The sequence below is a fragment of the Castor canadensis genome, chromosome 6, assembly GCF_047511655.1.
Source record: "Castor canadensis chromosome 6, mCasCan1.hap1v2, whole genome shotgun sequence".
Lineage (NCBI taxonomy): Eukaryota > Metazoa > Chordata > Mammalia > Rodentia > Castoridae > Castor > Castor canadensis.
In genome coordinates this window covers 12,885,250-12,957,338 of record NC_133391.1, presented here as the reverse complement: position 1 = coordinate 12,957,338, position 72,089 = coordinate 12,885,250, and the positions used below count along the sequence as shown (strand labels likewise).

Below are 72,089 nucleotides of genomic sequence, written 5' to 3'. Positions count from 1 at the left end.
TGGAAAGGGAGCACATGGTTCTCATGTGCTCAGGCCCTGCCCCTCCATTCTCTGGGAGCCCCAAGGCCACCATCTTGGTAGCCACACCAGAGCCCATCTTCCACTGTGGTTGGCTCCTAGTGGATGCAGACTTTGCCTGGATAAGTAGCCCAACCATGTGATCAGGAGCCATTTCAACTGTGAAGGACTTTGGCAAAATTTCTGTCTCCAACCCACTTCTCTTTCATCTTTCTGCACTACAAATTTAAAGGGAAATAAGAACCAGGTGTTCCCAGCCCCTTTACACCTAACTCATCAGGAAGCTGTCTTGGGGAGAAGGTATTTGAGAGCCAGACAAATGTTTTTTAAGACCCTTTGTTTAGGAAGTAAAGACAATTCTTTCCAGAAATAAAATTTCATGCCAGATGCTCCATTCACCTCTGCATCACCTTCCCCCACCCTCCAAATCAGGATCCTCAGCTTATTGGGACCATCTGTCCCTGAAATAATCATGTCATTCATCACATTTATGTCATTCTCTACCATTTTCAATGATATCAATTATCTCATCAAATTCTCATAAAAACCAGGTGAAGGAGGCAGGGTTGTGACTATTTGTCAGTGGGCAATCAAAGGGGTTAAGTGATTACATCAGCCTCTAACTGGCACAGTTTGGATCAGGTGCTAGGCTCCTAATTCTAGGATCAGTGCTTCACAGAGAAGAGCCTACATCAGAATCTCCTGGTCTGGAACATTAGCTAAAACAGAGACTGCTGGGCCCCCACACCAGACTTTAGCCAGAAATTATTTGTCTAAGAAATTCCCACAAACTGGGGGACAGGTGGCTCACGCCTGTAATCCCAGCTACTCAGGAGGCAGAGATCAGGAGGATCGTGGTTTCAGGCCAGCCCAGGCAAATGGTTCGTGAGACCCTATCTTGAAAAAATGCATCACAAAAAAGGGCTCAAATGGTACAGTACCTATGTAGCAAGCATGAAGCTCTGAGTTCAAACCCCAGTACCATAAAAAAGAAAGAAATTCCTATATAATACTGATCCTGACAGTCCTGAGACCCAAAGTCCTAGCTGTAACCTAGATGAACAACACCAGATCCCCCATGAATATATCTTCCTGAGTATTACCCAAGCCTAGCATACAGAAAAAGGAGAGGTCTCCTTTCATCCTACACAATGTCACACATTTTCAAAGACCAATCAGCAACCAGAGGTCACTTTTGCTAGGAAAATGGCCCCCTGTTCTCTGTTTCAGAACTTTCTGAACCTGTTTTATCTCATAAAATCTTCTGACATTTTCCTGCTATTATATCTGACACCTCAGAGACATTGGGACTTAATATTGTTCATAATCCCTAGTTGTCTCTCGGTGACAACTGTGTTCCTTAATGTTATCTGGGTATGCAGAATCCCATTGGGGTGATTTTGCCTTTTTGGTGCTCTGCGTTAATTCATTCGTTTCCATGTACATTATTGAAAGCACTCTGAGTCTTAATTAGTTCTCTTCAACTGTTTTTCCCTGCAGTCCCCATGTCACAAAACCAAAGGCACCGAAGTTCAGTGAGGAACAAGCCTAATTAATGGGTTCATGATTGAAACTCTAAGAAGACAGGAACTGCAGAAGACAGAAGCTGACACAGTGAAGGAGAGGGAACTAGTTACATTTTGTCAAAGATAACTATTGTCTGGTATCTTCTTTCCTTATAGAAGTGCTCCATGGCACAGTTCCAAATGACTCTGCAGGGGAACAAATTGCAGAATTCTGGTTCCATCCTCTGAGCTCTTGACATTCAAAGGGTCTTGAGAATAAATTCAAGCATGAACACAGGATTCCAGTTGGGCCAGAGTATCTTCCCAAGACTTTTCCTCTAGGTACAATGAGGAGAACTGCTTGTGGGATCATGGGATTTGAAGGAAGTGACTCTTTAGCTGCTAGGAGTCATCTTCCTCACAGCATAAGAAGAGGCAAAGCTGCAGCAAAAGAGAATGAGATGATGGGCCAGGTATGATGGCTTATACCTGTAATCCCAGCTATTCAGGAGGCAAAGGTAGGAGGATCATGGTCCAAGGCTGAACTGAACAAAAGCACAAGACCCTATCTGAAAAACAAACAAGGAAAAAGAGATGGGGGTGTGGCTCAAGTGGTAGAATGCATGCCTAGTAAATGTGAAGTGCTGAGTTCAAATTCTAGTACTTTCAAAAAAAGAATGAGAGAAAATATAAAAGGAAAGGAAAAAGAGAAGCAAAATGAAATAAAACAAGAAGGAAAGGAAAGGAAGGGAATGGAAAAGGGGAAGGGAAGGGAAGGGAAAAGAAGGGAAGGGAAGGGAATGGAAGAGAATGGAAGGAAACAGAAGGGAAGGAAACGGAAGGGGAAAAGAAGGCCAAATTGCAGAAAATAGAAGCAGGAGGAGGAAGATCAGAGGACTCCATAGAGTCAGAGTCCTGACATTGTACCCCGCGATGACATTCTTACTTCTTGTATGAACACGAAGCAAGAACCATCCTGTTTTGTTCCCATGCAACCAACACCTCAGCAAGCTTCTTGTATGAGAGCTTCCTGCCTCTAGCCCAGCTGCAGCCCTTGAGGCCTGACCTTGAGGTGATCCCAACCAGGTCAAGAAAAAGGCCATAAAGACACTTCTTATCACTCACCTCTTTTTGGCTCACTCTAAGGGACTGGGTTTCTATGTCAGTTAAACCTAAAAGAATAGTTTCCCTAGTGTACCTGCTCTTGGTCCTAGAATGTCAGCCAGGAGTTGTCACATCTTTTGGATGCTGTGGAGTAGTCCATGGCAGGCCACCCCACTTGGGGATATCATCACTAATAAGCTGGTTTCTTCTCTGAGCCACCTTCAGCCTTTTTCTCTGAACTTATTCCACAGGGGATGTTTATTAGCCCCTTTAATGGGATTGGAACATCTGGGAATAAGACGGACATACTTCCTCAGAGAACTCACAAGCCAGCAAGGTATGAGAGCTACCAAACCTGAGGCTGCCCAGCGAGGACAGCTCATCTGTCTCATCCACACAGGTCAGTGTACACATTCAGTGTCCAGTGTCCAGCCCACAGCCCTCGGGAACCCTGAAGGGGAAGGCACAGGGCTTCTTGACCCCAGTGCTCTTGGTTGGGAAACCTAATTCAGCTTTGGTCTCATGAGATGCCCATGGGAGCTGGGCATGTGTTGGGGGAACATGAAGAGCCCTTCAGCCCTGAGATGCCAGTATTCTAAGACATTGGTTTCTTTAGGACATAAAACCACCTCCATCCTTAGACTCTATGCTAAGGATCCTGGAGCCTTGGTGACATCCATACACCCATCCATCGACAACCATCCATCTGGCCCTATTACCCACCACAACCCACCCCCCACCCCCGCCATGAAGATACACAAGTCCTTTGCAGGTCCACAGTTCAGCCATGCAGTGCCACCACTGGGTCTTTGCCACCGGAGCATCTTAGGTCTTTGATGAGTTTCTTCGGGTCTTTGCCACTGGAGCATCTTAGGTCTTTGATGAGTTTCTTCTTGATTCCAGAACTGAAGCTCTGCTCCCACCTTTAAAGCTTAGCTGGAGCCTATGGTCACTGCAGGACAGGTGACATTATGCTTCATAGTGGAGTCTGGGTCCCCCATGATGTCTGGAGGGGTTGCACTGATGGATGGTGACTGGACAAGCTTTCAGCTCAGTTCCTTCCCCATTTCCAGAAGGTTTCCTTGGGAAAATAAACATTGGGAATGAGCAAGATAGGCAAATGTTTTTCCCAATAATGGATTTTTTGTCAGATCTGGAAGGTTCTAGAAAGATAGTTCTAGCAGGTTCTGCTATGTGGCAGTTATGTGGAATCTGCTTGTTCCCCGTGTGAGCCTGTGGGTCATGAGTCAGGCCTTCTAAGAAACATATATTCGTCTTTCCAAGAGGTTGAGTGGGGATTTTTGCCTTGTGCAGCGATGTGGATCTGAAGTGTTCCTCGAAGGTCTATGTGTTCAAAGCTTGGTCTTCAACTATTGGGAGGTGATAGACACTTGGTGGGCGGGGGGGGGCAGTGGGAGGTTTTTAGTCATTGGGGGTGTGCCCTGAAGAAGGATTGTAAGGCCTCAGTCTCTCTCCTTCTCCCTCTCCTCCTTCCCTCTCTCTCCCCCTCTCCTCCCTCTCTCTTCCTCTCCCCTTTTTCTCTCTCTCCCTCTCTCTTCCTCTGTTCTCTCCCTCCCTTCCTCTTTCTCTCTCTTTTCCTTTCTCTCTTCCTCCTTCCCTCTCTCTCCTTCCCTCTCCCTCTCTCTCCCTCTTTCTCTTCCCCTCTCCTCCTCCTCTCTTCCTCTCCCCTCTCTCTCTTCCTCTTCCTCTCTCTTTCTTTCCCTCCCCCCCTCTTTCTCCCCTCTCATCTTATCTCTATCTCTCTCCTCTTTCTTACGAGCCTCCTCTGCCATGTACTCCTACCATGATACACTGTGCTACCAAAAGCTCAAAGCAGCTGTGATAGAATAATGAGCCAGAATAAACCTTTCCTCTTTATAAGGTGATTGTCTTAGGTATTTCATTGCAATAATGGAAAGCTGACTACCACAGGAAAATCCCCTGACATGGTGAAGCATGGAACTGTGATGATGAAGTCAGAGTTGCAATGGACACCCTGAGAAGTTAGAGATGCCAAGAACATGGGCCGTCCACTGAGGGAAACTGCAGACACAGCAGAACCAGCCTCAGAGAGGCCATGTAGGTTGCCACCAGCAAGGCCATAGGTGCAAGGTGCCCAGGCCCTTGGGAATCATCTCCTGCCTCAGTGTGCCCCAAATGCCAGACAGGGAGACTTAGAATGTCATGCCTGTCCTGCTGGGTTACGTTCCTTGTTGGACTGTTTACTCTGTGCCATTTTATCTTGGACATGTGTAACTTGGTTTTGATTTTTTATGCGATTCACAGGTGCATTTGACTTGAGTCTCAGAGGATGTCTTGACTTGGACTTTTGAGCAAAGCTGGAAGCTTCAAGGCTTTGGGAACCCTTAGAGAGGAAGTGAATGAATTTTGCATTATGAGGTGGCGATGAGCCCTTGAGGGCCAGTGGTAGAAGGACATGACTTGGATGAGTGTCCCCTGCCCCCAAAGGTCCATGTGCAAAAGGCTTGGTCCTCAAGCCCTTGGGCACTGGAGGGAGGTTTGACATCACTGGGGACATGCCCAGGAAAAGGGTTGTGGGACACCGGTCTCTTCCTCCTTCTCTTTGCTCCACCATCCTGAAACCTACAAAATGGTGAGCCGCTGAGACTCTCCCTCACCACAGGCCCAAAAGCAACAGGGCCAACTGAGTACAGCCTGGAACCAGTGAAGTCATGAGCCCAAATAAACCTTTTCGCCTTATACGCTGATTATCTCAGGCATTTGTTATGGTAACCAAAAGCTGACTAACAACCTTGAGCTGACTAATATTTGTTTGATAGATTCCATCCTCCCATCCCCATAGTGGGGACTGACTTCCATTCTGTCACTTGAGCCATACACACAGAGATAGTCTTGTGCCAGCATTCTCCTGGTTGGCCTCAAACCACCATCCTCCTACTTCTTCCTTCCAAGTAGCTGAGACCACAGGCACATACCACCACACATGGCTTGGTTTTGAAACAGGGTCTCAATAACTTTTTGCCCAGGTCATCCTCAAACCATGATCCTCTCACCTCTGCATCCTGAGCAGCTGTGATTACAAGCATGCACCAACACATCCAGCTGAAATTTTTTTTTAATGTCTTCTGGATTGAAAAAGTAAGGCATGTCCATGATAGATCATTTAGAAAACAGAAAAAATAAAAGAAACAAAATGAAAAGAGTCATAATCTTGGTATTTAAAAATAACTGCTGGACATTTTGCTATATCACAGATTTTTTTAATGAATATCATATTTTATATAAAATCAAGGTCCTGCTACCTCACTTAACCTTCAGTAAGTCTTTCATGATCTCAATTAGTTTTTTATTAAGATATGTTTGCTGTACAGGAGGGATTCATTATGAGAATTCCAAATGGACTTATATCCTATGTTGGTTAGGTCACCCCCATTGTCTCCTCTATGACCCCCTCTCTGCCCCACTTACAGCAATTGCAAGAGGCTCTTTTGTTCTATTTCATATAAGTATATGAAGTCTAGCAACAATATTCCTTCACCTTAATCTCATTCATGTTTCCAAAACACAATTTTTAGGAATGGAGGAGTGGCTCAAATAGCAGAGGACCCACATTGCAAGCCTGAAGCCCTGAATTCAAACCCCAGTCCCACCACAAAAAAAACACCCATGATTTTTGAGATTTCGTGATATTGCATCATATGAATGTAGCACCATGGATTTGAATCCCGTATCATTGGACATTTAGGTTGCTTCTATCATTTGCTTTTATAGTAACACTGTAATTAGCATCTTTGAACATAGATACTTTTCATAAAGATAGCTACTTGACTGGTAAGACTACCATTATACAACTAACCTCAACAGTTTCAGATTCTTTAAATATCCAAAGTAAATTCTATGAAAATCATACAAACCACACTAGTTTTCTGTTGTTTCTGTAACAAATAGCCACAAACTTAGTGCTTTAAAACAACATGTTTAATATCTTATAGTTCTACACATTAGAAGTTCAAAATGCATCTTCACGTGCTAACATCAAGGAGTCAGTCAACAGCTTTGCTGAGGTTCTAGGGTAGAATCCTAATTAGTGGCAGGGTGAGGAAAAGCCCTGTGGGCGGGTATATATACATATAATATATATATATATATATATATAAAATATATAATTTAATATATATATATTAAAAGCCTTAGCATGAAGCCCAGGTTCCTGAGGTTCCAAGCCCTTCTCTGACCTCTGCCATGTTGAGGTCATCTGCCACCAAGACCCCACCCCATGAGCCTGGGTACCACACAGTCATGCTCTCTCTGTATCTTCTTCTCCCTGCTTCCTCCATTGAGATCCATGCCACCAAACCTTATCCATCAGGTCCCAGGGTCCGTTCTCCTTCCTGTAGAGGCTTCACCAACACTTCACCTCCAAATTCCCATGAAAATCACCAACATCTTCCTAAGGTACCCACAATTCCTTATGCGCAAACTGTATTCCTGCCAGCAATCTCCTTACACTCATGACAGGACTGTTTATTAAGTGCCACAAACAGGTCCAGCTCTGAGAATTCAATGGAAAGAAAATAGACACACTCCTTGCCTTCAAATAAATTATAGAATCCTGAAAGAATAAAACAAGGAAGCTGCTGATTTTCAGATGAATGATGGTGTCCCAAGAATTCCTAGGAGGAGAACTGATCTTGGATATAAAGGAGCAGTGGAAGCCAGGAGAAGAGAAGATGAACAATGCCTCAAACAAGTTTATGCAGCTGTTAACTTACATTATTTCATTGGGTCACTGCAAACACTTCATGATAGATATTATATTCCGTGCCTATTTTGTAAAAACGAAACTGAGACCCAATGAGATTAAGTCACCTGCCCTGAGTCACATTACTAAGGAAAAAAAAGAAGAAAAAAAAGCAGAGCTGGAATTTGAAGCCTGAAGCCTGGCTTTTTGGTCCTGAGTTTTCATCTCTATGTTCTGCTGCATGTACAAAAGCTTAGAAAGAAGGGAGAACCCAAGAAGTTTGAGGATATGAAGGAAATTAGAGTGGCCGAGTTCCAAAGTGTGATCACCTTGAGATGAACTTGAACATGGAGACAGGGGCTGTCACCTTCGTGTTTGCCAAGGCACACAGCTAGTAACATTGGAATTAGGATTTGCACCAAAGCTCTGGAACCTGTGCTAAGTGACAATACTACGTGATTCAACCATCAAGCACAAACCTGGGAAGAGGCTGTTTCAAGTAAGATCAAAAGATCAACGGTGATAAATGCTTTCAAAAACTCCCCAAAGAAAGACTGAATTCCATCATTTCTATTAAACTTAGCATAAAGCCAGCCACTAGCAATATCAGCTAGGGTAGCTTCTCTTGCATGATGGGGAGTGGTGATTTGAGGAGAAAAGTAATAAAAAAGAATGAAGGCAATTTTTTAGCATAAATTGTATGAAGGAGTTCCATTGTGATATTTACAACATGTTTATCATGCACTTTGATCAAATTAACCCCATTTGTTTTACTTTCTTAACCACTCTCGCTCCTCTACCCCTCTTTTTAACAGCTCTTGGTGGGTTTCAGAGACCTATTTTCATACACATATATAATGTAATTCTATAATATTCACCTCCATCATCCTCTCTTTTCATCATCCTCCTACCTGCTGGTTCCAGCCCCCCCACAACAATCCCCCTTTTTCAATCATGTCATATCATTGATATATTTTTAGAGCTAGATTTCACCTATTGAGCAAACCCATGCAATGTTTGTCTTTCTGAGCTTGGTTTTTCTCACTTAATGTGCTGACCTCCAGTTCTATCCATTTTCCTGCAAATGAAATATTTAATTTTCCTGTAAATGAAATATGGAGTAGGATACAGTACAGGAAACCAAAATGGAGTTGTGAAAAATTCTGATTTTTATGGATGATATGCCTATTCCATTGATGTTGGGAAGCTGAAAGGAGAAAGTAAGAGAGGGAAGATTTTTCATGAGCAAAGTCCCCAGGAAGGTGGAAGACATTAGAGTTGAGGACACTAATCTTAGCCTGGAAAGGGGACCCCCTTTCTATTGAAGAGAAAAAAAGAAAACAAAGACATGGATGAAAATGAGGCTGTAGAGGGGAATGAGAAGGAGCTTGCATCTGAGGTTTTCAATTTCCTCTTTGAAATATCAAGTGAGAACACCTGTTGAGCAGATGGGTTCAGGTCATGGGTACACACACGTTTGAGGACTGTCTGGATGTTTTCTCCTTGTGGAGTTAGGGAACATGGGCAATCTTTATCCCTAATGACAATCACGATGTCAACACAGAGGAGAGCATAGATGATCAATAAGTGTTTGTGAATGACATATTGCTTTGCATTGGGCTGGAATCTCCTGAGAATACCAAAGTGTGACCTTAATGGGAAGAACTTGATTAACCTAGAATGGTCTGCCCATCCCACAGCCATGTTTTCTTTGCTGTAAACTTGAACCTGGAGAGTTAGAAGTATAGATCCCAACAGGCAATCAAAATATCTCTTTCTAGCTAAAATCCTAAGACTGAAGAGAGATTAAGCTTTCCCAAAGTAGCAAGCATGATGGCCAAAATCTTGATTGTGAAATTGACTGCGTTAAGAGACACCTAGGAGATTAGTAAGGCATACTTCTGAGTGTGTCTGTGAGGGGTTTCCAGAGAGGATTAGATCATGGCGGTTCTGAGCTAATCAATGCTTTACTCCACTGATGGATTCAAAATTGGAATAGACTATTGGGAGGTGGTGGAGGAAGTGGGTCCCTGGAGGCATGTTTTTGAAGGGTATCTCCTGGCCCTGGCCCCTCCCTGTCTGTTTCTCTCTTTCTGCTTCCTGGTCACCATGAGATAAGCATTTCTGTTCTACTGCCTGCTTTCCACCATGGTGGTCTATCTCCTAACAGTCCACTCCAAAAGAACCAGCTGTCCATGGACTGAAAGCTCTCAAACAGTAAGTCAAAATCCTTCCTCCTTTAAGCTGTTTCTTGTCACAGTGATGAAAAGTCTGAGTAACACACAGGGCAAAAGGGTGGTGGAGAAAGGTCACCCTCTGCGATTAAGAAAAGCTGCAGGGTTAATCCTTTCAAGGGTGACTGAGGGCTACCAAGGTGACCAGGTTTCACAACTTCCTAGTAAATTATGGGCTTTATTATTTGCAAACTTGTATGCCACTTAGTCAGTCATTCAACACAAGACTTGCTCATGCATCTAACTTAGGCCCCAGTGAAGTTTATCCAATCTTTATAAATGAAATGTATCCTCTCCACAATATTAAAGTCCTGTGGGCTTATAGTGTCTATTCTGTAATCTCCCTCAGGGGTTAGTCCCCAAAAGTCACAAGACTGGGGACATTTTTCATAAGAAGCAAGTCGTAGGTCCTCAGGTTACATAAGTGATTTTAGGCTGATGCTGTATCTTCTTACTGATAAATCACCTAAGAAGATGGCTTGATTTCAGGACCCTAAGTTAATCTGCCATCGGGATTTTAGTTCATGAATCAGAATCCTGGTTGGCTCAACCTATGCAGACTTCACCATAACCCAATGTTGCTGCTGTCCTGCAGGGTGTGGACTGCAGTGTCACCACTGGAATCCAGTAGAGAATGAGACCTTGACCATGAATGTGGGTCAGCACTGTGCTCTCTGCTGGACTTAGATCTAACTGCTTGATTCATCATTAAGTGACTCACTAGAAAATTCACTCTGCGGGTTGATCAGTAAGAAAAGAAGACAGAGGTATCAGTCAGCTTTTGCTGTGGTAACAAGCGGCCCCACAATGGCTTGGTGGCTTTCAACAGCACAGGCTCCTTTCCCTCTTGTGTTCCTGATCCTCTGTAGGTTAGCTATTCCTCTGATTCTTACTTTATTCATTCCAGGCTCCAGGTTGAAGATGAAACCCTTCCCTGGATATGCTAATTCGATTGTACAGGCAAGAGTGATGGCCAAACGTCTTCTTTAAAGTTTCTACTTGGCTACAGCGTACACACTCAAGGTCACATTCCATTACCTTTAAGAAGGCCAGACTTGATGTTGATCAGATAGGAGACCCTTGTCTACCACAGGATGTGGGGTGAGGTTTTACCATGAACTGTGACCCTGTGGGCTTGGGCCTAATAGCAAAGACAGAAAATACTTTGAGAAATCACACTGCAATGGGACATACCAACCAATCTCAAATTTCCCCAGCCCCATCTTTGAACCGAGGCAGACGACAGAAATATGAAAGCACTGCTCTGTTAACAGATAACCATCATCAAAGTGCTTTAGGTGAAAGAGAGTTTTGTGACATAGCCTTTGCCTGAGACATTGACCTTCAGACTCAGAGGCCATGTCACAAATGTGGAAGAGCACATTGTCTAGGAGCTTCTCAATGTCCCCCAAAAAATGACCTTACAACCTGGCTGAGATTCACCGAGGTGTTTCGGAGAGAAGCAAAATTGCTTTTTCTTTCAGGTGATGAGGTGACATGTGATTTATGATTTTCAGTTATGACTAAGTTTAGTGTTGAGTTTCATGCTCAAAGCAGTTAAGTGTGTAGCCTCAGATTTCTAGTTAAATTACATCACCTCATTTTCCAGATGGGTCTCACATTTTTGCACAGGGCTGGTCTCAGACCCTGATTCTGTTACTTACATAGCTGGTATTTCAGATGTGAACCACCACTCCCAACTTGTTGGTTAAGATGGGGTCTTACTTTTTGTCCAGACTGGACTTCAAACTGTGATCTTCCTGATCTCTGCCCCCAAAATAGCTGGGATTACAGGTGTATGCCACCAAAAACTTCATCTTTGTTTTCGATTTTTTGGCAGAACTGAGGTTTGAACTCAGGACTTCACACTTGCTAGGCAGTGCTCTATCACTGGAGCCATACCCCCATCCCTTTTTGCTCTGGTTATTTTGGAGATAGGGTCTTGCTTTTTGCCCAGCCTGACCTGGACTACAGTCATCCTATTTTATACTTCTTTCTATAACTGGGATGACAGGTGTGGACCACCGTGCCCAGCTTTTTTCTGTTGAGATGGGGTTTCATGAATTTCTTTTTTTGCTAGGAAAGGCCTGAAAACATCATCTTCCCAATCTCAGCTTCCTGCATAGTTGGGATGACAGGCATGCACCACTGTACCCAGCTATTGGTTGAGATGGGGTCTTGTGAACTTTCTCCCCCTTGGCTGGCCTGGAACCTTGATCTCAGCCTCCCACATAGCTAGAATTACAGGCATGAGCCACTGCACCTGGCTCTAACTTTAATTTTAAATGATATTTTTGAAGATTTTCTAGTTAGCAAAGTCAACATATTCAAGACAGAAATTTAGGAAAGCTGAAAGATAAGTTAGAATAATGTCACCTGCCCCTCATTCCCCAAAACAGGTCAGAAAATTCTGGTATAGTTCTAATTTCTTACTTATTTCTAGCGACACATGAATATATGATCTAGTTTTATTTAGTTCTATTTACATATGTCACATGTATTTGACTGAAAGAATAAAAGTACCTCCATCTCTCTTCCCTCAATTGTCCAAAATAAATTGTGGATCAGAATAGTCCTAGATCCAGATTTAATTTAGCCTTTTTTCCCCAGTGTTTTTGGGGTATAACTAAGAAAATAACAATTGTTCACAGTTAAGGTGTGCACGTGAAGATTCGGTATACATTGTGAAATGATTCACACAAGGTAGCAACTAGCTCACCTGTCACCTCACTTAGGTCCCTTTTCTCTGTGTGTTTGTGTTTACAGTAAGAATACTTAATGACTGTTGGCTTATCTCTAGTCCACACTCAACCCAATATTATTATTATTATTATTACTATTATTTGTGGTACTGGGATATGAACTCAGGGCTTTCACCTTGAGCCACTCTGTCAGCCTTTTTTTGTGATAGGTGTTTTCAAGATAGGGTCTCACAAACTATTTGCCCAGGCTGGCTTCAAACCATGATCCTCCTGCTCTCTGGCTCCTGAGTAGCTGGGATTACAAGCGTGAGCACCGGTGCCCAGCTAGAATACAATACTATTAACTGCCGTGCCCATGGTGTGGAAGAAATGCTGGCTTTGTAAAATGATTTTGACAGTGCTCCCTCCTCTTTGATTTTCCAGAAGATTTGGAAGGTTTGGAATTAATTCTTCTTTAAGTGTTTGGATTCACCCCTGAAGACATCTGATCCTGGATTCTTCTTTTTTAGAAGGTGTCTGGTTACTGCTTCAATCTCCTCACTTGCTATTGGTTTGTTCATATCTGTTTACTCATGATGGAGCCTTGGTTTTTTTGTTTTTGTTTTTGTTTTTTGAAAAGGGAAGATAGATGGGGTCTCACTATGTAGCCCCAGGCTGGCCTCAAACTTATGATCCTCTTGCTTCGATGCTGGGATTATAGCCATGCATCCAAGGCCCAGGTAGTCTTGGTCTTGTGCTGGATATTTGTGTGGCTGAGGAAGTAACCACTCAGATAAATAGTGAAGTTGCTTTTTTATGAACCTCTAAGTGATTCAGGCTTAAGTAATTTTTATAATATTATAAAAATTTATAATACTAATAAATCCTCCATTCTTATACAATTAATAAATGACACAAATAAATAAATATTGGACCAACCTGAAAATAAAACCTTCATCAAGAGCTGCATGAGTTCAGGCCAGGCACTGGCAGCTCATGCCTGTAATCCCAGCTACTCTGGAGTCAAGAGATCAGGAGGATCGAGGTTCAAAGCCAGCCTGGGCAAAATGTTCATGAGACCCTATCTTAAAAAAAAGCATCACAAAAAAGGGCTGGTAGAGGAGCTCAAGGTGTAGACCCTGAGTTAAAAGCTCACTACCAAAAAAATAAATAAAAGAATCACACTAGTTCAAGCCAGGCACCAGTAGATTACGTCTGTCACCCCAAGCTATGTGGGAGGCTGAGAAAGATAGCGGGGTAAGATGACACTGGGTCTTGCTCAGTGGAGAAAACAGTTGCAGGCTAGAGGAACCCAGACTGCTCAGAGACATGATCTTCACTATCTACAAAACTCATACAGATTCACCCTACTAAAAACCAAGATTCTTACTAAGTCCTACCCCTCCTCCCCCAACAGAGGGGACGACTCTTTCAAAAAGAAAGACCTTTGAGCTGCAAACAGTGGCTCACAATACCTGTCATCCTACCTATTCAGGAGGCAGAGATTGGGAGGATCATAGTTCAAGGTCAGCCTAGCAAATAACTCATGAGGTTCCCATCTTAACCATTGGCTGGGTGTGATGGTGTCAGCCTGTCACCCCAGCTATGAAGGAAGAGTAAATAGGAGGATTGTGGTTCAGGCTGGCCCCAAGCATAATGTGAGACCCTACTGGAAAAATAATGAAAGCAAAAGGGTGTGAGGCATGGCTCAAGTGGTAGAGCTCCTGTCTAGCAAACTCAAGGTCCTGAGTTCAAACCCCAGTACCTCAAATAAGAAGGAGGAAGAGGAAGAAGAAGGGGGGGGAGGAAGAAGAGGGGGGAGGAAGAGGGGAAGGTGAAGAAGGAGAACGTACCCCCAAGACAACAATAATATAATAAAAAAGTAAGTAAAAATATTTACAACAGTTATTTAAACCTAATTCTGTATTTAAATGACCTCGGTACTTCATGTCGTTTTCCCTATGCCTGACTCAGGTATTTGTGGATTCTTGACCACGAATCGTGGTTTGGGTGACTGGCCAGCCTCTTGGTTAGGCTTCTGAATGTGGGCTGGTGAGGAGATATTGTTCCAGAATCATTGTCTGCCTAGGGTCCTCTCCTCCTAGACTCACTCATGAGCAGAGCAGGTTTCACAGCTCCTGCTCCCTTCCAAACTGTCACCCTGGGTCTGTGTTTTCTCCTAGTTCATGCGGTAAAGTACCAGCCCAAGGTTAGACTAACTTTCATCCTTCTGTCCTGAGTCTGTTCTTGTTGGAGTGTGTGGGAGCGATTACTTCTTTTTCCTTGAAGTTTAAGATTTTCAACGACTGTTTCGAGGAGAAGCTGCTCTGTTTTCGTTCTTGGCGCCTGACGCCTGGTGGGCACTTTTGATCTGCAGATGTAGGTCTTTCCGGCTCACAAGTGTTTCCTTCTGTTATTTCTTCCACTGCTGTTCCTGTTTCAAGTGCTCTGATCTCCTGTTCAAGTGACAAGGGCTTTCAGAGAGCTGAAGTTCCATTGTCTGTCCCCCCAACCGCCACCCCCAGCTGTACTGGCCCCTCTGAGCTCTCATCTGTGATGACTTTGTCCTTTGCTGAGCAGTCTGCTCAAGTTTACATCCACTTGGGAGCCTATGAATGCACTGTTTGTTTAAATAGGTCAGTGTTGGACCCATTTCTTCCCCTCCAGCTCGTGGGATGGGGTCTCCTTCTGTATAATTTTTGTCAAAGATAAATTCCACCCACCAGGCACTGAAATAAGAAGAATCACATTACTTTTGTCCCTGAGCACAGGGTGTTACGGAAGCAACACGTGGGTAGCTCCGAGCTGGGCAGACTCTCAGAGAATCCATAAGCATCCCTCTCCTGGCTCTTTTGCATATTTGTGGTACATCTGGCCTCTGATTTACAGAGCACAGCCAGGAAAAAAAATTTCAGAAGCTGATTCTGCAGGAGAAATAACATCCTGATGCCCTGCTTCTAATGTTGCCAGTTACAGCCAGTTTCTTTATGGGGATCAAGACAGGAAAGGCCCTGGCCATTTACTCTTTGGTCACCCAAATAAGTGATATGATTGTTCTTCCTATTACTGGCAAGAGATGAGTGAAAAAAAAAGTTGTGTCTGGCTTTTAGATGATTTTCCTAATCATGCTCACATAAGATGATATCAGGAGCTCAAATTACACTTCTTATTCCACAAACAGGAAAAGTTTAGGGAAAATGCATTGCTAATGTTTATAATTTGATGAAACACTGCACAATGGTATCTTTGAGGTCTTTCTCTCCCTCCCCTCCCTCCCTCTCCCTTCCTCCCTCCCTTCACTCTCTCTCTCTCTCTCTCTCTCTCTCTCTCTCTCTCTCTCTCTCTCTCTCTCTCTCATACCCCAAGACAGGATCTTCCTATGTAGCCCAAGCTAACCTACAACTCACTATGCAGCCCAGGTTGGCCTCAAACTCACAGTCCTCCTGCCTCAGCCTCCTGAGGGCTAGGATTACAGACATGCCCCACCACACCCAGTAAGGCCTTTTTCTTTAGCGGTCACCTGCTTACAGATTTCCAATAATTGCATGGATCCCAATACACTGAACTTGGAATATGCTGGGCTTTCTGTGTGGTATTTGTTGTAAGCACCTGAAATTTAAATGATTTATAAATGTCTTTTTTGCCTATGAAGGCAACTCCTATAGTCTTTGGAGTCAGTTGTAAAGGTGTCTGCAGCTCCATGGCCTTGGTTTTGTAGGACATTTGAATATATGACTGTCAACACAAATGTCCTTATGCTAACACTAGCACCTGTCATCATACTTGACTTCTGATATGTCTAGTTACAGTCTCAGGTTCTCTTAATGAACTGTCAATGTGTTTTAGCCTAGACTCTCCAGGAGGCAGAGCTTCTACCTAGGTGTAGTGTAGAAATCAGAGTATAGTGGGTGGGGGGGTGGAATTGAGGGGAATAGACCCAATCCATAGCTGTGATGTTAAGCTGATCAATGCCAGAAGAAATGGGAGTGCTGACCTCCTCAGAGTCCTTTGTCCAGGATTGAAAGGGTGCCTTGGCTCTCTGGCATTTGCAGGATTGCCCAAGTTGGAATGGAGTAAAAAAAAAAAAAAAAGTACACACACATTTAAAACTCAGTGGATAAGTTAAACATAAAATAAGAAAAACAGAGCAAGAATCGACAGACTGGAAAATAGAGGTGAGAAATCCCAAGAATGAAATATAAGATAGAGCAATGGAAAAGATGAAAGTCAGATTAAGAGCCCTGGCAGAGAGCATGAAAGAACCAGCAGTTTAGCAAAGACAGATTTGGAAAATACCAGAAGGCAAACAGGAGGCAGGGAAGGCAATCATCAAAGAATTTACAATTGAATATTTTCTAGAATTGAACCAAACAGGAGTCTGTAGACTGCGAATCGCAAGCCCCGCCAGCTATATAGATTGAAGTGAAAGTCAGATGCGCTAAAGAAAGAAAAGCGAAAGAGTATCTCATGTTTAGTTACATGTTCATTCAGCATTTGCATCGACAGAAACAGGTCCCAGAAAACCATGAAGTGATGTTTCAGACTTCCAAGGAAAAATTACCATTGGACTAAGATTCTACATTCACATGAATTAGTTTTAAGAATGAGGGCTTAAGGGTGTGGGAGAGTGCTTGCCTAGCATGCTTGACAGCTCGTCTGATCCCCAGTACTGAGAGAGAGGAGAGGAGAGGAAAGGAGAGGAGGGAGGAAAGAAAGAAGGAAGGACGGACAGAAGGAAAGAAGGAAGGAAGGAGGGAGGGAGGGAGAGAGAGAGAATGAAAGAAAGAAGAAAGAAAGATAAGAGGGAGGGAGGGAAAAATTTTTAAAGGAACAGAAAAACATTTACAGATAAAAATCAAATTAATATTCCCAGTCACAAGCCTTTTTCAAATGAACCAGTAGCACTGCACTTTAGTAAAAATGAAATTGAATCCAGGAAGAAGGTCTAGAGTTCAAGAAGAAGTAATGAGACATCATCTCTCCAAAAAGGAGGTGTGTGGATGTCTGAGAAGCTTCTATAGTAAAAACTAATGAGGCTGAAAATAGACGAGGGGCCAAAGCTCTGTGGAACTAAAATATTTGCTAACAAGAGGAGGGAGGTTCCAGTACAAGGATCTCTAAACAGCTTGTGTTGTTCGGAGGCAGAGCAAAACGAGTGATTAACTTTCAACTTTCTCAGGCATGTGTGGTTAAAAAAAACTCTAAAGCAGCTTCTTACAAATTAGAAAAAAAAAAAAGTACAACTTCTACAGCAATAGCAGGAAACAGGGCACCTGGTGTTTTGGGGGGGTTTTTTGGTTTTTGGTTTTTGAGGCTTTTTTTTTTTTTTGGCAGTACTGGGGTTTGAACTCAGGACCTCAGGATTGCTAGGCAGCCACTCTGCCACTTGAGCCAAGTCCCAAACCCCAAGAGGTATTATTAAATCCCCAACTAAGGTTAGATCGAAGAAGTAAGTGTAAAGTTACACTTTACATGTAATTAACTTACATGTAATTTTTAATTTTTTTAAATGTGTATAGCACATAGTAATTGTTCAAAATAATGGGTTTTATTGTGACAATTCATACAGGCATACGAAATGCCTAGATCGTGTGTGCCCCCATTACCCTCTTACCCCTCCCCTCCCATACACACCTTTCTCTTCTATGCGAGTCCTCCTCTAACTTTGTGTCATCTGTAATTTTTTTCTGTAAATTCCACATGTAAGAGATCACGTCTATGCTTAGCCTCCTCGGTCTGGCTCATTTCACTTAACGTGATGACCTCCAGTTCCATCCCTTGTCCTGAAAATGATATGTTCTTGCTCTTCTTCATGGCTGAATAGTATGCCATTGTACAGACAGACCACATTTTCTTCATCCACTTCTCTGTTTGTGGGCACCTAGGCTGATTTCATAACCTGGCTATTGTGAACAGGGCAGCAACAAACATGGGTGTATAAGCATCTTTCTAGTAAGCTGGCATTAATTTTTTTGGATATATACCCAGTAGTGGCATAGCTAGAGCATAGAGGAATTCTATTTTTAGATTTTTGATGAATTCTGTAGTGGTTAGACCAATTTCCATTCCTTTCCCCTGCATCCTCACCAGCATTTGTTGGTTTTTTACTTTCTTATAAGCAATGGCTTGCTTTTTGTTTGTTTGTTTTGCTTCTTTTTCTGTGCAATTCAATTGAATGTGACCAGGAAGCTATAAGAAAGAATAGGAAATAGGAATAGAGCTGAAGATGGAGCCAGGAAGAGATCAGGCAAAGGAACCCAAAGCCCCTAAAGAACCCAGATTCCCCAAGGGAACCCAGGAGACAGAAAACCAGGAGACGTGTGGACTGTGGGGTCCAATGAGGAAGGATGAGGACAGGGGGACAGCAATGGATGTGTCACATGTTCTGACACATCAAGAAATGACACTAGTGGAGCTGGAGGACAGATCAGTGATACAAAAGCACGACATACTGGCTTGGTCTTCATCACTGAAGAAGACAAAATAATACAAATACAATGGAAATTGTCTGATAGATTTGTTAAGGTAGACATCTTGGTGGAGATATCAAGTGCTGAAGAGTGTCTTCTGGGCCAGGTGCCGGTGGCTCACGCCGATCATCCTGGCTACCTAGAAGGCTGAGATCAGAAGGATCAAGGTTCAAAGGCAGCCCAGGGCAAATAGTTCAGAAGACCCCATCTCAACTGGAAAAAGCTGGCATGGTCACACACCCCTGTCATCTCAGCTGCTTGGAAAGCTTAAAATAGGAGGATCACAGTCCAGGCCAATCTGAGCAAAAAGCCAGACTCTTATCTCCAAAATAATCAGAGAAAAAGGGATGGCAGAGTGGCTCAAGTGGTAGAGAGCCTACTTTGCTTAGTGTGAAGCCCTGAGTTCAAACCCCTGTACCACCAAAAAAAAAAAAAAAACAGCTATTGTGACAGGAACATAAAATATCAATCAATAAATAGGCAAATAGTTTATAATACATCTGTGTGAAGAGGTCTTTGATATTGGATATAACTTCCACTATAAAACCACAGGGAAAGGAACAACTTAGTGACTCCAGGACAATAGGTTACCTATTGAAAGTAAAATTTAATGTTTTTCTTTAAAAATTTTTAGGTCACTCTATAGATATAAAATTAAGAAAATATAAAATTAAGACTTCTTAATCTCAAAAATAAAAATTTACACTGAAATCTTTGATAGTTTTTTTTTTCTACTGTTTGAGTCACTCCTCCTTTTTCCCTTCTTTAGTTGTGTTATAGAATCTCAAACTTTTGCCAGGGCTGACCTCTAATGGTAATCCTGCTATCTCCACCTCCCGAGTAGTTGTGATTATAGGCATGTACCACTACACCCAGCCCAATCTTTGATACATTTGAGCTCATAGGTACTTTAAACTTTTCTTCAAGTCATCATAAACTAAGTAGAAAGTCAACCACCCAAGCAGAAGGCATTACAATGTAGATAAAAGAGACTGTCACCAAGATTGTAGGAAAGATTTCCAAAAATCAACAGTAAAATGTAAATAACCCAACTTAAAAAAATAGACAGTAAAAGTATATATGAGTAATTCCCAAATAAGAGAAAATATATGGCCATAAACATAAAAAAATAAAGTGCTTATATCTACTACCCAACAGGGCAATGAAAATAATAACATATAACTTAACTCCTCGTGTGTTGGTCAGATTTCTGTTACTGGGGCAAAAATATCTGAGATAATCAACTTGTAAAGAGAAAAGGTTTATTTTCACTCAGTTTTCTTGGTTTCCATCCATGATCATTTGACCCCATTGCTTTGGGACCTGTGGGGGATGATACACCATGGAGAAACATGGAATGGAGCAAAGCCACTCACCTTGAAATAGGAAGAGAAAAGGGTCCCACATCACCTTCAAAAGCCACCTCCAGTGACCTCACACTAGGTCCAACCTCTTTTTTTGGGGGGGGGAGTTATTTTTGAAAATTTATTAAGATATATTCTTCATACAGGGGGGATTCATAGTGACAATTCCAATTAGACTTACATTGTGCATTGGTAAGATCACCCCCACCGTCTCTCCCCTTCAACCCCCTCCCCACCCCACTTACAGCAATTGCAAGGGGTTTCTTTGTTCTGTTTCATATAAGTATATGAAGTCCATCCACCATATTCCCTCACCTTCATCTCCTTCCTTCCCCCTCCCCTCCCACTACTACTCCCCCCATACCTATGTCACAGCCCTGTCTTTCATTATTAATATCTAAGCCGGTGTTCAAAGGGGTGTCTCGATGTGACCCCGCTGTGAGTCTACTTTACTTTGGTCCATTCAGCCCCTCCCATTGCTCTCCCTCACTCCTTCACCTCCCACCCCCATTTCACCAGCTTTCAGTGCACATCCTTACATCCTCCACCTCCACAGATGTGACGTTTCATGACATCACTGATGCTCTGTCGTTCTCTTCCTTTCCCCTCCTCCCCGAGTTCCATGGAGCAGATCCACTGTTGCACACATGTCTGCACCTGAGTTTGTGTGTGACCATGCTTGCTTTTGTGTAGGTGTTATCTTTTGGATCTGTCTTCCATGTATGAGAGAAAACATTCGGCCCTTGTCTTTCTGAGCCTGGTTTACTCCAGTTACATCCATTTATCTTCCAACCACATGTATTACTCCTCATGGATCAGAAATACTCCATTGTGTATATATATATCACAAGTTCTTGGTCCATTCATCAGTTTTAGGGCATCTGGGTTGTTTCCAGAGCTTGGCTATCGTGAACAGTGCTGCGATGAACGTCGGTGTACAGTGCTCCATTTGTATCTTGACTTACATTTCTATGGGTAGAGCCCAGGAGCCGTATCACTGGACCATATGGCAGTTCTAGCTCTAGTTTTTTGAGGAGTCTCCATACTGCTTCCATGATGGCTGACTAACTGGCATTCCCTCCGGCAGGTGCAAGGATTCCTGTTTCACCACATCTTCGCCTGCATTTGTTATTACCCTTGATTACGGCCATTCTAACTGGGGTGAGATGAAATGTGAGTGTAGTTTTGATTTGCATCTCTTTTATATCCAGGGAAGCTGAACACTTCGTGTATTCACTGGCCTAGGTCCCACCTCCCTCCAACTCCCAATAACACCGAACTGGGGGCCAAGACTCTTAAGGTCCCTAGAAAAATCTCTTCTGCCCACCGTTCACTGCAAGCTATGGATGTGGCCGACTGCATGCTACATGAAGTCCACATAGCCACCTCCTCTGCCTTCACAGGCAGCTGGACACAGGTGTAGAAGAAACCCCGCCATCGTGCTAACTGACCTCACTTCCAACTGTGACCATATGTCTCCAATCAATGGACAACACCAGCCAACCATCCTGCCCAGTTATACCAGCATTTCCTCCCTCTGTCTTTCTCAAAAGCCACTGCACTCTGTCTTGTGAAACTTCCAAAACACGTCTCCACCAACTGAGCTCACGGCATCACCTGATGCTTCTTTGAGAACTTTTCAGTCTTCAAGTCCAGCTGTGAACTGACATCCAGGCTCACGACTGTATCTTCCATCCAGCCACAGGGGCGAATTAACCCCGTCCCATCAAAGACTAGTTGAGTGATGTCTTCATTCCCCTTTCACACACTCAAGAACTATTTATTTATTTATTATTTATTTTGGCAGTACTGGGGTTTGAACTCAGGGCTTCACACTTGCTAGGCAGGTGCTCTACCACTTAAGCCACTGCACCAGCCCTGTTTGCTTTAGTTATTTCTTTTTTTCAGTTAGGGTCTCAGCCTCAGACTGGGACCCTCCAACCTATGCCTCCTGCGTAGCTGAGGTGACAGGTACATACTACCACTTCCCAGCCTTTATTGATTGAGATAGGGTCTTGCAAACATTATGCCTGGGCTTTCCTGAAACTGTGATTCTCCTGATCTCTGCCTTGCATGTAACTGGGATTACAGGCGTGAGTCACTGCACCCAGCCATTCAAGGTTTTATTACTACAATTTTTATCTTTCTGTAGCTTCAACTGACTGCTCTGTCCTGCATCACGGAAACATATTTTATTATCTTCCATTTCAAAGATTCACTTGCTACCCTGACTCTATTATCCCTCTGACTCTTGGTCCATTCTCAACTGCCTTTCATGGTAACTTTCATCAGACGTATTTCTAAGTTCCTGCCATCTTCCTTACCTCCCATCCTTTCCACAGCAATCAAAAGGATCTTTGTGTTATTTTTGTCCCACTCATGTTTTCTCTTTTTTTTATTAGCATGTGTCAATTGTACAAGTGGTTTCATTGTGATATTTCCATACATGTATACAATGTACTTTGACCAAATTCACCTCCTCTGTGATTTTCTTATTCCTCTCTCCCCTTTAAATGGTTTTATTATGCTAGTTTCATACATGTATATGAAGTACTTCAGTCATGTTCACTTCCTCTTCTCCCTCTCATTTTGTCACCCCCTGCCCCAATATCTACTCCATTTTAAAGTGAAGAGACAGAGACCCAGCCAGCGGTGTCAATGGCTCACGCCTGTAATCCCCAGCTACTCAAGAGACAGAGATCAAGGGTCATGGTTTGAAACCAGCCCAGGCAAATAGTTCACGAGGCCCTGTTTTGAAAAACCCTTCACAGTAAAATGCTGGCAGAGTAGCTCAAGGTGTGGGCCCTGAGTTCAAACCCCAGTACCTCACACACAAAAAAAAAAAAAAGAGAGAGAGAGAGAGAGAGACCCATTCACACATTCTTATGCAAGAGTGGTCCAGCTCATTGGTGACAACCTGAAGACCAGGACTCTTGAGTTTGGACATCATTCCTTCCAGAATGGTGCTCTATCTCAATACCTTTGATGTCAGCCCTTAGCCTTCCCACCTTTCAGCCAAAAGTGACATTGGATGAAACACCTAACCCACATTTTCCTGAAGCAGACCCCAGGACAGCCCATCACTCCCTCCTCCCCAGTCCATGTCCAAGCTCAGACACCATCATCTCCCCTCGGGGTCCACAGGCATCTGTGCACTCAAAATGTGGGTTTGTCACTCACATTTTGCTCAACGTCCCCAGCTTCTGCAAGCTCAAATTGAGTAAATTATGAATGCAATTTAACTTTTAATCAAGAGGTCCTTGAGGCTGACTTCAGAGACCTACTTTTATGACTCTTCATGTGTCAGGTGTGAAAATGAAGAATGTCTTACCCACGCTGCTGTGATGTTCACACACAGTAAATCACAGAGGCATGGCAGTGAAGTGAGGCTGTATTTCAGACAGCAAAATGTGAAGGGAAGGATCTGGCACAGGGAAAGATGGAAAGGGAAGAGGGAGGCAAAACCCAGAAGCTCAGGCAAAGTTTAAAAAAATGAATTCCAGCTGGGCACTTGTGGCTCAGGCCTGTAATCCCAACTACTCGGGAGGCAGAGATCAGGAGGATGGTGGCTCAAAGCCAGCCTGGGCAAATAGTTCTCAAGACCCTATCTCAAAAAAACCCATCACAAAAAAGGCCTGGTGGAGTAGGTCAAGGTGTAGTCCTGAGTTCAAATCCCAGTACCAGAAAAAAAGAAAGTTAATTTCAGTTGGGTGCAGGGGCTCAAAACTATAATCCCAGCTACTCCAGAAACTATGATCTCTCAATCAATAAAAACTAAGCTTAGTAAATGTACCTGTCATCCCAGCAATGAGGGAATTATAAATATGATTGTGGTCTATGCCAGACCAGGCAAAAACGGGAGACCCTATTCAAAAAATAACTAAAGCAAAAAGGACTGGGAGCATGGCTCAAGTAGTAAAGCTCCTGCCTAGCAAGCACAAGACCCTGAGTTCAAACCCCAGTGCCACCAAAAACAAAGAAAAGAAAGAAATAGTCTAGAGTCCAGACCAATGGACACAGCACGGACAGGGAGTACTTCTCCCCAGCTGCTTTCTCAGTGACAGTGCAGGGTGGCTTAGTACAGTTGTCACCAGCAGAAACTCTACAGCTTCAAATCCACAAGTCAGAGAAGAATCTAGCTGAGCCCTGAGCAGTTTGGTCCACTCCACACCCATCCACCATCACTCATACAATGAAGATGCTCTTGTGTCCTCTGAAAGCTCCTCGGTTGGGACTTACTCCCCCAAATGAGGTCCTCAGGACCGGGCCCCTCTGATGGCATTAATGGCTTTCTAAAAAGAAGCAGAAGAGAGAGGGGAGCCGGCACGCTGGCTCCATCTCATCCTGCAGTGTTCTCTGCCATTTTGTGATGCAGCAAGAAGTAGCTGCAGAGGCCAGCACCACGCCCAGGACTTCTCAGTCTCTAGGCTAGAGGCTGAACAACTTCTGCTCTCTATGCATTAATCAGTCTCAGGTAATTTCTGAAAGCAACAGAAATCATGTTAAGATAGCTGTTCCAGGTGTTTCCAATGTGACTTTCCTGGCACGGTCACTCCTTGTTCTCTCTCCTACTTTGACATCTGTTTTGTGTTAGGAGCTCCCAGCCTCCTTTCATTTTGGTTGAGTAGCTCACTTTCTGATAATTGGCCTCATACTCAACCCTGAGAACCCTTCTGATTTTATCAACCAACTCAGAAAACCTCTCTCTTGTAAGTCCTGAGGGCTCATAGTCTCCTCTTCCTTGACAGAATTAACAGGAAGGAAGGAAGAGGTCCTACCTCAGGGGAAATTGCATTTTTAATTAACTAATTTTTTAGTTAGGAACAGTATTGGTTGGTTATGTAGACAAACCTAACCAACACTAGCTGAACAAAATAGGATTTTCTTTTTACCATACAAGAAAGGCCAAGATAAGCTTTCCAGGGATAGTCCCATAGCTCTGTGATGCTATCAGACCCTCTGTTTCTTTCTGCTCAGTTATCTCTAATTGACTGCTTCTTGCCTCATGAACACAATGTGGTTGCTCTGCCTCCCACATCACATCAAAATTTCAGGACAGCGTAAAGAAGTCTTCTGCCCATGTAGTATGAGCTCATTCTAGCCCCTCAACTCAACTTATCCATGGTGCTTTCACTCCCATGTCTGACAGTCATCTGCTGAGGGCACTATGGTGTATGACAATATAGTTATAGGAGCAGATGTGAGAGGGAGTTATCACAAGGTGAGACAGGAAGCCAGAGAGAGACTGGGGTCCCATGGGAACTCTGTTAATCCCTTCTGAGGCCCTATCCCTAGCAACATAGTGACCGCCTACTAGACTTGTCCTTTTAAAGGGTCCACAACCCCTCCCTGTAGTGCCACAGTAAGGACCAAACTTATAGGCTACACCATCTTCAAATAGCACCATCAGTTTGGGAACCAATCCTTTAGTACATGAGCCTTTGGTAGACACTTAAAATCTAAACCATAATAGGAGGGAAGACTCTATTTATAAAATTTTGGGACTAAAGATGAGTCTTTCAATATGGCAGTCCAAATGACATTTGAACTAAATTCATGTTACCATATTTTAGAGGTGATAGACACAGAGTCTGGATAAGTAGATAGTTGTTTGATCTGTGAGCTGTTTGCAAAGCATTACCTGAATCAATTGGTTTTCAGAAATTTTCTGACACAAGCCACAAAGGTATATTTATTGTTTTAAGGTCTTATCTGTCTGAGCAAGGATTTCCTGGACCAATTTGATAAAGTCATAGTGGCAATGTAGGTAGTCCAGCTCTCAGCAAGACAGCTGAGATCTGTGTACACTGGGGACCTAAATCCTTGATGGTAGACTGTAGAACAGCCCTGCCTCAGGGTAGATAGGAGACTGTGTGTGTCCTGAAAACATGGAGCTGGTCGAGGGACCCTTCATATTCACCAGGCATTGAACAAACCTCATCTAAAGATTCACAGGGAGTACCATGGGGATCCTTCCAGAACAGTCATCCTCCAGTTACCTGGGAGACAGGCCTGGTGGTCTGAAGGTAAATGCTGAGCCAGTGTGGTGGTTCATCTTGACTATTGACTTGTATCCACCTGACTGGACTGAAAGACACCTAGAGATTAGTACATCACACTTCTGCAGATGTCTGTGGGGAGTTTCCAGAGAGAACTCGGGGTGGGGACCAACCCTGCATGTAGGTGGAATCATCCCAGAGGCTGGAGGCCAAGAGGGAATAAAAGGAGAAGGGAGAAGCCCACTGTGGCAGGGTCTCACCTTCTCTCTCTCTCTCTTTCTCTCTCTCTTCCCTCACCACCACTCTCTCACTCTCTTTCTCTCCTTCCTAGCAGTCATGAGGTGAGCAATCACCTCCTGTGAGCTGTACCACACCCTTCCACGATGATGGACGGACATCTCTGAAACCATAAGTCAAAATCAATCTTCTCTCCCTTAAGTTGTTTCTGTTGTGTATTCTGTCAAATGATGAAGATGCTACCACATACAGGGTACCCTGCAATATCCCCAGTCCTGTTCCAGGACCTGTCGGGTCCTGGATTACCCAGCAATGATTACCTAGCTGTGTGCAGAGGACAGAATGCCCTGCCCAGTGGCCTTTCAGTGTGATTCCCACTGTGCAAAGAGCCCATTACAAACATGGGCTCAGGAAATTGTGACACCATGAGACTTTCAAGATGACATATTGGAGCCCTCTTTGCTTAGTGTCCTGAGTGTCATATGGCTCCCCATGACACTTGCTTCCAGGGACAGAGTGAGATGCAGGAGGTCCCCAGTTCCTCAGCAGTTGTATAAAATTAGCATTCTGGTTTTATACATCTGACTCTGCTATCTGAATGAGCCCTTTTCTGAGAAACAAATTCATAATTGATGTGCAAACAGATTGCGTTTCTAAACCTCCAGGACTGAAAGTGAGACTTTGACAGGTAGAGAATGACCCGGAACTTACCTGAACTCCTCTTGATAAAACCCAAAACTTTTGCTCACCTGTCCTCAGCAGTAAGCTGGTGCTATCAATCATCTAACCACCAAACCACTTTTTTGATGAATTAATAGATCTTGAGTTCAAAATTGCTAATACACAAGTGAATATTTAAGACACAACCCATGTGTAAATTGGAAGCCCCTGGTAGAAGTAGAAAATGTTCCAGGTCAAGGTCACAGAGTACACTCATAAATGAAGAAATATTGCATAGTATTTGTTTTTTCCATAATTCATAATACATAGCTAAGCCCAGAAACAAGAATGAGAAAGTTCAGGTAGCAGAAATATTTCACTAAGACTGAAATTGTGTGATCATGGTAGGAACCAAAGCAGACATAAACCTTACAGTACTGGGATTAAAGTCTCTATGGAGGCTGGAGTTAAGGCCCAGCCTCCATCTTTAGCACAAGAACTGGGACTGAATCCACTTAACAGAAGCCAGGAATCTGAAAAGATTTGTCCTATCCTTGAAATGGAACTGGAAAACTTTACCACTGGCTCAAACCCATGGCATGTAAAACAAATCCTTCAACTTGTCCTGCTTGACACTGTGAAATCAGTATTTTGTGTGTGTGTGTGGTGGGGCTGGGGTTTGAACTCAGAGCTTTGCACTTGCAAAGCAGGCACTCTACTGCTTAAGCCACACCTCCAGTCCATTTCGCTCTGGTTATTGTGGAGCTAGGGTCTCCAGGCTTTTTGCCCAGGCTGGCCTCGAACTTCGATCCTCCCAATCTCAGCTCCCACATAGCTAGGGTTAAAGCTTGAGCCACCAGTGCCTGGCTGGGAGATCAAGATTCTTAAATTTCCTAGACAACACAAAACCTCGATACAAACGTAAAACAATTGGTCCTGAGGTTCCCTTTGTGGCCCCAACAAAGGCAACTAAAGTAATTCTTATAGGGAAACCTGGAGAGATGCTCCCAGTGTGAAAAACATTCCTGCTGAAAACACAGTCCAGCCAACACTCAAACCCAAAACTCTAGGACATCATCAGAAATCAGAATAAACAGCCAAACTCAAGGAACCATAAATAATAAACCATTATGAACAGGGCTTGAAAATAAGTTTACGTATACATCTGTAACCAGTCAGCTGGCTGGGGTCCTTTTCCTCTACTCAGAAATTGTGAACAGGTGAGTACTAACTTTTCTAGTCCTGGCAGACCTGGGCCCTCAGGTGCCAGAGGCTGATGGCCAGGGCAGACAGACCCAGAGGCCCCTGGCCATGGCCCCAGGCTCTAGAGGTCATGAACTTAATGACTCTAGATCCTCGGGGTAAGGCTCTTGCTCTGGGCTTTGACTTCCAGTGGCTTAGCACTCAACAGTAGTGTCATGCAATCTCAGCTCTTACCGACAGCCAGTGGTAGCTTAAGTTAGTGACAAGGGCGTTACAGCTCCCAACCCTGGGGTGTCAGGACCCATGGCTCTGAACAATAGCTAGTGTCACAGCTCCTCAGCTGTGGGTGTCAGGACCCTCGACCCTTAGGGTTTGGTTGCTCCTTAGAACTATTGCAGTGACTGGGTACCATAGATGCTTGTCTTTGGGTCTCTACAGTCTGTTTTCCCGTTTTCCTTTCATCTGCACTGCCTCTACTCCCTGCCATCTCTCTCCCCATCCATGCTCAGGAACTCTTCAGTCACACTCTTGCCACAGTGCCTACCACTGCCACCACTGTTATTGCTGCTGCTGCAGTGGCAGAAGCTGCTACCACTTTTACCCCATTGTCACTTTGCGTTTCCAGCTCAGCCCACTCTATGTATGATAAAAATTAAAGCTAGCCAAAGTAAATACCAGTAGGGGGAAGCCTTTTATTGGGCCTGATGTTGCAAAACTAGGGGGGCAACACAGGAGGGCGTCTCCCACTGACTCAAAAAGCAAATTGCACAGCTTGGTTATATAGCCAGGAGGTGGGTGTGGCAAGGGGATTTGCACCAATCACAGCACAGCCCTTGGTGCAAATGAAGGATTGTGATTGCACCAATCACAGGTCTTCTGTTTAGCCAACCCTGTGGCCTGGATGAAGGCTGTGAGAGTTCTCTAATACTTATGATGGCAAAAAAGGCTGGCATAAGCTGTTGGAGACAGTCTTGGCTAGTCCAGGCTAGCCTAGGTGAAATCATTCATGAAAATCCATTTCAATGGAAAAAAGCTAGACATGCTGGCAGGTGCCTATCATTCTAGTTATAGGAGGAAGGCTAAAATAGGAGGATCATGGTCCAGGCTGGCCTGGGGAAAAATGAGACCCTATCTCCAAGGTAACCACAGTAAACAGGGCCAGGAGCATAGCTCAGTGGTAGAGCACCTGCCTAGCAAGCAGGAAGCCCTGAATTCAAGCCCCAGTACTGCCAAAATAAAGATAAATTTTGGTACAGTCGTACACTGTGTTACTTCTACAAATTTGTTTTAGCAAAACAAATTAACTAAATTGACATATATCAATATAGGAAACTACCAGAAAACAAACTGAGTCAAAGAGGTGTGGAAAGATTTGTACATTATGTGCATTATAATAACAGCTTTGTATAATTTTAAATATGCAAAGTGATTTATATGCACTTTTCCCCCAGTGTCTGTGCAAAAATTGGTTCCAGGACCTGGAAAGATATTGAAATCCATAGATACTGAAGTCCTCTGTGTAAAATGCATTTGCATAAAACCTGTGCACACCCCTGGATACTTTAAATCTAGATTGCTTACAATGTAACGATATTACAGTATAACCGGTTTCTATGTAACTGTTATGTGAATGGTTGTTGCATTGTATCCTTTAGGGAACAGTGACAAGAAAAAATTCAATATGGATATAATTTCTGGCATATTTTTATTAGTATATGTTATCGTACAAAACAGTGAGCTTGATTATGGCATTTTCATACATGTATATACTTTGATGGGTTGGGATTTCCCACTCCACCCTCCCCACTTCCTGTTCCCTAAAATACTCCCCTTTTGACTTTCATGTGGGTTTCTTTAATTTGTGTTCTTGTTTTTTTGTGTCACAGATTCCACAAATGAGAGAAAACCAGACAACAGTCGGTTGAATCTGCTCATGGGGAACTCACAGATGCAGAAGATTGACTGTAGTTTATGGGTAAGTGAATTGAGAAGACACTCTCCAAACCAGGTCATGTTTGCTCCTCAAGAGGGAAGGTAATGCTATTAGGGAAAGATACAAATGGAATTTCAAATTTACCTTTAGTTTTTCTTTCAAGTATCTAAAAAGTATGATGGTGGGATCTGTTTGTTATGGATCATAGGTGATTATTATTTGTTAAATTGTCTTTTGTATTTTCTTCATCTTTAATCTTTCTACTTGGTGCTAGTGGCTCCCTCCTGTAATCCCAGCTACTTTGGGAGGCAAAGATCAGGAGGATCACTGTTCCAGGTCAGCCTAGGCAAAAAAAAAGTTCACAAGACCCCATCTCAACCAGTAGCTCTTGGCGACAGCAGGAAGCATAAGAGAATTGAGGTCCAGGCCAGGTTGGGCAGAAAAGCAAAACCGAATTCAAAAATAACCAGATTTTAAAAAGGACTGGAGGCGTGGCTTATGTGGTAGAGAACCTGCCTAGCAAGTGCAGTCCTGAGTTCAAACTCCAGTTCTGCCCAAAAATATGACAGAAAGAAAAGGTTTGAAAAAACAGATTTGGCTATTTTTAAATCCATTTTTCTGAATTCTGCTTTTTAAGTCTCACAAACATAGAATAAGTACGAAGGCGTCAGTAAGTGCAACCCTCCATCCAATATTCATTCAGCCATGTGTTTTACCAAATTAAACCATGGGGCTCGACCTTTCTTGCTGCAAATTCAGAGCATGGCATGAAAAAGTCTCCCCACCCTCAACACACCTCTTCCCCCAAAAGGATTTGTGTTATTAAACAAAAGTGGGGACCAGGGAAGTGACAAGTGAAGGTGTCTGCTCTGATGAATCTCTTTCATCTCGGTCTCCGTAGTTGGCTCCTGATTTTGTGTTCGAAAGGGGTTTCCAATAAATTATTCAGGATTAAGCGTCCTTCCTTGCCAGAAAGGGCCGCACGCTGGAGCCGGCCCAGAGTGATAATCATACACAGTCCTGCAGCGAGAGAGTCAATGTCTAATTGGTGCCTTGACCAGGTCTGGGGCAGAGTCTGTTTAAATGTAATCAATATTTGCAGGGTAGGACAAGCTTGCACAACGAGGCAAGATATAGATTTCCACTTACAAGTCAGCACGGAGCTAATAATTCACCCCAGATCAACCCACATGGGAGGCAGAAACAAGCCCTGAGAAAGTCTGGGGACTGTCACCAGCCTCAGCACAACGCCTTGTGACTCCTCTTCTGCACACACACCCGAGGGGAGGTTGGAAGAGGAAACAGGGCCCCCAGGAAGAGAGTTCCCAGGAGCCAGGCAGATGTCACCCATTAACCAGATCCAAAGAGGAAGGAGCCCGTGAGCGGTAAGAAGCAAACAGAAAAACCCGTGTTGCTTTTTTCCGAAAGTCAGTGTTCCAGAAGGATTCTATGCTCTTTGTCTCTCTAAGGCATTTTCAGACTCTGGAAATCTTATACAAGATTATAGTGAAGTGGTAGAAGCTGTGGGCCATCTATGTCACCAGCCTAGAACCTAAAGGACCTGAGTTCCAGTCCCACGTCTGCCACTAATGAGGGTGATGCCTCACCTGGGCTCTGGAGGTCAATCTTCCCACCTGTAGAATGGAATAACTCCATTCTCTAGAACAGTTCTACTTGTCTAGAATAGTCTGAGAGTCTTTAATAAATAAAAAAGTATGTATATATATATACATACTTTTATATAAAAATATGTAAGTATATATATTTATGTGTATATATATGTACATCTGTGTATGTACATATGTACATGTTTTTTTAAAAATCTAAAGCAAATACACTGTGATAAGCACTTTAAAAATTAAGTTACCACTGCTGCCCCACCCCACCCAATAGCAAACAGTTCCCGGGTATGTCATAGCTTTTGTTCGTTCTCTTGTTTGCTTTTCAGTCAGGTTCTGCGTACGAGAGAGAACACTCTGGCTTATTTTACTCAACATGATGATCTCCAGTTCTATCTATCTTTTTGCAAATGACATAATTTCATTCTTATTTGTAGCTAACTAATACTCCATTGTGCGTATATACCAGAATTGCAATTGTGGTCATTTGTTACAGCAATTCTGGGGAATTGCAACACTCTCCTTTTGTGACCTTGCTTCCTCCTCTGTGTGTGCCCAGTTGCCGGCTGGAAAGGTAAGGTGGTCAGTGCTAACATGGTGGTAGGTCAGGAACAGCTGTCCTGGTGCTCACAGTACAGGGCTTTGACGTGGCTGTCCACCTAAGTAAACCCTGGTGTCCACTTTTAACTCATCCTGAAAAGAGTCTTTTGAGACACATAAGTTCGTTGCCCTCAGATAACTTCAAACCTGAGACCCAAGCCTAAGTCAAGGTTGTATCTCCACTGCTGTGGAGGGGACTCTGGGGACCAGGATTCCTGCAAGTCACACTTCTGTGGAAGCAGATGTTGGCTTTGCTTGAGTGACAGTGCCATCTGTCTGTCATCTCAGCCCAGTCCTGAAACAGAGTAAAAAACTCGGACCTCCACAGGACGACCATGCAAGTTACTCCAAGATCAGCTTAGGGACAATGTCCCCTGAGAACAGATGCTTGCCAGCAAAGGACAGGTGTAGCAGAGATGCCATGCCCCAACATTCATGGTGGGGCCTTGAACCACAATCCTGCCACGGTTGGAGAAACAACTTACTGAATCTATAGCTGAAGTCATTTCAAATGTCTGAAAAATGCATCTGAAAGCCCCAGCTGCTGCCTTCAAATGACACCAAACCATTGTCTCCATGTATATTAAGTGAGCCTGGGAGCCAGCCATCTTGGAGGGGCAAGTCAAAGTTGGCTAATATAACAAATACAGAACATGATTTACACCTAGGGTGTGGTGGTACACACCTGTAATCCCCGTGCTTCAGAGGCTGGGGCAGGAGAATAGAGAGTTCCCAGGCTAGCCTGTGGTACATAGGGAGATTTTGTCTAAAAGAGAATAGAAAGGAGGAGGAGAGGGAGGGAAAGAAAGAAAAAAATAGGAAGGAAAGGATGGAGGGAAGGAAGAAGGGAAGGAGAAAAGGAAGGAAAGAATGAAGACAGGCAGGTAGGAAAGAAGGAAGGGAGGAAGGAAGGAGGGAAGGAAGGAAGAAAGGAAGGGAGGGAGGGAGGATAGGAGGGAGGGAGGAAAAGAGAAAGGTAGGAAAGAAGGAAGGGAAGGAGGGAGGAAGAGAGGGAAGGAAGGAGAAGAGAGGAAGGGAAGGAGAAAGGAAGGGAGGGATGAAGATATGGAAGAAGGAAAGGAGGGAGGGAGGAAGAGAAGGATATATAAAATATTACACCTTGGGATTTGTTGATTTATCTGTTTATTGTTGATATCCACATCTGTCAGGCACATTGAGAGAGTTTAAAAATTATGCCAAAGGTGGAAAGTGAGTAAGATCACAAATGAGGAATGCAGTAGGTACTAAGATTGAAATCCTTAAAAGGCCCGCACGCTGATGAATTTCATAAATAATGTAAAAAAGCAAGCCTAGGCAGCTAACAACATCCCAGAGGAGGAAATATAAAACAATAGCCAGGGGAAATGATGTATTTATTTATCACTAAGTGAATGGACTCTGTTATATAATGAAACCTCCTCCACAATTCCTCTATGTGGATACTACAAGAAGGTTCAGGGAACCATATCTCCTGACAGTCCACAGGGACCCTTGGGATCTATGACGAAATGCCTGAAAAACAACTTAAGGAAGAAAGATTTATAAGCAAGGCAGAGCAGAAGATGGACCCATGACAGGGAGTCTTGGGTAGAAGGTATTCAGGCGACAAGGGAATTTTGCCTTTTATATCTGCACCAGCCGGACAGTGACATCAGGGCATGGCTGCCTTGTTTACAGAACCATCAGAAAGTTTCATCTGTGGCAGTCAGAGCCATATCCTCAGGCCAATGAATCCTTGATTTGGAAGGTGCTAGGCATGGTAGCACACACCTGTAATCCCAGCACTCAGGAGGTTGAGACAAGAGGATCAAGAGTTCCATAACACAGCTCTAATGCATTATAAGTTCGTTCTTTGTCAATTCCTGAACTCATCAAGGACAAGAGTAGATCTCATGTTTCTAATTTCCACAGGAAAGCTGGTGGAAAGTTCAGTAGAAACCCGGTAAGTAAGAAGCCCTCAGAGTAAACCCGCCCTTAAAGAATGAATACATTACAATTACACAGGGCTGCTCTGCCCAGACACTAATGTGGCTGTAGGTGTCACTTTAGCATGGTGTTTATAATTCAGAGACAGTCGCTTTCAGATTTCACTGAAGTTTAAAGGACCCCAGCCATTCTATTCATCAATAAATGTGCTATCCACCTGACCCTGCCGGTGCTTAGGACTGAGTGGGGGGTATGGGGTGTCCAAAAGCAAAGCCTTGTCATTGGGGCTCACGTAAGGAAAACAGAGAGAGAGAGAGAAGTATGTGGGCTGGGGATGTGGCCCAGTGGTAGAGGGCTGAGAGAGACAGAGAGAGAGAAAAAGAGAGAGAGAGAGAGAGAGAGAGAGAGAGAGAGAAAAGAAGGAGGAGGAGGAAAAAAGAGGGGAAAGGAAGAGAAGAAAGAAAGAGGGAAACGAAGGAAGAAAATCACTTTTTAAAGGTAGCAGCAACAGCAGGGCACTGGTGGCTCACACCTGTAATCCTATACTTGGGAGGCTGAGATCCAGAGGATCACTATTCAAGTCCAGCCCAGGCAAATAGTGTTAGCATTGATTGGACTAATTCTGGTATATACAGGAACAGAGATAGCAAGAGAGAGACTAAAGAGGGTCCAACCATGGCATGAGAGAAAAGTTGCAGATTAGGGTGGTGCACACCTGTAATCCCAGCACTCAGGAGGCAGACTGGGCTACATAGTGACACTGTTTCAAAAAGAGAAGAGGAAAGAGGGGAAGAGGAGGGAAGGAGAAGCAGAGGAAGGAGCAGGGGAAGGGGGAAGAGAAGAAGAAAGAGGAGGTGGAAGAAGAGGAGGAGGAGAAGAAGGAAAGGAAAAGGAGGGAGGAGGAGGAGGAGGAGCTCACAGCTAAAGGAAAGCATATAAATGCAGGCCACTAAGAATTTTCAAACTCTTAGCAAGCACTCTACAGTACAGAAAGCAAACTGGGGTCTGAGCCAATCTTCTCGGTCTCAAGAGAATGGATACGTCAGTCAGTGACCAGATTCACACTGCCTAGGGGTGAGTAGAGCCATGATTGGGCTTCAAGCACAGAAAGCAAAATGTGTCACCCCATCTAGCCAGATATCCATTATCCCCTTTTCCCAGAAGCCATCCAGATACCACCATGTTCATCTTCAAAGACGGAAATAACAATGTCCCATGTAGTTGCCATCTGCCCACATCCCTGTGGACACCAAAAAACAAGTCTGGCTTGAAGGTCCCTCTAATTCCCAAGGAACCACTCTCTGTACTGCCCTGAGTCTTCTTCCCTGACCTCACAGCCTCAAATCCCTTTAGCTATCCTTGGAGGATGTGTTAGTCAGCTGTCCATTGCTGTGACAAAACATCCAAGAAAATCAATTTGAATGAAGAAAAGAAGGTTTATTTTGGCTCATGGTGTCAGAGGGCTGGCTCCATTGTTTTTCGGGACCTGAAGTGAGATAGAATACCACAGTGGTGGAGGAAGCAAAGCAAGGAGAGAGGAAGGAGCAGGGACAGTATACCCCTCAAGGTGACACCCCAGTGAACACCCTCCAGCTACACCCCTTTCATCTATCGCTCACCAATGGGTTAACCCATTGATGAAGTCAACACAGTCATGATCCAATCAGCACTCAATAGCACCCCCAGCTGGGGACTAAGTCTTCAACACACAAGCCTTTGGGGACATTTCAAACCCAAATCATAATAGAGGACGTAATTTTTAAAGTCCCCCTCACCAACTGGTTGCTGCCACCCAAACACACTCCACCTCATCATGACCCCTGTACAGCGGGGACCATAAGTGGAATACACTGCTATTCTGGGTGGCTGGACACAGGACCCAGGAGGCTCAGCCTCCCAAGCTTGGGATGCTATATTTGTGTGAAGGAAGTCTGATGTTCCAGGAATAATCATGGATGTTGACAGTCATTGAGTTTGTCTAATTGAGCTTTTGGGAACAGAGAGAGCTCCACACATCCTGTCCAGCTGCCCCCTGACTTTCAAAGCATGAGTTCCTGTTAATCCAATATAAGGAGTCCTTGTTTCCTCTGCAGACCCTAACATCAGAGAAATGTGATTTCCAGTTGTTTATTTATGATAACAGGCTTCTACCACCAGAAAACAATTCAATGTTCCTGTGGTTATAATAGTGTTTTTGCTACTTGCACCCAATAACTAGTCCCATGGAACTTTCTCCTCAGTCCAGATTTTTCATATTGATTCGTGATGTTGATTGATACTTGGTTTCACGCAAGAGGAAAAGAACAGAGTGAATGGGACTTCCTGGACTTAAAGCCTGGCTCTGGCATTAATCAATTCTGTGATATCTTCAAGTCACTTGACCTTGACTTTGACTCTTGGTGCTTCTCTTTCTTCACTTATAAAGGACTATAAAAATACACTCTGGCCATTGTGAAGTTTAAGTGTGATAGTGTTTTGGAGAGCTGGGCACAGGGCCTGGCACTGGCAAGCATCCAATAAACAGAGTGACCATTTAGTCCAATTATTTGGGGAAAGTGAACATTATTTAAAATTACATAGAGACACAGCACCAAATGCAATCTATGGGCTTTTGTCCAACTTGCATCAGCTGTAATGATGATGACGACATACTATGAACTTGAACCCACATTTCCCGTTCATCTAAAGGATGTTAGTAATAACCAACATTTCAGGAGTATTAAGAGGATTGGAGATATCCCATAAAAACTGCTAAACACAGAATAGCCCTTCAATAAATAGCATTTTCCTCAGGTTTATTTTTATGGTTTCTGACCCAAAGATCATGTTGCCTACAATGTGCCCCTTTGACATCGTAAATAATGGAAAAATTCTGCTCCCCATGCCTTCACCTCCCAAGTAAAACCAGTTGCTAACTAAAAAGGAACAGTCAGGCAATGAGAGTCAATCTGAGTCTTTTAGTGGCTCCACTGATGAATATAAACGATTTGAAAATTAAAAAGCCATTAGGCTATTAAAAATAGCTTCTAAGAACATTCTCGCAATAAATTATTTTCAAGCTTATAAACCCAATTGGAAAGAATATAAATGGTAATACAGACCCATCTGAAAAGTCAGTAACCAGATATAATGGTCAATTCCTCTGATATTATTGTCTAATTAAGCAATTTGGCTTTAGTTGAAATTGCATTTAACTGAGTTGGTATAGTTTAAAAGTGATGTAGAACCGATTTCTTTTGAGCTAAAGAGAAAAAATAAAATAAAATTTTAGTAACCAGGAGGAACAGATTCTGATTTAAGTTTTATACTCAGTTGACTGGATTTCGAAAGCACAATTCAAGAACTAAAAAATAGTCCAGCAAATAAGCCAGTGCTCAGCATGGAGACACACAGACCCCAGCCTTCAGCAGGTGGCAGCCCTCTACAGGTTTGGGGATCTGGGACCTGGAAGCACTCCAGCTTCATGGCCTCTCTCCCATGGAAGCAAGAATTTCTGAGTGTTTTTCTCTGTGTTCAATGGTTCTCAGACATCAGGGAGCTCTTACAATTCCCAAAGCCCAAACCTCTCCCAGACCAATCAAGTCACAGTCACTGGGAATGAGACACCAGCTTTAGTATTTTTTAAAACTCCCCAGAAGAGTTCTATGTGCACCCAAGGTTGAGAGACACTGTTCTGAAGGGCTCCTGAAGCATCTATGAGCACCAGTCAATGGGTCAAAGAACTCCTCAAGAAAATGAAAAAGAACGCCTCAAGAAATGAAAATGGATGGGGGAAAGGGCGAGGAAGTACAGTAGAGGAGGATAGATTGACTTCAGCACAATGCTCGTACAGGTGTAATACCAAGGGAACAATTCCACTGAACAACGAACAGACACCTAAACAATGAAGGACAAGAGGAAAAAACAGATCACGCAAAGGAGAGGTCACTAACCAGGGAGGAGGGTGAAAGAAGGAAGTTAAGAAGGTGAATATGGCTAATGTACTCTCTATACAAGAATAATATAGGATCTTTAAACCTGCTGAAACCACCATGAGAAGAGGACTAAAGTAGAAAGGAGAAAAATAGAGGGGATGAACCAATTTGGGTTATAATACATATATACATGGAGATGTCATAATGAAACTCCTTGTATAGCTATCTTTAACAACAAAAATGTATTTTTTCAAAAAACAAAGGACAGGAAGGTAAAACAATTTTTGTCTGGGGGTTGGCACCATTGGGAGGGGGAGAAGGTAAGGAAAGGGTGCAGGAGGGTGAATATGGTGGAATATTATCTACTCATGTATGACAATAGAAGAATGAGACCTGTTGAAACTATTCCAGGAAGGAAGGAAGAGGGGATGAGAGAGAGAGACAGAGAGATTAAATAAATAAATAAATAAATAAAATAAGTCTGAAACAAAAAAAGAACATGACCTTATAGATCTAGGTCTCAGTGCTCTGAAGAGCCAGGAGGACCAACAGGCTCTCCATAGCATCTGTGTTGTCACCTCGGAAGACCCTGGAGAATCATCCAGGGTGGTTCTTTGTTCTCGGAAATGTTCTTTGTGCTGAGAGCAAAATTCACATTTAATTGAATTGGCTCCTTACTGCTGCTGTCCCCAAAGACTCACCTCTCTAGAAAATGTGCCTTGGCTCAGAACCAATGTCATGAATAGCAATGCCTAAGTGGAATGCACTTTCCAAGATGGCCCCAGACTATCCTGCTCCTGATATATCTCATGCCCTGATAGTTGCTACGATTTCAAGTTAGTCTTTGTGGTCAATAGCATGACACAGACCTGAAAGTGCACCCATTTCCAAGGCGAAGTCTTAAAAGACATTGTGGCTTCTGCCTTGCTCACTTTAGGATAAGTCCTGCACTAGACAGAAGCCAGAGTCACTATGTCATGAAGACACTCAAGCAGCCCATGGAGTGGCTTATGTGGTTAGAAAAAGAAATCTCTATAATAGCACAGAGAGAATTCCTGGTCTGAAATCTGAAGCTTTTTGAGCAATTACATGATGCTACAGTGGAAATCCCACACCGACTTTATGTGATAGATCACTGTCCAAACACAGGTGCACTAAAAATACTGTATAAAATAATCTTTGATATACCCAAAAGAATATGACACAGGTTACTCCAGAGGCACCTGCACACCCATGTTTATTGCAGCACTATTCACAATAGCCAAGTTATGGAAACAGCCAAGATGCCCCACCACTGACGAATGGATTAAGAAAATGTGGTATCTATACACAATGGAATTTTATGCAGCCATGAAGAAGAATGAAATGTTATCATTTGCTGGTAAATGGATAATTGGAGAACATCATTCTGAGTGAGGTTAGCCTGGCCCAAAAGACCAAAAATCATATGTTCTCCCTCATATGTGGACATTAGATTAAGGGCAAACACAACAAGGGGATTGGACTTTGAGCACATGATAAAGCGAGTGCACACAAGGAAGGTATAAGTATAGGTAAAACACCCAAAAACCTAGGTAGCATTTGTTGCCCTCAACGCAGAGAAACTAAAGCAGATACTTTAAAAAGAACTGAGGCCAATAGGAGAAGGGGACCAGGAACTACAGAAGAGGTTATATCGAGAAGAATTAACTTAGAAGGTAAGGCACATGCACAGGAAATCGATGTGAGTCAATGCCCTGTATAGCTATCCTTATCTCAACTAGCAAAAACCCTTGGTCCTTCCTATTATTGCTGATACTCTCTCTTCAACAAAATTAGAGATAAGGGCAAAATAGCTTCTGCCTGGTAGGGAGGGGGTGGGGAGCAGAGGGAAGGGGTGGGGTGGTAATGGAAGGGGTGGGGGAAGGGAGGAGAAATGACCCAAACATTGTATGCACATATGAATATAATAAAAAAGAAAAATAATAATAATAACCTCTGAGCTGTGTGCGTGAAGTGTAGATGAAACAGAAATGAATTTCATATTTAGATTTGGGACCCATTCCCAAGATAGCTCATTTTGCATATGCAAAGATTCCAAAATCTGAAAAAATTGGAAATTGTTAACAGTTCTGGTCACAAGCATTTCAGGTAAGGGACACTCAACCTGTAGCCACCTGAGTACATTAGAAGTGGATCCTCCACCCCAGTCAAGCCTTCAGATAATCACAGACCCAACAGACACCATGTCTACAACCCCATGAGAGACTGGGCCAGAGCTAGTCAGCTAAACTGCTCCTAGATTGCTGTGTCCCAGAAGCTATGAGACAACACATGCTTGTGGCTTTGGACCACAAAGTGTTGGGGATAATTTGTTACCTAGCAGTAGGTAACTAACACAGACACATGTTCATATGCTCTGATTCACTTCCCCAAACTTGGATCACAAAGGGCTCCCCTCTTTTCTTCTGAGTTAGAGGTAAAGAATTAGTGTTTGCTGGGCCAGAAGGTTCCAGCAATGAAGCATGAAGAGACTAATATTCTTTCCTCCTGTATGATGTTAGGCTCTCAAGCTTTTCTTCTGCTACCTACCTTAAGGGATGGCCTGGGTAACATGCTAAGTTTTTTTGGTTGGTTGGTTGGCTGTACTGAGGTTTGAACTCAGGACCTCATACTTACTAAGCAGGCATTCTACCACTTGAGCCACTCTACCAGCCTGTTTGTGTGTGTGTGTGTTGGGTATTTTCAAGCTAGGGTCTCGCAAAGTATTTTCCCAGGCTGGCTTCAAAGCACAATCGTCCTGATCGCTACCTCCTGAATAGCTAGGATGACAGGCTTGAGCCACTGGCACCCAGCCAGGACTATTGACTGACACCTCTAAAATTGTGAGCCCTTTCATTATTTATGTCAGACTTTGTGTCACAGCAATGAAAGAGTCTAAAACATAATGCCACCTGCATTTGCACCTTGAGAAGGAATTCATGAGGTATCTCATAGTCTAGAGACCCTACCTTCCCATTGTGCAAGGTGGCAGGAAGGAACACTTGCTCTCTGAGCCTCTGGCTCATCTATAAGATGGGAACACTTACATCCAACTCTCTGAGTTCTGAAGGGCGACCGTGAGGTGCTCAAAGCAAGCTGACCAATGCATGCAGGTGTTCGATGAATGACATGCGAAACGAGAAGTTCTTATAAAAAATGAGGAGTGTGTACAGTGGATCTCCTCACACAGAATTCACCCACATCCTGCCCTAAACCTCCTCTACCAGTCTATAGTAGAGCCTGTGGCTCACAAACCTCCTACCTGTCCAGCCCTGCAGTGCCTAGGATGACCATCTTAGTCTTTGTTTCTTGGCATTTTACAGCTGTATTGCCTGTCACCTGCCACAATGATGGAGTAGGGTCTCTAGACCATGGAAATGAGAAATATTAATACTTCCCTATATATTTTTCCTTTTATATATCTGGGTTAGTCAGCTTTTTGTCACTGTGACAAATACTTGAGAGTGATAATTTAAAAGAAAGAAGAATATTTTGGCTCATAGTTTCAAATGATTCAGTCTAGGGTTGTCTGACTCCATTTCTTTGGGCCTGTGGTGAGGCAGAACATCATGGTGGAGGGAGCAGGTGTTGGAGGTGACCTCTCACTTCATGATGGCCAGGAATAGAGAGAGAGAGAGAGGAGAAAAGGAGAGAGAGAAAAAGAGAGAGAGAGAGAGTCAAGGATACAATACCCTTCAAAAGCATGTCCCTTTTTTGGTGATATTGGAGTTTGAACTCAAGACTTACGCATTTGTTAGGCAGATGCTCTACCTCTTGAGCCACACCTCCAGTCTGGAAAAGCAAATCTGCAGTGACCTACCTACTCATTCCAACTAGGCTCAACTCCTATTTCCACCACCTTCCAATAATGCCATCAAATTATGAACCCACCAATGGGTTGATCCATTGATGACATCTCATTGATGACTTCTCAGTGATTGGATCCACCAGCTGGGGACCATGCCCTCAGTACATGAGCCTTTGGGAAAGACACTTCACACACAAACCATAACAATAGCCTCCATTTTTTTGAACACACAGATGTTACTTTTGTAAGGACATAAAGTTATATCTTTCCTTCCAGATCAGGGTAGGAACACCCTTCTCTTCCTCAGTCTTCTGTCCATCCATCTCTCTCCTGATAAACCAGTTAAGAATGACTTTTTGCAGTTGTGTAAAATATGTGCTTGACTGCCGGGTCTCACTGAAGAGTTATGTCACATTGCTTATCTGCCTCTGGGGCCATTTCTCCCACAGTCCCTCCAGACATCACTCTGCAGATGGGATTTCTAAGTCCTCTATCCAACTGCTTAGTTCTAGAAGACAAAGACTATGTTGTAAGTCTTCTTTATATGTGTATGCTGTCTCTGTGACCAAGTTTTAGAGAAGACAATTCATATAGACTTGTTTTTTGACCCCCAAGTCTATTTGGCTATCAAAAGAAAGACAATATTCACCTCAAGGGACACAGCGTTTTAGGTGGGGGGGCCGGCAGGGGAGGCTCTGTTCTTCTTGTGGGTAGCTTGGTTTTTATCCATTCTTAAGTAATAAGAGACCAACAGATACTAGTAATCAAAACACACTTGGTACCTGTGTATGCATTAAATAAATGGATGAATGAGTGGATTGGGCAAGTTGAAGAGACAGTCATCCAGAATTAATTAATTTTTTAGGACTGGAGGTGTGGCTCAAGCAGTAGAGCACCTGCTTAGTGTGAAGCCCTGAGTTTAAACCCCAGTACCACCAAAAAATAGTTATTAAAAAACCCCTTTATTCCTGCGGTAATAATCTAGAAGAGCTCTCTCCTTCAAAGTCTATTTTTCACTAACCTTTGGCATTAAGCACAGAAGTATTTTCTCTGTATCTAATGAGTGTTCAAAACCTACAGTTTTTAAAAGAGATTTTTTTTTTTGCTAGGGACTTCCACCATGCATTTGTCAGTCACTTATATTTGAATTTGTTTAAAAAAAATGGAGAAAGAGTTCTGGATTTGTTTTGTTTTGTTCTAACTTGTCTTAGTTAACAACACCCACAATTTTAAGAATAGTCACTGAGATCTCTCTCTCTCTCTCTCTCTCTCTCTCTCTCACACACACACACACACACACACACACACACACATACACCATCCATCACTCAGCCACTTCAATCTCACTGGAAGCTTAAAGAGCCACTAGACTCTATCAAAGATCTCCTTTGTGTGACACATCTTTGAGGTCTTCCCTGAGATCACCCCGGGCCCTTGAAGCACTTCAGACAGAAAGCCATTACCTGTATTAAATGTAGCACTTTCTACATCTTAAAGGCGCAATCACTGGTAGACACTCTTCAGACACAACAATGAAAACATGTCAGCTGCTTCTACCACATTTTCCTCTCTGTGTCTCCTCTGCAGGGCTCAGTGCTTGCTGCAGTGTCCCCTCCTGTATCTGTAGAAACACCCTGGCAGGACCTCAGCAAAAGAACCGACAGGATGGGCCGTCACTATTGCCCAAATGTTTATTCTGGGTCAAGCACCACACTACATATATAAGAACTTAAAACAGTGTCACACACAGTAAACGTCACTCAAAGACCAGGGTCACCCCACTGATGAATCTATGGATGAGATGGTGAGCTCCATTACTGTCAGTTGGTCACTGGCTCTGGGGTGGCTCTTTCCACTTGGTACTGGAACAGTCATGTGTCCAGTGTCCACAATCCAGGCTGAGAGGCAGGACAGAAGGAACAGAAGAGGGCAGTTAGCCACTCTCATTGGCAAACAAATGTGTAAACCTGAAAGTAAAGAGTCAGAAGTAAGTTCAGCTCTTCCTCACTTTAGAACTGAGCAATGGAGTCCAACTCATGCAGAGATCCTGTGCAAAGAGGGATGGGGTGTGGTGTGGGAGCCCCAATTCTAATTAAACCCCACCACCAGCAGCCTATGTGGGACCACTCCCCCCCCAGGTTTGCAGGTTGCCTCAAACGACCACACTGAGCAGCAGACAGGACCTTCGCTGACCACAGCCCCCATGCCTTTGCTCCCCATCTCCTCCCACCCCAAATTTCCCATTTCTCCTTTCACTATGGATAAATGGTGCCTTTTCTGCATCTCTTGATAGAGAGACAGCACTTAACCCCTAGGAGAGGAGGAAGAGGGAGGAGAAGAAGCTCAAAGACCATCTGTGATTGGGCCTCCCAGTTAAGTACCTTTAAAAAATTATTTTTGCTATCTGGGCATGGTGGCTCATGCCTATAATCCCAGCTACTCAGGAGGCAGAGATCAGGAGGACTGAGGTTCGAAGCCAGCCCAGGCAAATAGTGTGTGACACCCTATCTCAAAAAACCCATCACAAAAATGGGCTAGTGGAGTGGCTCAAGATCATGGCCCTGAGTTCAAACCCCAGCACCACACACACAAAAAAAATAGTAATAGTAATTACTGTTGGTGAGAATGCAAATTAGTGCAGCCAGTATGCAAATCAATATGGAGTTTCCTCAAAAAGCTAAAATCGAACTACCATAAAATCCTGCTCTGCCCTCTTGGACATATACCCAAAGGAATGTAAGCCAGTGTCCAAAAGGGACACCTGCACACCCATGTTTATGCTGCAGTGTCCCCTCCTGTACCTGTAGAAACACCTTTGCAGGACCTCAGGAAAAGAGCCGACGGATGGGCTGTCACTATTGCCCAGCGCTGTTCACAATAGCTAAGCTATGGAATCAGCCTAGGTGCCCAAAAACAGATGAATGAATAAAGAAAACATGGCTCATATACACAATGGAGTATAACTCAGTCATAAAGAAGAATGAAATTATGCCATTTGCAGGAAAATGGATGGAACTGGAGCTCATTCTGTTAAGCGAAATAAGCCGGACTCAGAAAGACGAGTATCGTGTTTTCTCTCATGTGTAAAATTTAGGGAGGGGAGCAAATGAAAATAAAAGGAAGTAAATAAGATGAGTTGTCTCCAAAAAGGTTTATCTTTTAGTCTTAGTCATGGTGCTGCTGAGAAATGGAACAGGGGAGAGAGAGAGAACTTATTAGAGGAATTGTACCATGTCCCATGACAGGTCAGACGCAGACTGAAGAATGAAAGACACAGGTAGCACAGTTCATTGCAAGCCCAAAGGCCTTGGAGACGCCAACAGCATAACAACCCTCAGCCTGAGCCCAAAGGAGTAAGAACTGCACGTGCTGCCAGTCCCAGGGTCCAGAGACTCGAGAACCTGGAGTTCGAGGGTCCAAGGGCAGTGGAAGCTGAGTGCCCCAGCTTCAGGAGACTGGATTTACCTTTCCTCTGCCTCTGCCTCTGTCTATCCATCAGGAGCCAGCAGCCAGTTGAGTGGTGGCCACTCACCACATAGGGACAAAGTGGACCTTCAGTATTCTGTCCACTGAGGTAGACACCAGTCTCTTCTGAAAACAGCCTGGTCCCCATCTGGTGCTGCTATTTTGGGATGTTCTGGGAACTTTAGTCAGTGGGACCTAGCTAGAGGATATAGATCACTGGGGGTGTGTTTTTAAAAGGTGTACCTAGTCCCCAGCCCCTCCCTCTCTGCTTTCTGTCCACCATGAGGTAAAAAGTCCCCATCCTACCACCACCATGGTGCTCTGCTTCACCATGGGCCCAGAATCAATGGAGCCAAGGACTATGAATTGAAACCATGAACCAAAATAAATCCTTCATCTCCTTATGTTGTTTTTCTCAGGCATTTGTCACAGCAATCAAAAATTAAATAACATAAGCTTTTATTCCAAAAATAACTAGTTCTACTTCTTGGAGTTCTGGCTGGTGAAGAGAGATTAAATAGTATCAAAAACCTCAGAAGTAGAAAAGCCAGAAGTCACATAGGCACCAATCAGTGGCCAACACTAAGAGTAGGACCAGCTGGGCATGGTGGCTCACACCTGTAATCCTAGTTACTCTGTCTCTATCCTGAGATAGAGATCAGGAAGATTGAAGTTTGAGGCCAGCTCAGGTAAAAAGAAAATTCACAAGATGCCATCTCAACTGGTAAAAGCTAGCCGGGGCTGTACATGCCTGACATCCAGCTATTTAAGAAAAATAAGTAGGAAGATTGAGGTCCACATTGGCCCTGCCATAAAGAAACCCTATCTCAAAAATAACCAGAGCAAAATGGGTTTGGACTAAGGCTCAAGTGGCAGAGCCTTGCAAGTTTGAGGCCCTAAATTCAATCCCCAAGACTGCCAAAAAATAAAAAAGAGGGGGACTTTAAGCCACCAAGCTCTTCTAACTTTAAGCCTGGGTCCCAAAGGGGTCCTGAGAGCTCCAGACAAGAGTTCCAAGTCTTCCTTTGAGCACTGAAGACCCTGGTGGCATCAAGTATCCATGTCAGTGGTGAGACCCTCACTCTCCTGAAAATTCATCAAGACCATCAGAAGATCCAAGAATGTCCAGGTCACAAGAGGCATCCTTCCTCATGCTCCCTTGTCAAAAAGAAGAGAAAGCAGCTGCTCGAATTCTGCCACACAGGGCCACCATCTCCACCTCGAGCTGGGATGTCTCAGGAACCGGACATCAGCAAGAGGAAGCAGACAAACACCAGGTTTGAGCAGCCTGATGCTCTCAAAGCCCAACCCACAATGGGCCATGACCATTAATGACATGTCTGCTTCTACCTAAGGGCTGCAGGAATGACTCAAGTGGTAGAGCCCCTGCCTTGCAAGTACCAAGTCCTGAGTTCAAACCCCAGTACCATCAAAAAAATAAATAAGAAACAACGCTTGCCTAAGGAACAAAGGAGCTCTGTGAGCGAGTCTCAGAGACACCCCCTTAGAGGTGTGGGCCTGGGGAAAAGGAGATTCTGATATTCTTGGACTTTCTAGAAAGAGCGTACTGGGAGCATGGCACCATAATTGAGAGTTCAGATACCAGGCACAAAGACAGCAGAAGAAGAACTTGTGGAGTGACTCGAGTGGTAGAGCACCTGCCTAGCAAGCATGAGGCCCTGAGTTCAAACCCCAGTGCTGCCAAAAAGAAAAATAAAAGGAGGAGAAAAATATGGCTCTTGTTATCATGGTACCAAAACCACTGTGCATGAGTGGTCAAGGACTTCAGGCTTGCTGGAGGAGCCACCCTGGGCTTGACCTTGAACCTCGAATCTCTACTAGAAATTCTAAGCAAGGGTCCTTATTTGTGAGACACTTCAATGCTCGTGTTGCCTGTCCCTTTCCCACCTGACTCACCTTTCCTTCCCACTCAAGAGGACCTCAGTCAAGCTTATGCATAAAACACAGGCCCTGGCACTGTACCGACTGGTGGGAAAGCCCACATTGGTTACTTCCTCTTGAGCCTGTTTTGTCTTCTCTATAATAGGATAAAAGTGGTGTGGACCTCAGAGCTGACCTGCAGACTAAGCGAGTTGATTGTGTAATAGGCTTGGGAGATGATAGGTAGAGAGAGAGAAAAAAAAGAAAAGAAAAGAAAGAAGGAAGGAAAGAGACAGAGAGAGAGAAAGAAGGGTGGGTGGGTAGGTAGGTAGATAGATGATAGATAAATAACTGATAGCTAGATGATAGATAGATAGATAGATAGATAGATAGATAGATATGTAGGGCTCACTGTAAGGGATTCATAAGTGCTGGCTTTTATTAAGACTTAATATTTTCGCCTGGCACAGGTGGCTCACACCTGTAATCCTAGCTACTCTGGAGGCAGCGATCAGGGGGATTGTGGTATAAAGCCAGCTCAGGCAAATAGATCACAAGACCCTATCTTGAAAATACACAACACAAAATGGGGCTGGTGGAGTGGCTCAAACAATATATTACCTGCCTTACAAGCATGAACCCCAGTACAACCAAAAAAAAATTTTTTTAAATAAAGAGAAAGAGAACAGCCACTGGGGTTGGACACTGTTGGCATTGTCTCCTAGATGTGGCAGAGTGTAAGTGACAAGGATATGAACAGGAGAAGGGCTACTGCCACCTGACAGTGGAGAAATATTTCCCATAGAAGTGACAGTTTTCCTGGATTTCCCAGGGCACCCAGCATCGTCAGGCAGTGGAAGCAAGGACCACACGTTAGATTCTGTGTTTCTGCAAGTCTAACAGTGAGCTGGCTCATTTTTATCATTTTTGGCCCAAAAACACAATCAGCCTGGAAACCAAAGCAGTGCCCACTTGCCATGTTCAATTAAGCCAGGCATTTAGACAAAGACTGTGGTCACATCCTCTAGTTTTCAAATAGAAGCCTGAGCTGTCTGCCAATTGAACCCACATCTACTGATCCTGAAGCAAACTGATTCCCTTGCCTGGGTATCACAATTCAGACATGGCACTGAAAGATGTTACCTCCCAATTACAAGATAGGCATTTGAGCTTCCCAAATACTTTCTTTGTCCCTCCACACCTCACCAGTTAAGTCAAGGTACAGAGTAAAATTTCATTACAACAGTCAGATGAACAAAAAAAAGCATGGCAAGGGATGTTTGGAAGTGGGAGATAGGCCTCTCAGTTTGACAAAAGTTCAATTCCTAACAGACCAAGAAAGAGTAATACAGGATGTTTCTTTAATATCAACAGATATTGTGATCCAATTTACTTCGTGAAAGAATCCCAGAAATGAGTCCCATAGATAACCCACTCTCAAGTTCTTTCTAGTCCTCATTACCTCTCATAGCCACTCTCTCTCTCTCTCTCTCTCTCTCTCTCTCTCTCTCTCTCTCTCTCTCTCTCTCTCTGCTTTTTGTTTTCTTTCTTGCTCCATCTTAGTTGGGAGTCTAGAGGGAAAGCAGCCTCTTGCCAAAATAAAAATGGGGAAGGAAACCAATGAAAGTCTTCTCCATCCACTGATGACGCTGGGAAGAGACAAGAGGAAAGAATCGTGCAGTTTCATTCTATTCTGGGATGGTCTTCTTGCTGACAGTCCTCGTGGCCTCAGGTCAGTGAGCTCTGTGCTTTTGTCTTGTTGAGCCAGGCAAAATGGGGGGATTAAAAGCCCAGTCTGAGATAGAGCTGCTCAGCCACTCTGGCAGCTCTCCTTAGTGTCAACCTGCAGTAAAATGGCTGAGTCCTCCCATGTTCACAACCAGAAATCTCAACAAATCCCATCCAGAGGAAGAGGAAGAAGGAGCTATTCAGGAAATTTCAGTTCCCTGCAACTAGATATCGCAGTGGTACCCCCAAGCTCTCTGCTTATGGCTTGGTAGTCTCCAGCAATTCTTTGTGCTTGGTTCAAGAGCTACAGAGATGAGTAAGAGACACATTGGACCTTGAGGATGCTTTGGATCTAGGAAAGGTCTTGCAGACAGAGCCCCAGAGAGGCTGCACAAGCCAAGAAAACACATCATTCTATGAAAGAGACCAGAAAGCCCTTGGAAGTGGAGTAGGTGAGGAGGGAGAGAAGGGATGTCAGGTAAAAAAGGAAACAGCATTAAAAAAAAGTAGGGAGGAGGGATGAATGCAATAATGTGCGGGGGAAAAGAGCAAGAGGGTCAGAGATTACTACATGACCCAGCAGAGGCAGATCTTACGTCCTTGCAATACCTCATCCCCTGTAATTAATCATCCTTGACTGTGGGTTATTTTACACAGGATATGTGGTAGCTCTGGGCACAGAGCTATCTAGGAAGAGAGACCCCAGTACTCATGCAAAGACATCTGATGGCAGTCAGTGTTCCTTGACACATGAAGATGAGGATGTGCTAGTTGTCACTGTGACAAAATACCTGAGATAAGCAACTTAAAAGAAATAAAGGTATGTGGCTCACAGTTTCAAAGGTTGTGGTCCATGGTCACCTGACCCCATTACTTTGGGCCTGTGGTAGGGCAGAACATCATAGTGGGGAGCAGTGGTGGAGTAAAGCTGCCCATGTCATGACAGTCAGGAAGGAAAAGAGAAAAAACAGACGTAATAATAGCAATATTATTATGAAAAGCAGGTCACACTGAGGGAGGTCACGTACAAGGAGGGTAAAGGAAGGAAGTGAAGAAGGTGAATATAGTTGATTTACTCTCTACACAAGAATGAATATAGAATTTTTAAACCTGTTGAAATCACTATAAGAAGGGGACTATGTTAGAAAGAAGAAAAATAGCTTCTACTACCACCCAGAGAGACTGAGACTGACATTGCATCAAGATTAGGGGAGAGAGAGACAGACAGACAGAGACAGAGAGAGAGAGCTCTAAAGAACAGGGTTACTAACTGTCAAATGGACCCTCCAAGTAGAGGGACCATGAGAGCCAAGCAAAGAGCCAGGAAAGAGTGCATGAAGGAGACAAGGACCAAACAGGTCTGAATTGGCTGCCAATCAACGAAGCCTGACCTTGAAGACATTAAAGTGGTATAAGGACAGAACTCTAGCCAGAGCAGAGTGACATTGGACCCATCCCTAACCTTACATGTTTCAGATGCTACCTAGGGAGCCCTCTGACTTGTGTACAGTGGGTGGAAATACAGCGAGGACCTCCTAGGATTTAGAGAGCTCAGTTAATAAAATGAAGACTTGGTAGATCCAATTGTGTTCATACAAAGTCACCCCAAGAGACATGCTGAGACAGAAAGCAGGAAAAGATATCTTATCTAAAGACAAGTCAATGACATTAACAATATTCTAAGAAGTAACATATCAGTAAAAAATGGTGGCCAACATGGCACCAGGATGACCTTGTCCGTGGAGAAGAATTCTCAGGGCCAAGGATGTAATTGATGCAATGAAATGGTTGGGGGATAATTTCCAGGAACAGACTGTCTTGCTCTGATAATGTTAGCCATTGAGACGTTCTGACCAAATTGCTTATGAAAACATGACTTCCTAGGGCCAGGTGTGGTGGCACACATCTATAATCCTGGTTACTTGGGAGACATGGGTAGGAGGAATATGGTCCAATGCTAGCCCTGGCAAATGCAAAAGACCCAATCTGAAAAACAAACCTAAATCAGTAGGGCTGGGTACATAACTCTAGTAGTGGAGATTTACCTCATAAGCCCAAAGTCCTGGGCTCAATCCCCAGGACTGCCAAAAAAAAATGACTTTTTGCTTGGATCAAACTGGCTGGATTTATTGACTGAATGGCAGAGGAGTCCAGGTCCAGGCTAGCCTCCAGGCATGTCACATGTTGTCAGGATGTGACTTCATATGGGGGTCACATGCTAGGCAGGGAAGAGGAGGCATAGAAAGGATTCAGTCAAATGCAACACAAGCCCTAGCCAACCTTGATTCTTAATTGTCACCTCTCCAAACAGCTGCACCCAGGGCAGACATCTATAGTTGATCCCTGTACTCTCAATGCTGAGTCCATTCTGGGTCTTGGGTCTATGTTACATTGTGCTCCAGTAAACCACCGCCCATCGGTTGAAATTGGTTCATGAGATAATCTAAGCCACCTGTCATTCTTCTCCTAGAGCTTGGTAATGACAGGTACAGGTACCTTCAGTTTCTCTCTGTGTACTCCAGGGGTATTAGCTCCACCAACTCATCTAATCTTCAAAATGGCCCCATTAATCAGGAGCCCTGTAACCCCATTTTACAGATGACAAAATAGAGGCACAGAGAAATTACGTACATGTCCAAGGTTGTAACAACTAGCATTGTTATTGTTGGATCTGGACTTGAACCCAAGCTGGCTGGCTACCCTAGGGGTGTTGCCTGGAGAGGCAGCCATGCTCTCAGCTGAATCTTCATATCATCTTCAAACCACCACAGAAATGCAGAACACAATGACAGGCTCAAATAGGAAATTGCAGCATTTTCTAAAATGCTTTAGCCTTTTATCCAAACTCAGAGTGAGCAGCTAAAATGAATTAAATGATAATTGGACAATATGGGTTTTTGACTTGTAATTGTTGTAATTAATTTACCATCAATATAATACAAGGAGTTAAAAATAATGGATTGAACATGGTTGGAAACCCATTGAAAAAGGAATACGTACAAGGGAAACACTCGTCTTACATATAAAGTACTTAACCAAATATGACATCCCTTAATAAATCTCTTGTTCTCATAAGCAGCCGCATATGCTGAAGTTCACAGTCACGCTTATCAGTGAAAAGAAAGAGCTGGCACAATTGCTCTCTGAGGCTCTCCAACCTCCTCCTTCTAGCATCAGAATAAATTTCACAAGTGCCCATTCCGTGAAAGCTGTTTTCCTCCTGTTTTCACAGGATGGCTCAGTTCAGGGCCCAGAGCCACACGCAGCATCAAAGGTTCTGCAAATATCAACTCTGGGAGCAGCTCAGGGGATCCACAAGGAGACTCATACCATTCTGGAAGAACTGTGTTCAAATTTCAGCTTGATCCAGGGTATATCTTCTCCCTGAATCCTTCCTTTCTGTATCTCTGCTTCCTTTCTGCCTGGATGACGTCTAACCTTTCTTGCCCTTACTTTCCTGACTTTTCAAACACAGATAAACACACTACCTTCTCCAAGGGTAGCCAAGAGAATGTGTGCTTAGCACACAAGAGATACTGCTCTTCCTTTAAGATGTTTTCTTTTTATATATACATAAATTTTTTATTAGGATATATTCATTATACAGGGGAGAGCCATAGTGACAATTCTGATTAGACTTATATTGTATATTATATACATTGCCCCATCATCTCTTCCCCTCAACCCCCACTACGCCACTTAAAGCAATTGCAAGAGGTTTTTTAGTCCTGTTTCCTATAGGTATATAAAGTCCATCTACCATATACTGTCACCTTAATCTCCTTCCTTCACCTTTTCCCTCCCACTGGTATCCCCCTATACACACTGTGCCTATTTTACAGTCCTCGTTTCCATTATTGATATTTAAGTTGGCTTTCAAAGCAGTGTCTCAATGTGTCCCTGCTGTAGGTGTGCGTTACTTTGGTCTGTTCAACCCCTTCCATTGCTCTCCCAAGATGTTTTCTTAATCTCATTGCTATGGTTTGAATCAAAAAATGTCTCCCAGATATACCCAAAAGACTGTGACACAGGTTACTCCAGAGGCACCTGCACACCCATGTTTATTGCGGCACTATTCACAATAGCCAAGTTATGGAAACAGCCAAGATGCCCCACCACTGACGAATGGATTAAGAAAATGTGGTATTTATACACAATGGAATTTTATGCAGCCATGAAGAAGAATGAAATGTTATCATTCACTGGGAAATGGATGGAATTGGAGAACATCATTCTGAGTGAGGTTAGCCTGGCCCAAAAGACCAAAAATCGTATGTTCTCCCTCATATGTGGACATTAGATCAAGGGCAAACACAACAAGGGGATTGGACTTTGAGCACATGATAAAGCGAGAGCATACAAGGGAGGGGTGAGGATAGGTAAGAATTAAAAAATGAGCTAGCATTTGTTGCCCTTAATGCAGAGAAACTAAAGCAGATATCTTAAAAGCAACTGAGGCCAATAGGAAAAGGGGACCAGGAACTAGAGAAAAGGTTAGATCAAAAAGAATTAACCTAGAAGGTAACACACATGTACAGGAAATCAATGTGAGTCAACTCCCTGTATAGCTATCCTTATCTCAACCAACAAAAACCCTTGTTCCTCCCTATTATTACTTATACTCTCTCTACAACAAAATTAGAAATAAGGGCAAAATAGTTTCTGCCGGGTATCAAGGGGGTAGGGGGGAGAGGGAGGGGGAGGAGTGGGTGGTAAGGGAGGGGGTGGGGACAGGGGGGAGAAATAACCCAAGCATTGTATGCACATATGAATAATAAAACAATAAAAAAAAATGAGTCTGCCAAGTCTGTGCCAGCACAATAAAACGTTGATTCCTTGAAAAAAAAACAATAAAAAGAAATGTCCCCCAAAAGGCTCACGTGTTGAAGCCTTGGTTGGCAACAGGTGGGCCTTGGAGGGGTGATTGGACCATGAGGGCTCTAACTTCGTGATTGCATCCACTCATTGTTGCATTCATAGCTGAACAGGTCATTTGGAGGTGGGGGCTTGTTGGAGGAAGTAGGTTCCTGGGGGCTATGTCATGGAAGGGTAGGTCCTGTCACCAGGCTGTTCCTTTCTCTCTCTGCTTCCTGGCCACCATGAGGCGAGCAGCTCTCCACCACACCCTTCTGCCATGATGCTCTGCCTCGCCGCAGCCCAGAAGCCATGGACTCAGCAACCATGGGCTGAAACCTCTAAAACCATGAGCCAAAGCAAATCTTTCTTCCTTAAAGTTGCTTTTCTCAGGTATTTTGTCACAGTGACAAAAAAAAAACCTAACATAATCATAATCTACTTAGATATATATTAGAACAAAATGCAAAATCTTTGTGCATTTTTTAGAATGAATCTGAGCTTTCTTCCCTCCCCAAAGACCACTGTTCACTTGTGAGCATATAAATAGAGCTGGTCACATTGAAAACACACAATCATTGTTAAAATTGCAATTATCATCATCTAGTTACTGAGACTTTTCCAGGTGCCAGGACTGTGTTGGGGACCCACACAGAACAGTGAATTAAGATGAAATTCTTCAAACCTATGAGTCATGAGTCTAGAAGGAGAGATGCAAAGTAAAGGTGTAGGTAACTTATTCAATGACATAATGGCAGAAAACTTTCCCAATCTCAAGAAAGGGAGGGACATCCAGGTACAGGAGGATTTCAGAACTTCAAACAGGTAGGACCAGCAAAGAAACACCCCCAGAAACATTATAATTAAAACACTAAATCTACAAAACAAAGAAAGAATACTGAAAGTTGCAAAAGAGAAATGGCAAGTCACATACAAAGGCAAATCAATCAGAGTAACAGAAGACTTCTCCACACAGACTGTAAACGCAAGGAAGCATGGGACAATATACTTCAAGTCCTTAGAAACGATGAAAAAAGCTCACAGTTTAGCATGGGACAAAATATGAACAAGAATGAGAGCCTCAGCAAGATGTACTTGAGTGGTTGTGTCCTCCGGAAAACCCTGAGCTGCTTCCTCACTGAGTGTTCCCTTCATAGCTCCTCAATGGTTCCAGTCCAGCAGGGTTACCCGAGAAAGCTGAGACAATAGGGCAGAGGGTAGAAGGAGCAGGACAGAACTGAGAGAAGGAATTAAGAAGTCTGGGAATTAAGCAGCATAGTGGAGAACTCGGGGGCTGAATTGACCGGTGCCTGGGCAAACTGAAATCCTCTTAGGCGGGGAAAGGAGTATCCCATCGCGCCTGAAAAAAAACCCATTCCTAATCTCCCTGCACTGTGAAAATGAGGCTGAAAGCAGCCAAATCAGCCTCTGATTCCACCTGCTGATGCTCAGGATGCAGCCCAAAGGTCACCAGAGGAGAGGACAAAGCTCTTGTTTTTTGACAATGGCCCCAAATAATCCACCTCTCCCAGGTGGGAACTGTGGAAAGGAAGGATGGAAGGAAGTGGGGGGGGGAAGAAGGGAGAGAGGCAGAAACAAAGGAAAGAAGAGGAAGGGAAAGGATGGCAGGAAGGAAGGAAGGGAGGAAGTGAAGGAAAGAAGAAAGAGGGAGGGAGAAAAGAAGGGAGTGAGGAAAGAAGAGAGGGAGGGAGAAAGGAAGGAAGAAGAAGGAAAAGGATGGAGGGAAGGAAGAAAGGGAAGAGAAAGGAAGGGAGGGAGAGGGTAGAAGAGAGGAAGGAAGGAAGAGTAAGAGGGAGAGAGGGAGGGAGGGAGGGAAGAGAGAAAGGAAAGAAGAAGGGAAGGAAGGAACAAGAGGAGGGAAGGAAGGAGGAAAGGTAGGAGGGAAGAGAGGGAGGGAGGGAAGGAAGGGAGGAAGGAGGGAGGGAGGAAAGGAGGGAAGGAAGATTCAGGGTGGCTTTTAGGACCTGTGAGGACCCCATGACCACGAAAGCCCTGCTGGAGACCAGGTGCTGATGCCTTTTATTTAATTTTACCACCAGTCAGGGATATGTTGCTTTTCTCTGCATAAATCCACATTAAGATAAGAGAGCTCTCTAGACACATTTAATCCAGAAAATCCTTCCTTCTGAAAAGAAATCACTCTGGACAAGGGAGGGAGATCAAGAGGCTGCTGTGAAGTGATCTAAAAAGCATGGATTCGGGCATCAGACAGATCAACACCCAAGTGTGGCCCATACGAGATACCTTTGTTCTGTGCAAGACAGAATCTCTCATAGTCAGATTTTCTTATCACAAAAGGAGATAGTCCTGTCGACCTCCCATGACTGTGGCTTTGATTTACAATTTTACTTTCTAGTCACTGAGACACTCACAGGTGTTGGGAAGTATGCTGGCACCTACACAAAGCAAGGAAGATGACATAAATCCAGGGTCCCTTCCAAAAGGTCACAGTCTAGCATGGGATGGTGAGGCGGTAAGAACCATAGTGAAATGTGTCAGCCGAGGGTAGTCAGGTCTACCATGCAACACAGAATCAAAAGCACAAGGTGAAATCGACTCTGCTGAGGGCAGAGGAGGCGAGGGAAGAACTCACAGTAGAAAAGGTGTCGAGAGGTGTCAAAGGATGGACAGAGCTTTCCTGGGGACACAGCACCAACAGGTAGAGATACTTGCAGAGCAAAGGCAGCTACCTGTAATCAGAAGGTGAGGTGGTGAAAACCCTGGACAGGTAACAACAGAAATGAAGGGGTGGGTACAAGTTCCCCTGAGAAGGGTCTCACTTATCTTTTTTTTTCAGTTCTGGTGTTTGAACCCTAGGCTCATGCATGCAAGGCAGGAGCTCTATCACTGGGCTACACCTAGAGTCTCGCCTACTGGCCTAAGGAGTTTGTGCTTCCTTGTACTAATGTAACAGTTTACCTCTGTCCTGCCCTGCCCCAGAAAGCTTTGAGAGGGCCCAGTCTAAGCTGTCTGCGAAGATCATTGAGCAGTTTAACTCAGAGAAATAACACGATTAATCAGAAGATGTGTTAAAGTATCTAAAATTAGTCCTCAATGCTTCCTGGTTTTCTTCTGCGCAGTGAGCTGGAAGTCATTTCATTTTCTGGATTTTTCCATTTTCTGAGTCTGTATTTAGTGCTTTAATGCCTGGAAACACCAGGGGTATAGAGAGGGGACAAGTCAAAGATAAACATTGAGGTTAGGCTTGAGTCGAGCCAAAGATAGGGGAGAGATGAGGAAATAAACCAACCAAGCTTCTCTTTGAATAAGCCCTTCAGAAGTGTGGCTCCCACAGATGGAAGTAAAGCCCTCTTCTCTGCGTCAGTCCAGACTGGGTAGAGGTAGGATCTGAGCCAGAAAGTCCAGGAGAGACCAATATCTTATCTGCATTCTTGGGTTTCAACTTGATGCATGCCCACATCTGCATTTGAGCCACAGGACAAGGAAAGAGAAGTTCCAAACCAATTGCTTTAGGGTGAAGGTACTGCTGTACCACAGAAGGGAAAGGACATGGGGTGGGGTTTCTTCAGCTTTCTGTTGCCCACACAAGTCACGGGATTTTGAGATTCAGGATGAAAGCATTTCAAGGGGTCTCACAGAAAGGAGAGTCTTACAAAGTGGAAGTTGAGCACAGATTTATTTAACAAGACAAGATAAAGTAGGGAGAACTAGAAAAGGGAAAGAGAATCATCACCTGCTTGACACACAGGAGCAAAGAAGACTCAAAATGGCCATTCTTGCCTTGGGTATTTGTACCTTCTGAGCTGGGGTACTCCTTCTTGAATTCTCATCTAGATGGATGGTCATGTCCATAATCGTGTTTCTAAGTTTCCATGCAGGGAAACAAAGGCTTTAGGGTAGGCCTAGTACCCAACACATGACTTAGATGGGTCTTATTATTATTTAAAATATGGAGCCAAGAAGTCTAGGGTGCATTTTTATTATTAAATATGGAGATAATGAGTATGTAGGGTGTTCATTTTCCAAACATCTCTTTATTCAGTGTCTCCCTACTTATTCAAGGAGACTGTCACTTACTCAACATTTAAAAGAAGGAAAGGTAAGAGGAGGAAAGCTTGCCTTTACTTCCTGTTTTAACTCCTGAACTTGGCATATTTAATATTTTACTTTTAATTTCCTGTTTCCTATCTATCTATCTACCATGCCTCACTTCCAGTCATATCCTATTAGAACTTAATTCTGTGATACCAGGGTTTGAATGTGTCTCCCAAAATTTCACGTGTTGGAAACTTCATCCCCAAATTCCTATGTTAATGGTATGTGAAAGGGGGAGGGCCTTTGGGAGGTGATACACATTAGGTGACATCATGAGAATGGGGCCCCTATGATGTCATAGTGGCTTTTTACAACATCATTTACGATCTCGTAAGTCACGTGTACTTTTTCCCCCCGTAGTGGTTCACGCCTGTAATCCTAGATACTTGGGAGGCTGAGATAGGGAGGACTGCAGTTATAGTCCAGCCCAGGACATTAAGTTGGTAAGACCCCATCTCAACCAATAATTAGGTCCCATGCATGTGCCTGTCATCCCAGCCATGCAGGAGGCTGAAATCAGGAGGATCGTGGCTCCAGGCCAGTCCAGATACAAACGGTTTTTGAGATCCCCATCTGAATGGAAAAAAGCTGGGTATAGTGGTGTGTGCCTGTTATCCCAGCCACAGGAGGAACCATAAAATGGAAGAATCATGGCCCTGAGCAAAAGTGAAGCCCTATCTCCACAATAACCAGAGCAAAAAGGGCTGGAGGCATGGCTCAAGTGGTAGAGCACCTGCCTAGAAATAATGAAGCCCTGAGTTCCAACCCCAGATACTGCCTCCCCCAAAAAAGAAGGCATCACCATATTCCAAGCAGATGCTGGCACCATGCCCTTGGCCTTTCCAATCTCCAAAATCATGAGCCAAATAAAGTTCTATTCTTTATAATGTACTTACTCTGTGATATTCAGTTATAGGGACAGAAAAAACAGACTAACACACATAACCACATGCATGTTGAGTTTGAGTTACTACAAGAGTTTCCAAGACATAGACAGAAACGCAGGTCTATAGTCTGAGAACTTGCAGGATCAGGGTTAATTCTCTTGAATTGTTGAGCCTGGAGTCCCTGTTCTCAGAAAATGGGAATTGTCTGGTAAGGGCATGGTGTCAAAGTGTAAATCAGCCTCAGAGTTTATAATCCCAGCTGGGCTGCATGGTGATTACAAGAATTTGGACAAGTTATTCTCCTAACCTGTATGAACTATTTCCTCATCTATAAAAATTAGTCCTGATTATTATGGAACTAGAAAAAAGGTTAGTTCAAGAAGAATTAACTTAGAAGGTAACACACATGCACAGAAAATCAATGCGAGTCAACTCCCTGTGTAGCTGTCCTTATCTCAACCAGCAAAAACACTTGTTCCTTCCTATTATTGCTTATACTCTCTCTTCAACAAAATTAGAGATAAGGGCAAAATAGTTTCTGCCTGGAAGCAAGTGGTGGGGGGGAGAGGGAGGGGCAGGGTAGATAAGGGAGGGGGTGGGGGGAAGGGGGGAGAAATGACCCAAACATTGTATGCACATATGAATAAAAGAAAAAAAGGAAAAAAAAAAAACCACCTCAAAGTAAGTTTGATGAATGCTCCCTCCCTTCTTAAACAATGGTGGTGGAACTGGAATTTCAGGTGAGGCTGAAGTTCATTGGACAGGTTTGCAGAGTGGGCGCTGGTGTTTTCCATCAGGCACATGTCATTGAAGCAGGAGAAAGCTGAAGTCACGAGTGAGGCAGGCTAGAATCAGGGACAGCCCGGGGTGCTAAGAAAAGATGTGACTTAGTATTGCATCTCAGTGAACAATCCAGTCCTTCTCTGAGCCTTCTTTTCAATTGCCAATGTGTATAAGTTATCCACACCCTAGCTCAGGAAACACCTTCACCTGGCCCATACCCCTCCCTGCTCATCAATTACAGGTTAGGAATCAGAGGTTCGTCCCTTCCCACAGGTTAGCATAAGTTTTAAAAGCATTTGGAAAAGAGACTCTCTCTCTCTCTCTCTCTCTCTCTCTCTCTCTCTCTCTCTCTCTCTCTCTCTCTCTCTCTTTCTCTCTTTCTCTCCTCTCTCCCTCCTCTCTCTCTTTCTCTCTCTTCTCTCTCCTCTCTTTCCAAACTCTCCCCTCTCTCTCCCTCCTCCCCCTCAACTCGACCAGATCCCACCATGTCCCCTTTTTTAATTCCCCTGCCTAATTTTTAATAAACTCCATTATACCCATGTGTCCTGCCATGGATTCTTCTACATGGGCCCCAACGAATTTGGAAATCTGTTCACAGACTGCACCACAATCAGGAAGAAGTTACAGAAGCAAGAATGACACTATTGCTCAACTGACAGCATGGTCCACCAGCACAGTGCTGGACACAGGCTCAGCCCAGGGGAGCGGTGTGGCCTGGGTGGGGGGAGGACTATTTTTGGTCAGGGGAAAGTTGGAACTGTTAAGCCACCCAGTGGTTGGCTGGCCACAGGAAAGCCACAGAATTGCTCTAAACTTGTATTTATTTATCGTAAAATGAGAATAATGGTACTTACCTTGTTGATATGGAATGAGTTGCTGAAAATGAAGTCAAATCAGAGTGGGCACTGCATATATTGTAATGACTCTAATCAATATCACTGATTATTTCCGTCTTCTGTCATGTGTTCTAGTCTGTTTTCTGATGCTGTATCAAAACACCTGAGACCCTGTAATTTGTAGAGAAGAGAAGTTTATTTGACCCACTGTTTGGGAGACTGAGAAGTAGGAGCATCTGCAGGCCATTCTTGTTATTGCAGCAGGGCAAGTGTGCTCACCATGGCAGAGGGTCTCACCTTCCTGACCACACTTTGTCCCAATTATTTCCCACAAGCCCCTCCTCCAAATACCATTTGCATAGGATTTGGGAAAACCTATAGCCAGGAGCTCCCAGGCAGGCAGGTAGAGGAACTGAGCTGTGTATTTTCCCCTCTGGCCTCACAAGTGCTGAGTACACTTCTACGCACAGGAGTCACGCAAACACAGGCTGCCTCCCAAGTTGTGGTACACCATGGCACCCTTCTGTGTGTGCAAGCTGTCAGCCTTAGCCATGCCAGCATGGCGGTGGCGATGGAAATGTGTTCGGCTCCCCCTCCCCCACACACTCCGCCTGGCAAAAAGTTAACAGTGCTTCCAGCACTTTCAACCCACATGCCACCCCCGTTTCTGATCAGAGATGTTACAACTTACAGTCTGTCCCTGTGGTGTGTTAAAAGAAGTTCCTCTCCCTCTCTCTCTGTCAACACATTCGTTTCAATTGTCTGAGAGAATGTGCAAGATTTTGTTCTCTGCTTTTGAAGATAATTTTTTTCTTCACTCTTCGATGACAGGATTCCTGGTTAGGATGTCCTCCTCCCTTCCCTGCCTGCCCCCCACCACCGCTGCCACCACCACGTGACGGAATCTGCCTGGGGCACGCGTGTTGTTTTGCAATCATGCTTGGCAATCCAACAATTGAAAAAGAGATTAATTAAGGAAGAAAGGATTTTCTCTTTCCTTCTTGTGCCTTCAAAGATTTCTTTAATAAGAAGAATCAATAGAACTCAAAATGAAGAAGTGGGAACTAGGTCCTTGCAGCCCCCTCCCTGCCCTCCCAGGTCTCTGCAGAAGCCCCCAGTATGATGGGGTCTTTGACAACCTTTGTGTCTAGCCTCCATCCTATGCCCTGCAAGAAATCAATGTCCTACCCCTGCAGGGATGAGACAGACAGAGAGAACTTTGAATGGGATCTTTATAAATTTCGTCAATACTAGCACAAAACAGAAGCCGGACGGCTTTATTGATTTAAACATTAAAATAACACGTGCTTTCTTTGCATGTTCCCAGAGGTGATAATGTTTCTTATTTTTAATCTAGATTGAAATCTCAGAGACTTTCCACAAGCCCCTTGTGGTGATCACCAAAGATTAGTAATAACATGTCTAATTAGTGTAGAAAGATATAAAAATCAATGCCAGTGTGGAGTGTTGTCCTGACTGACAGCGCTCAGTGGAGCTGCGTGAGCCTCCAGAGTCAGCCAGCGCCCGGAGGCCACACTCTGCCCAGACCCTAGGCTTACACCTGTCTGGGAAACACAGGGATTTCTAGAGGTCCCCTAAGTTCCCTGGCTACCCTTTCTGTGGTGCCTTTGCGGGAGGAAATGAGAGAAGAGAGCACCATTTATTACAGAGGGAAATCAGCTAATCCAGCAAGAGCCTCAGATCTCAGGTGTGACTTGCCACAAAGCCCAATGGTAATTACTAAGGTTCTTCAGGCACAAGTCTCAGGCCAGGCCCTGGAGGGACAGGTGGATAGGTCCCGCCCCTGGCCTCCGAGACCTTGGTCCAGAGTTGTGTAGATGGTAGAGCCCCAAGTGCCCCTGTCCTGGTTTGGATATGATGTGTCCCCTGAAAGTCTGATTTGTTGAAAGCTTGGTCCCCAGCTGGTGGTGGCTCTTTTGGAAAAGTGATTGGACCATGAAGGCTCCAATCTCATTGGTGGATTCATCCATTGGTGCCCTGGACACTCGATGTGTCTGTCTCTCTCTCTGTCTCTCTCTCTCCCGCTCTTTCTCTCTCCCGCTCTCCTTCCCTCCTCTCTCTGCCTTCTCTTTCTCTCTTCTCTCCCTCCCCTCCCTTCTCTCTCTCTCTCTCTCTCTCTCTCTCTCTCTCTCTCTCTCTCTCTCTCTCTCTCTCTCCCTCCTGACCACCATGAAGTGAAGTGACCAGCTTCCCTCCACCAGTCCTTCTGCCATGATGCTCTGCCTCACCGCAGACCCACAGTGACAGGGCCAAGCAACCATTGACTGAAACTGTGAGCCAAAATAAACCTTTCCTTCTTTTCAGTTGTTTCTCTCAGAAAGGACCCCGCACTCCAGATGCAATTCCCAGTGGTTTGTTGGTTCTACCCTGGTGGAGAGAGAGGGTCCCCTCTGATGGCTCCATGCTACACTAGACAGATAAGCTTCCACTCACTGTCCAGGGGCCTTACAGGTGGCCAGAATTAAGCATTTCTGTCCCCCTCCTCCTCAACTGTCATGTCCTCCCTCCCTCCCTCTCTCCTCCAGTCTAGGCAACAATTTCCCCAGGATAACCTCCACTCAACCCACATCCAGAAAGGTATTTTCTTGAACCCTTGGTTTCTGTTTCACATGGGAGGAGGAGGAGGGGTAAAGTGTCCCTGGGGGTGGAGTGCGACACAGAAGACACCATATGTAAGTGTACAGAATCTCAGCTGCGTATGGATGTAACATGCCTTACATGTTATGTTGGTAAATATCAGCATGTCCTGACAGCTACAGTGAAGTGTCTTAGGACTACAGAAAAGCAGGACTAATTCTTCCTGAAAGGTGGGATATGGGAAAGAACTGAGCTTGGATGCAGAGCTGGAAATGGAGGTAGCGCTGATGACATCACAGGTGCAGTCACAGAAATGCACAGAAATGGGGTGGGGAGCGAGGGGGTCCATGTGGTTAGGGCTGTCCCCTCCCTAGTCCCTCGCCTCTCACCATCTCCCTTCTATACCACCTCTGCACCACCCTGCTTCAACCAGGACCACAAAAGCCAGGATGCCCAAACCCAAGGGGCTGTGTCCTGTCTTTTGCTTGGACCTTGCTATGTGTGTGACCCTGTAAACCCCTCACTTCCAGAAACATCTTTCTCTTGGTTTTCTGAAACGATATAGTTTCCTGGTTTCCCCTACTTCTGTGTTTCCCTTTCTGGGCTTCACCCAGAATTCTCCACACATACTATGTCCTGTCACTGTGGGTAGTGCCATGTAAGTCCTTTGGCATCACCAGCATCCCTATCCTGTTAAGTTCTGTCATCAATAGCCACACACCCCCTTGTCATCACCAAACCCATGGCATTTCATCCAGATGGCCACAAATGGGCCAGTGAACCCTTCTTTGGCTGAGCCTTCCTGCACAGAATGACAGTGTCATCTAGCTGGCTGTGCGCCGAGATCCTGTCACAACCCTGTTTGTCACCCCAGCTCCCTCCACACATCCACCCTCCTCACCCCTACCACTGCCATGGTTCTGGATCTCTTTGCTATTTGACTGAACCACAGCCTGTACTGCCTGCCTTTCTTGCTGTCCCTCCCATTGGCCCCTCCTGGACAGCTGCCCTTGCTACTGTGTGGGGTTGGTCCTCAAACACAAATGCCATTCTATTATTTTTCTAATCAATATATCCCAAGAGTCCTCAACTGCCCTCAGTTTAGCACACAAGCTCTAGGGGACCCATTCTTTGCCACACTCTGAATCTCTAGCAATTGCTGTTCCCAAAACATCATTCCAGCCAGAGGAAGCCACAACTTACAGGTATTAAGCTGTCCCATTAATGATTTTGCTTTGTTCAGTTTGGTTTCAGTGAGCCTGGGGTTTGAACTCAGGGCTTTGTGCTTGCAAAGCAGGCACTCTCTGGCTTGAGCCACACCTCCAGTCCATTTTGCTCTGGTTATTTTGGAGATAGGGTCTTGTGAACTGTTTGCCAGGGTCACCTCTAACCTCAATCCTCCCTACCTCAGCCTCCCAAGTAGCTAGGACTACAGGTATGAGCCACCAGCACCTGGATGCATTTTTTTTTTTAACTGAGAATCCATTGTGTTCTGAGCACTGAGAACAGGGTATGGTGGACAAGAGGATTGCCTTCCTGGAGCTCACAGACCAGTGAGGGAATGCAGAACAAGTCAGACAAGAAATATGAGGTTAAATGCATTTTGGGTACATCAAGAAGATCCAGAGAACATATTAAGGAAGCCTCGTTCAGACATGAGGGGTCTTCATTTTTGCTGTTCTTGCAAAGGGAAATGTCCTTCCTCCCTCATATGTCAGCTGGTACTTTTTGTCTCCGGTACTGAGTTCGGGTGTCTTCCACCTTAGCCATGGTAAGCACGCTCTTCCCCTTAGGCATGTGTGGTGCTGTATACTTGTAAATCTTCATCTCTGTCGTCGCTTCACAGTCTCTGCCTTTAGACTTATAGCCAGGAACTGTGCATCACACTTTTATTAATCCCTACGACACAGCCCGGCAGAAGGCCGGCTTGATAAACATTTCTTGGAAGAAGTGAGTCAAATGAAGAAGTGTTACAGGACTCAATTCTTTTCTCTTGGCTCACGAAAGACCAGAAAATCATACTGGAATCGTTAACCCTTCCCAGAAGGGTTGATGTTAGACAGCTTGGGATTCCCTGAGAGCAACTGAAATGTTTTCAAGATGAGAAAGAGAAACCCAAGGAGAGAAGGTAGAGGTCCAGGAGACAGAAATTGCCAACATCCATCCTACGGCAAGCTGGTCCCTAGGAGGAGGTTGAGGATGTGACCTGAAAGAGCCGAACTGTAAGAGTGACAATCTCTATAGAAACCAGGCCTGGAAGTGCCTTCAGCCAAGCTGGAGCCTAAAGGCTGTGGCTGGTCCTCAGAAATCCCAGTGGCCTCTGCAGGGATGGGGACATGCCCAGCCAGAAAGACTAAGGCAGGAGCGAGTGACAACAGCGACACCATGTGTCTGTGAGACGCGACAACAGGATCTAGTCAGACCTGAAGAATGAGTGTGTGTGGAGATTAATCCAGCTCCACTCTGGGATTTATGAAAAAACCAAGAGGGAGACACTGACTTCCTGTAACTATAAACTCAAGCCATTTTCCCCTTGGGGAAATTGGGACCTATGTTTGTCTTTGCACTTGGACTTCAGGAAGCTATTCCCACTGGCTAGCCAAGTGTAGGGTCGTGGCCTGTAGGGAATGGACCAGGAAATCAGGACAGGGCCAACTGGCAAAGGCATCTTTTACACTTAAATTTTCTTCACTTTTAGCTTTGAAATAAATTCAGACATTTATTAGGTTGTACCCAAAATATAAATAATTCCATCTACCCTTATCCATCTTCCCAAAATGTTAATATCCTACACAGGTGCTAGCCAGTGATGCAAATTAGAAAGTAAGGGTTGATGTGTCATTATCATTTAATCTATAGGTCTTATGCTAAGGTCTCTAATTGTTCCACCAATGGCCCTTTTTTGGGGGTTCAACCTGGAGTATGGAATTGCTTTTTTTTTTTTAATGTTTTTGGCAGTGCTGGGATTTGAACTCAGAGCCTCATGAATATTAGGTAAATGCTCTATAAGTTAAGCCACGCCCCCCCCCCCCCCCCAGCCCTTGACATTCCTCTCCGTTATGTCTTCTTCCCTTCAGGATGGGTCCCAGTCCTTGTTCCTTCGGGATCTTGACATTTTGGAAGAATCCTAGGATTTTGTAAGATGTCCCCAAATGTGGACCAGTCTTGGGGCCTCTTGGTGGAGGCTTTTTTTTTTTTTTTTTTTGGTAAGAACACCGCAGACATGAAGTTGCACCTGTCTCAATGCATCAGGTCAGGAGGTCCCTGAAGTCACTGTGTCCTCCTGCCAGCCACCTCAATTTTGACGACTTGGAAAAACAATATTGTTACTAAATCCACTGTGAAGTTACCATCTTCTCTTTGTAATTAATAAGATTGTGGGGAAATACACTTTGAGAAGATAGAAATGTGTTTCTCACTGTACTTTGTTGCTGACTCCTTTTATGCTTAAAAGAGTGATTTCTTGCCTGAAAACAGTTATTTAAGTGTTCGTCTATTAATTCTTCCAAGTTAAGAAATGAGAATTCTCCTGTAAAAAAAAGTGGTCCTTTTTCTTCAACGTGTTCGTTCCATTGCTTGTTGATGGACTCCTAGCTCTTCACTTGTATTCTATGTGCTCTAATCCACATAGCCAACACAGCCCTCTATATTCACGGATTCCACCAACCTCCAATGGAAACTATTTAAACATTTGCTCTTGTAACAACACTTTGTAACTGCTGTCTACACAGCATTCACATTGTATCATTTGTTCTGAGTAATTAGAAGTGATTTAAAGGATGCAAGAATACACCATGTTATCTTAGGGACTTGGGCATCACCCCTGGATTTGAGTGTTTGACAGGGTCCCAGAGCCAACCACATAGACACCAAGGGGTGAGTGTACTGTCACTTTATTTTATTTTGCAGTACTGCAGTTTGAATTCAGGGCTTCGCAGTTGCAAACCGGCACTCTACTGCTTGAGCCACTCCTCCAGTCCATTTTGCTCTGGTTATTTTGGAGATAGGGTCTCAAGAACTATTTGCCCTAACTGGCCTTAACCCATGATCCTCCTAATCTTAGCCTCCCAAGTAGCTGGGATTACAGGCGTGAGCCCTCAGCACCAGCTCCATTTTTTATTGTGACGCCTGATTTCCCTAAGATTTGGACACTAGGAGTTTCTTTAAGCTGGTTCCTGTGCCTGAAACCTCAATTTTTTTTTTCCAATAATTTCTGACTTGTGGTTTCCCTGCCCTGGCCCTGGAGCCAGCCACTCTGACACCTTCATACGGATAACCCAGTCACCCCCGCTAGTGTGGTGCAATCTGAACACAATGTGCTGACTGTGTGAGCATCGTCCCCTCCCAGAAGAAGTATCAGCACTGGATAACTTATTCGGTCAATAAATTACTGGTGATTCAATGAGAGCGAGTCTGCAGCATTTGTTCACTGGCTCAGTAAGAACACACCAGGCATTTGCCTCTGTTCTGCTTGTTGAAGAAAGACATTAAACCATCTTGAACTTTCCCTCCAAGAAACCAGAGGCAAGTAGAGAAGCAGACAAATCAATATAATCTGAGCACAACACAAAGGCCCCAAAGACAATAGTGAGCCCTATCTTAACACACCTGCGCATCTTACCAAAGGGCTGTCTAAACTTGCATTTAACAGCACCTAAATCCCCCATATACTAAGGTTAAGAATTGAAGAGTATGGGGCTGGGTGTGGTGCCTCAAACCTGTAATCCCAGCTATGCAGGAGGAGGAGGTAGGAAGTTCACAATCCAAAGCCAGCCTGCCAGGCTCTATCTGAAAAATGGTGTGGAGGTGTGGCCTTGCAAGTGAGACCCTGACTTCAAACCCCAGTGCCAGCAAAAAATGAAACAAGCTCCCAAGCACTTGAGCCACAATTCCCATCCTTTCACTTTACTTTGCTTTTCACACAGGGTCTTGCAATTTTTCCTGGGCCAGCCTTAAACCATAATCCTTATACCTCTGCTTCCTGAGCAGCTGGGATTACAGGTACCTACCACCACGCCTGGATTGCTTTTGAGATAGGGACTTGCTAGCTTTTTGCCCATGCTGGCCTAGAGCAGGAATCCTTCTATCCGCCCCTCCCAAGTAGCTGGGATTACAGGTGTGAGCCCCCATCCTTGGTCTAGGATCTAGCTTCTTTTAAGAGCTTTAAGAAGATAAGGAGAAAAAAATGGTGAGCTCTGGGCTAGCCTCTTAACTAAGTCCTCTTATTTAATTTGTGCAAAACAGAGAAATGTGGCTAGATGGCCAATAAAGCTGGATGAAAGAAAAGCGTTTTCCTCTGCCGACGCCTGCAGACTTAAAAATCTTCACCTGGGGCTTGGTTGGAGGAACAAAAGACCCTGAAGTTCTGGATTCAATGAGCTTTCTTTGGGGATGGGGGAGGGGCTCAAGTGGTAGAGCACCTGCCTAGCAAGAGTGAGGCCCCGAGTTCAAACCCCAGTGCCCCACACACACACACACACACACACAAAATCATTTCTTTCCTGTGTTATTTTCTTTTGTTTCGGGACGCAAAATTTTTACCACCTGGCAATATTTCTCCTTTTAGGCAAAGGATTTGTGCTTTTCAAGCTTTTTAAGGTGTGTGGATCAGGCTTTATTTCCCTGGCAGATGGAGAATTCCTAGAGCCCCATCACACTCAGTAGCACTCCACTCTGGCTGATGTCACCATGAAGGGAGGCAGTGCTGTCACCTGCCAGGAATATGTCCCTTCCCCTCCCCCCACAAAGCAAGCCATCAAAAAGCTCCTGTGAGCAGGTGTTTCTGTTTAAGGCTGACGGGAACCGTGGGAACCATTTTTCACTCCACCCGAGCTCACGTGCACGAAGCAGCTGTTTTCCAAGATCGCAGGTCTGGATTCTAATGAGCTTCAGAGCTGAGCTGGGCCTGGGAGACTAAGAGCTAACCAGTTCCAGGGTGAGGTCATCAACCAACCCCAGGAGGAAGCAGGAGATCATGGGCAATTTTAAAATTGACTGGAGATGGCTGGGTGCTGGTGGTTCACACCTATAATCCCAGCTACTCGGGAGGTGGAGATCAGCAGGATCACAGTTCAAGGCCAGCACAGCCAAAAAGTTTGTGAGACTCCATCTCAAGCAATAATTGGGAATGGTAGAGTACGCCTGTCTTCCCAGTACAGTGGAAGTGTAAACAGGAGGGCAAAAAGTGAGACCCCCCCCCCCAATCTCCAAAACAAGCAGAGGAAAAAGGGCTGGTGGAGAGGCTCAAACAGTAAGAACACCTGCCTAGCAAGTATGAGGCCCTGAGTTCAAACTCCAGTACTGCCAAATAAATAAAACAGACAGAAGGAGAAATATCTTGTTTTGTAGGATGGAGTTGGAGATTTTTAAAAAGCAGAACCAGTGGGATTTGGTGACATTTCTCCCAGAGATTGGGGCTCAGTTTACAGGAGGGTCTGCTGTTGTCAGTGCTATTGTTTTAAGCCCAGAGCCCAGGGCACTTGGCACACACACCACCGGTACCCGGGGCTGACCATCCTCTCATTGCCAAGTTGGGCGGGTAGGCTGGTGGCGTGGTGTCACACTGGGACAGGGCTGCTCCTTCCTGCTGGCACCTGTCATGTTCTGTCACAACCTTGAGAACAAGTCTTCCTGCTCCTATCTTAGAATGCTGGTCTGCTGGAGGGATTACCAAATGCTTCACCCAGCACTGTCCATACAGCTTTGCAAAAACCCCACCTACAAATCTAAGCAAATACGACCTTGCTCTTCAGAGCCGAGTTCCAATGCACCTCTGGTAGGATCATTACGGTAGCAGGAGACAAATCCTTAAGAAGTTCTGACATGATTTGGGAGTAGAAAACTGAAAAGAGAAAATTCCTAGCCATTAATCTCAATTTTTCTACAAATTGGAAAAAGACTGCCATTTATCCCTTAATAGAAAGTTACAGAAACAAATCTTTCATTTTATAACAAAAAATTCCACAGACTCAGAATAAAACCCATTTGGGAAAAAAATAAAAGGCGTCATTGCAATGAACTGTAAAATCTAACAGCTTAAGGTTAAAACATCTTAGCAGATTGCCTAAAGGAGAAAATGTAAAGGAAAAAGCACTGAATATATTTTTTTAATTGTTGTACTGGGTGGGGGTGCACTGTGACATTTACAGAAGTTCTTACAATGTGTCATAGCTGAATTCCCCCTCCATCATTCTCCTTTATCCCTCTTCCCCATTCCTGGAACAGTTTCAGCAGGTCTCATTTTTCCATTTTCATACATGAGTGCATAATATTCCACCATATTCACTCTCCTTCACCCTTTCCTTATATCCTCCCCCTCCCACTGGTGCCAGCCCCCAGTCAGGACTTGTTCTGCCCTCCTATTGTCTGATTTTGTAAAAGAAAAAAAATTGACACTTTTGCTTGTTTAAGATAGCTACACAGGGAGTTTCCTCGTGACATTTCCATGAATATGTGTGTTATAACCTGATTTGGTTCATCCCCTCTATTTTTCTGCTTTCTACCTTAGTCCCCTTCTTGTGGTGGTTTCAACAGGCTTAAAAATTCTTCCTTGTATAGAAAGCACATCACCCATATTCACCTTGTTAACTCCCTTCTTTCATCCTCCCCCTCTCATGTGTGACCTCCCCCTCTTATGATCTGTTTTTCATAATAGTGCTGTGTTTGTTTTAGGTCTATAATCCACATATGAGAGAAAAAGTGTGATTTTTGGCCTTCTGAGCCTGGCTAACCTCACTCAGAATGATGTTCTCCAATTCCATCCATTTACCAGCGAATGATAACATTTCGTTCTTCTTCATGGCTGCATAAAATTCCATTGTGTATAGATACCACATTTTCTTAATCCATTCGTCAGTAGTGGGGCATCTTGGCTGTTTCCATAACTTGGCTATTGTGAATAGTGCGCAATAAACATGGGTGTGCAGGTGCCTCTGGAGTAACCTGAGTCTCATTCCTTCGGGTCAGGGATTTTGGAGCGACTCAAGTGTAGAGCACCTGCCTAGCAAGTCTGGCAAGTGTGAGGCCCTGAGATCAAACCTCAGTACTGCCAGAAAAAAAATCCATAAGGAAGCAGTGCATTTATGGAGTGATTAGTCACACTGGTCCTAGCATCACCCCATTACCTCATCTGCGACACAAGGCTAAGGTGGATATTTTTATATACATTTTGCCAATGGAAAAGCTAAGCTCCAGAGAGGTTAGGGAACTTGCCTAAGATAACACAGCTAACAAACAGGATGCAGAGGCTATAGTTACATAACATTTTCTAAGTCTGCTTCCGTGTATAGCAATAGGAATCTTCTTACATCAGTAATAGAATAAGAAAGGAAACCTCACCCAACAAGCAGTGTAATATATAATCCATACAGAATATTGGGTTTCGTATAATACCTTATGCTACAAATAGAACACCAAGACTCACAGTGAAGGAAATGAAGTTTCCGGTGTTACTCAGTCATAGCTGCCTTTTTGCGGTGAGTATGTGCACACACGCTCCCGTGGACTCGTGTGATACCTACTCTTAAGGAATTTGTTTCCTTTTATGAGCTCCAGTCGTGATTCCCTGTCTTCCACATTACTTTTCGTTGTTGTATAATGCTCCACTGCACTGTTGTATCAAATGATTTTCAACCTCTATCGGAGAATCAGATTGCTTCTAATTTGTGTCATAAGCCGTGCAGTGGGGACCGCTGTGCATAAATCTTTGCCCATACTCAGAGTTGCTCTTTGAGATAAATTCCTACAAATGACATGTTTAGGTCAAAGAATAAACATATTTTAAGGTGATAGACAGATAGATGGATAGATGGATGGATGGATGGATGGATAGATAGGTAGTCAGATGGAAGACAGACAGAAAATTAGATAGATATGCAGATTCAACGGTATGGTTTTATCTATCTATCAATCTATCATCTGTCTATTATCTATCTATCACCTATCTAAATGGCACAGATCATA

The 72,089-nt window shown here is 44.1% G+C and overlaps 1 long non-coding RNA gene across 1 annotated transcript; it reads left to right on the top strand.

Annotated features, from left to right (window-relative positions):
- Nucleotides 1-31,327: 31,327 nt before the first annotated feature.
- LOC141423849 (uncharacterized) lies at nucleotides 31,328-49,887 on the top strand. The gene is made up of 3 exons (XR_012448619.1): nucleotides 31,328-31,516; nucleotides 48,929-49,097; nucleotides 49,751-49,887. It is a non-coding gene; the product is annotated as an uncharacterized lncRNA (long non-coding RNA).
- The last annotated feature ends 22,202 nt before the right edge of the window (nucleotides 49,888-72,089 follow it).